This window comes from Triticum urartu, chromosome 1, assembly GCF_003073215.2.
Source record: "Triticum urartu cultivar G1812 chromosome 1, Tu2.1, whole genome shotgun sequence".
Lineage (NCBI taxonomy): Eukaryota > Viridiplantae > Streptophyta > Magnoliopsida > Poales > Poaceae > Triticum > Triticum urartu.
This window is the reverse complement of record NC_053022.1, coordinates 574586958-574659046: the sequence shown is the minus strand read 5'-3', so window position 1 is coordinate 574659046 and position 72089 is coordinate 574586958. Positions and strand designations below refer to the sequence as shown.

At 45.2% G+C, this 72089-nt stretch overlaps 1 protein-coding gene and 2 pseudogenes across 1 annotated transcript; 1 reads left to right on the top strand and 2 right to left on the bottom strand.

Moving 5' to 3' along the window:
* Nucleotides 1-6497: 6497 nt before the first annotated feature.
* Nucleotides 6498-8885, top strand: LOC125533221 (annotated as a pseudogene).
* An 8201-nt stretch (nt 8886-17086) lies between these two features.
* Nucleotides 17087-23634, bottom strand: LOC125533220 (annotated as a pseudogene).
* A 25797-nt stretch (nt 23635-49431) lies between these two features.
* LOC125540397 lies at nt 49432-50573 on the bottom strand. The gene has a single exon (XM_048704010.1). The coding sequence runs from the start codon at nt 50381-50383 to the stop codon at nt 49688-49690; it is 696 nt and encodes a 231-aa protein (XP_048559967.1). The 5' UTR covers nt 50384-50573; the 3' UTR covers nt 49432-49687.
* Between the last annotated feature and the right edge of the window lie 21516 nt (nt 50574-72089).

Here is a 72089-nt window from a genome sequence, read left to right as displayed (position 1 = left end):
TCGGGGGCAGCTGCCCCGTTTTGTTCGAGCAAAACAACCGCTGCCTCGTCCGATCCAATCGAACGGTAGAGATCAAAACCCTAGCTCCACCCGGGCCACTGGGTCGAAAGAGAAGGGGGCCCCTGGCCCTTTGACCAGGCCGCCAGCGCTGGCACTTGCTGCTGGCCGTGGGCCGCATCGCTCGCTCCCGGTGGGCTGCGTCCGCGTCGCGCCGGCGACATATACAGTACCTTTTTTTCTTCTGTTTTCTGTCCAAGTTTTGGGCAAATTTCAGATAATTTTTCTATGCAAAATTTTCAATGAAATTATTTGTTTAGAAAATAGAAAAGTAAATAGAAAAAGTTTCTGAAAATGAAAATAGAAAATTTTCAGAAAAAGAATTGTTCATGAATTTTATAAAGAAAATAATAAAGTTCATGATTTTTTCAGTGAAAGAAAAGTTTTTGTAAAAAGAAAAAGTTCATGAATTTTCTATTCATGTTTCCGCTGCAAATAAAAATAAAAGTGCTCTTTTAGAAGTGAATAGAACTAAAGTAAAATATTAAATGGTTGCTTCTCTAATACAATTTTGAACCAACCGGTTAATATTGCTTAGAGAGTAAAAGAGTACAGAATTATTTATGAATAGAATATTATAAAGTTCCTGCTGCAAAGTAAATGTTTTATCCACCAATTAAATTGGAACCAACGGGAAAATTTAATTGGCAAAATAGTTCTTTGCAATGTTTTCTCCCCGTGGGTGAAATCAAATTCAGATAGTTTTCGCTATGACAAAAGAAAGATATTTGCTTTAAAATTAAAATATGGTATTGTTATTTTCTGACCGACATTGATGATAACAGTACTATAATTCTATGAGTCTTATATTCAAATCTCAAATCTCTGATAAATTTTGTATCAAAGTGATCAATTTTCATAGAACAAATAAAGATCAAGAAATGCTCTTCAGCTAGAGAAATGTATATTTCTTGTTCCCGCTGCAATAAAGTTGATGAAGATGATGATTTCTTAGCAAAGTTGTTTAATAGAAATACTATCATCACATTGTTTATGAGTTATATGCATTATTTCCATTTCCGCCCAATGGTGATATGGAATTAATGTAGGATGATGTTTTATTCTAATACTGCCACAACGGTGATTTAGAATATAAAAAGAAAGTTTGAAAAAAGTTTAATGTGCATATTTTTTAACCAGACCAACGTAGGGTTATTTCTATGCTCATTATTTTTTATTATTGGCTAAGTTTTCTCAGACTAAAAGTTTTCCATGCTTTCATTCGTGAAAGCGACTGGCTGGGTACTCGTGACCCGAAAGATGACCAAGAAAGGTCATAACGTAAGGGAGTATCTTCTCTCTAAAGAATGGCTTCAAAAGAAAAGAATTATTGGATATTAATTCAAGAAAAGAAAAAAGATAGATCATTGAGAGTCATGGTTGACGAATGTATTTCATGTACTCTCTATGAAGTAGTTTTTTCAATCAACATGATTTGAGATGAAACAAGCAACATGCGTATTTAATTTGACCAATGTCGGATCAAGCATGTGTGTCAAAGAGCGTTCAGATTTATTTCTGAGTTTGATGATTGAATATGCGGTCAAAAGAGCCAATTCTGGCATTTATGTCCCTTACAGGGAATTACCTGCATAGCAGGAAAAGTTGATTATGATAAAACCCGCATGGCGGGAAAAGTCTGGGAAAATACTTGCGTAACTGGGTAAAGTTGACATAGTACTATGTCAAAAATCCTGTATGGTAGGAGAAATTTTGGCAAAGGACTTATCCTGTATGACATGAGAAAGATATGATGACTCATGTGCTTTTAATGTGTCCCACTCTGAGAGAAAATTATGGAGTAGTTATTATGCTTTCCTAGTATCGACCGTACACCTTATGTGTAATGGTCATTAAGCACTCAATAAATTCAAAGAGAATAAAAGTTACAGACGAACCTAAAGATAAGAATGATATGCAGGTGTGACTTGCAAAAGTACTCATGATAAAGAACTCTGTTGAGTTTTTGAAATGGAATGAGGAAAAAGTACTCCCATACTAGTTAAAAGATAACTTCATTTTGTATGAAGAGATAACTTCATTTTGTATGAAGTAATATGATGAATGAAGTAGATAATCGAAGTTTCCTCAATTCACAAGAGTTATCAATGGTTTTCGAAATTGTGGCAGAAAAGTTCTTGCCACATTTCGAGGGGGAGAAAGATATATGAGATAAATTAAGAATGATGAAACTCCCCTATACTTTAGATAATGTGATGAAGAATGTGATCGTCTAGGGGAGTATGACGGTCATATTAATACCCCTAAAGAAAAGAAATAGTTGTATTTATAGATCTTTTACAGTTCCGAAAGAAGAGTAAGGAATACTAAGACGATGCTTAAAGTGCCATAAAGAAGAAAGTTTTAACAGAATAAACCCAAATTATAAAGTTTAAAGATACGCCATTTTTAGTGAAGATGGAGTAATCTGGGGGAGCATGTTGTATGACCTATACAACACATGTTGTTAGCTCTATAAAGGATGAATGAGTAAACATGGATCTTGTGATACAGGTCCCTGCAAAACCTATTTCCTCTTGGAAATGAAAGACTATAGAATTAGTTTGCCTCTTGCAATGACAGAGCAACAACATCCCCATATGAAAGAAGTGTCAGTACCTGAGACACTGATGGTCTCAAGGAATGAGAAAATCAGATACTTCTGATTACTATAAAGTCTATGTTAGTGAAATTCAAATGGAGGTTGATCCAATCTCATTTAAAGCGCTCATTCAAGCTTTGAGAAGTGTCTGCTTATCTAAATGATAAGAGACTATGTGAGATGAAATGAAATTGGTGAATCCCGACGATGTTTGGGACTGATGAGTAATTTCCAATGGAGCCAAAACAGTAGGCTGTAAAGAGTCTACAAGGACAATGTGACTCCAAAGGAAATATGTAAAGGTGTAAAACACGACTTAAATCGAGAGGTTTTTGCGCGTTTTGCACTGAATAGATTACAATGAGTGTTGGTAGCACATCATGATCTGAGTCACATCAGATGAAAGATATTATGATCTAAGTTACATCAGATGAAAGTAAAGAACACACGGGATACTGCCTGAAGAAGTCTTTTATGGACTAAAACAATCAAATGTTGTTTTGGGTTAAAGAAAATGAGAGGACAATTGTATTCGTGCAAAGTTATAGAATGGGAAATTCATTTCCTAATCCTGTGCATGTGGATGACATCCTACTTGCTAGTGGTGATGTCAACCTACTGCAGGAGGAGAAAAGAAGTTCTTGTCCTCAAAGTTCAAAAGAATGTTCTCGGTAGAATGTCTCTCGTTATAAGTATCGAGATTCATGAAGAAAAGAATAAACGGGGGTATTAGGGATGTCGAATGGACATGCTAAGAAAGGTCTCTAAAGTATGCATGCGAGAAAACCTAGGCCTGTTCTTATAGTCAAGGGTAATGAAACTGTAAACTATGGTGTTCCGAAAGTTGACGAGAAAAGATTGAAACGGATATGGTACCATATGCTTTAGCGGTTGGAAGCTCAATATATTGCCCTAACACAGTTCACATATCCGGGTTGTTTTGCCAATGTCCAGTCCATATATAGATCACTGGAATGGAGTCAAAGATATCGGCCTCATGCTGAAAGAAATAAGTGCTCTCAAAAGATTGTGAGTACAAAGACATGACTTGTGAAATGTATAGCGAACCACAATTGTCGCTAACTTTCATACTTGGAGGTTTTTGTGTGGAAAAGCTCCAAAGAATGAAACAATTATCATCAATGTGATGCAAAGATATTTTATAGCTTGATATGAGGCTGAGGGACAGGCAAAATTGTTAAGGAGACCTGTACCTAGAGTTGATAATGGTTGACAACAACGATAACTATTTTAAGTCTTTCGCTCCTATGACAACGAGTCAAGTGTTGATGCCAAACGCATTGACACAGAGTTATGCGTTGTAAAGGAGAAAGTCCAGAATTATGTAGAAATGCTTGGAGCATAAAAGCAATAGACAAGTGTTTGCAGATCTGCTTATTAAAGGCTTACCGCCCAGTGTGCTCGGAGAACACACAGTCGACATGGGTTTTATGGTATAGTCTAACATTTCCGGACAATAAAAGGACCCAAGGTTAAAGAATTTGTTTCAAAACAGAGAGGTACGCTGTGGCTGTCTGATTCTATCGGCAATTGAGCTGTGACGATGAAACTTGTTCTATGTATTGATCTGTTATGAAACGAGTAAAGTAAAAGTATAAGGTCAAAAGTAAAAGTTGAGATCAAGGGGCAGAATGTTAGGATGATCTCCACCGTGTGGGCCCAACGGCCCACCGGGCCCTTAGATCCGCGCCCTGATTGGGGGCGCTCAACCCACTATGGGTGACGGGCCCCTGTCACCTGCACTATATAAAGAGGTGGGGGCCGGCGGCTCGCAACACGAGGTTCGTCGCAACGTCGTACGCTCCACCTACATCCCCTACCGATTTAGGGTTAGTGCAGTGCTGATGGGAAGCGCCGCCACCACTTCATCCACTCTCTGCCACCACCGCCGCCGTCTACCATGGCCACCCCATCGGGCTCATCAATACAAGGAGAAGGTAGTACTACTGCAAATCCCTAAGCCTATACGATTCACAGATCTATCAATGGTATCAGAGCCAGGTTTGGTTTAGGATTTTCAGTAGAAAAGAACACAAATGAAAATCTTCCCCCCTCCCGTAAAACCCTAGACAGGGCAAAGATCATCGAAATAGGGCCTTGGGCCCGCCGGCAAAGAGCGCCGCCGTCATGGCCACGCCGTTCCACTCGATCTCGATGCGCATCGGCAAGCCGAGGCATCGAGAAGAAGAACACCACTCCCTTTTGGGCGCAAAGAGACCACGCGGTCGCCGAAACAGGGCGCCGCCACGGAACCGCTTGACGACCAGGGAGCCCAACCCTAGCCAGCGCCCCTCTCCAGCTCTCTTTTTCATGACATGTCTAGGCGGTGGGGAGCCCTTTGACGATGGTTGTAGAGTGATTGAAGCGCAATCTAGTGACTTCTTCTCTACGTCTTCTCAGTGTCGGTTCTCCTATTGATTGATCCAACAGTGTTAGGTCATGCTCCTTCTCGGTCTGACCTAGTGGTGATCGGTGCTAAGTTCTTGGTGGTGGTTGCTTGTCGTAGTTCATTTCTGGGTTTCTCTCTATGTTGCATGTTCCTTCTTGAGCATGTCAGATGCTACACTCTGTAGCTGATATGTTGTATCATCTTCAGTGATTTTTTGAAAGGAAGTTTGATTTCAGTCTTTCTTTTTTCTGCAGTAGTGACCGTAAAAAAAAAAAGGGTTCAGGCAATTGCATCAGATCTTCGCTGTCTTCTGTCTTGTACTATGATGGATAAGTTCCAAGCATCGTGTGCTTGCTAGCCGAGACTTGATCCAGTCTTTTATCACTTGTAGTATTATATTTTGTTTGGCTTACTCTGATACTGACAAGTACTAGTAGTACTGTAGTAGTAATACTGAACACACAACGATTAATTAATTAGCCAAAGTTAGGGGCTAATTGTTATTTTATGCACACACCACGTTTTTGGGTGTCGGAACGAGCGTGGAACTCTATACCAGGTCATGTACTTCTCCTTTTTTTGACGTGAGGTCATTGTGGCTTTTCCGTTTAGTACCGAAATCGACTAGAATGTATTCTACGATATGCAATACTGAAGCAATAAATTGCTAGTCTTTAGTAGAATGTTAATATAAATTATTATATATTGTGCCATGTGCAGTCGTACTAATACTACTCCTTGTGTCCTATAACGTAAAACGTTTTTTGACATTACACTAGTGTCATAGAACATCCTACATTATGAAATGGAGGGAGTAGTTGCTAAGTTTTACTCCCTTCGTTCCATAGTGTAAGATGTCCAGTGTCAAAAAACATCTTATTTATGAGACGGAGGGAGTAGCTACTAAAAATTCAGAGGTGATGGGGAAGCTGGTTGCAATTAGAAGCATAGTTTTAAATAGCGTGTCATGCCAAATAGCGATATTCTGTTCAAATGGATGGCCCGCTATTTTGTTATTTTGCCGTATAATTGCATGTGAATATACATTTAGCGGCGCCCTGCTTAAACCGTTATAATGTGGCTCGGCTATTTAAAACTTTGATTAGAAGTGCACAAGTCATCTCTCCGCGTAGTGTTTGTTAGGCCCGTAGTTCTAGCATTATTGTAGGCGGAGTCCACCCATTCTTAAATTTTGTAACTTCAACTTACTTCAGTCCCATTTGAATTGACGATTTCTCGTAGATAACGATTGCACATGCATGGACCGACTTGCATTCTTGTGGCACGCATGCATACTACACTAGGTGAGAAACATGCAGGAAATGAATCATTGAACACCATTTGGGATTATACTTCTATAAAGGGGCGTCATTTCCAAGCAAGCGTTTGAGAAGCACCAGTAGTCTTCCTTCCCATTAGTCTTCCTCCATGTATCCAGCCGTGTCTCATATGGTCCTTTGGCTTTTGGTCATCTCCCTGCACCTGCATATTCTCCAATGTCATGCTGCCACGGACACCCTCTCGCTTAGCCAAGAACTAACCGGCCATGACAAACTTTTGTCTAGCAATGGCAGGTTTGCGCTTGGCTTCTTCCAAACTGCGAGCAAGTTCTCTGACAACACACCAAAATGGTACCTTGGGATTTGGTTCCACACGGTCCCCAAGTTTACATCCGTATGGGTCGCCAACGATGAAAATCCTATCGCCAACCTCTCATCGTGCAAGCTTGTGGTTTCCCATGATGGCAACCTTGTCGTCCTCCTAGAGGAGACCAACACGGCTTGGTCCACAAAAGCCAACACCACAACCAACAACACCGTCGCTGCTCTCCTCGACGATGGAAACCTTGTCCTACTTAGTGCATCCAATTCATCCAATGTCTTTTGGCAAAGCTTCGATTACCCCACCGATACTATTCTTCAAGGTGCGAAGATAGGCTGGAACAATTCCACCGGCTTAATCCGCCGCCTTGTCTCCAGGAAGAACACCATTGACCAAACTACCGGCATGTACTCGTGGGAGTTATCTGGCAATAATGGTGGTCATATTACCATTGTTTCTATGTTTAACTCGTCCCAACAATATTGGTCCAGTGGAGATTGGGGAGGCCGATACTTTGTCAACATCCCAGAGACCGTAGGATAGACCAGGCTCTCACTTGATTTCACCAGCAATGAAGAAGGTGCGTACATCCAGTATGCAATTGAGGATCCAACAGTGCTATCACGTGGTATAATGGACGTTTCCGGTCAAATAAAGGTGCTCGTGTGGTTCGAGGGATCACAAGATTGGCAAACCATCTACACTGCACCAAAATCTCAATGCGATGTCTATGCTTCATGTGGCCCTTTCACAGTCTGCAACGATGACCCATACCCATCCTGCAGCTGCTTGAGGGGCTACTCCATACGATCACCTCAAGACTGGGAGCTTGATGATCGAACAGGTGGATGTGCAAGAAATACTCCACTCTACTGCAGCGCCAACATTACTAGAGTCGGCAAGGCAGATAAGTTTTACCCTATGACTTCTGTCAAACTTCCTGTTGATGCCAGGAATGTTGGCACAGCCACCACCGCAGATGAATGCTCACTTGTGTGCTTGGGAAGCTACTCCTGCACCGCATATTCCTACGATCAAAGTGGCTGCTTCATTTGGCATGACAAACTGCTCAATATTCAGCAACAAGGTAACAATATTCTTCACCTTCGCCTGGCTGCAAAAGAAGTGCAAAGTAGTAATACCAATAGAAGGGGGCCAATCATTGGTGTTGCTATTGGTGCAAGTGTTGCCATTGTTGGTTTGATATTTCTATGGATGCTCTGGATGAGAAAAGGGAGGTGGCATGGTGATAATGTTCAGGGTGGCATGGGGATCATTGCATTCCGATATGCCGATTTACAGCATGCAACAAACAAATTTGAAGACAAGTTGGGGGCCGGAAGTTTTGGTTCAGTATTTAAGGGTTCTCTAACGGACTCGACAACCATAGCAGTGAAAAGGCTTGATGGGTTCCGCCAAGGAGAGAAGCAATTCAGGGCTGAGGTGAGCTCAACTGGGGTCATCCAGCATGTCAACTTGGTTAAACTGATTGGCTTTTGTTGTCAAGGTGATAAGAGGTTACTTGTCTATGAATACATGCCCAATGGCTCCCTGGATTCCCATCTCTTCCAAAGCAATGGCATGGTGTTGGATTGGACTAGAAGGTACCAAATAGCCCTTGGAATTGCTAGAGGATTATCCTTTTTGCATGCTAGTTGTCGGGACTGTATTATACATTGTGATATCAAACCGGAGAACATACTTCTAGATGGCTCTTTCACTCCTAAAGTCACGGACTTTGGGATGGGCAAACTTTTGCGAAGGGATTTCAGCCATGTTGTTACTACAATGAGGGGAACCATTGGATACCTTGCTCCTGAATGGATCAGTGGAACTCCTATCACACCAGAAGTTGATGTTTACAGCTATGGCATAGTTTTGTTAGAGATTATATCAGGCAACAGGAACTCGAGTAAGCAATCCTTCTGCCAAGATGGCGTCCATGAAGCATATTTTCCGGTGCGAGTTGCACACAGTCTTCTTGATGGAGATATTGCTACTTTGATAGATGCAAAGTTGTTGGGTGAAGTGAATCAGGAAGAGGTTGAAAGAGTTTGCAAAGTCGCATGCTGGTGTATTCAAGATGTTGAGTTTGGCCGGCCTACAATGAGTGAGGTGGTGCAGTTTCTCGAGTGTGTGTGTGAAGTTGAGACGCCTCCAATGCCAAGATTACTTCAAGCTATCGCGGGAGAGCCAAATTCAAGGATAATGTAATTGCTAGACTAGATTCTGGTTTAATCTCCTTATATGGTAGTGGCGCATGTTGCTTTATTTTCCTTTGTACAAGTCTTGTAATTTGGTTTCCCCAACTGGCTATAAAAGTTTTCTTGTTTTGTTGACAAATACGCAGATCTTGGTTAAATATGCCTTTTCATGACATCTCTTGGTTATAGTTTACATTTTGTTTCGTCTTTTAGTTTGATATATAAGCAAATCGCTACTATAGGTATTGGTGAATACTAGCTTCAGTAATCAATCAATACATTCGGGAGAGCGACTCAAATCTAAACACGCACCCACCCTTGAGCCCTGATTGACGTTGAGAGAATGGAGGGAGACGTGTCAGCAACACTATGACAAGAGTTTGCGGATCAAAGTTGGAATTTACGCTGATATTACCATCTTGGCCATCAGAGATGGCGAACCCGTTGATCGGAGGTGGCATTAACCACCCTAGATTTGTTGTAGAGACACTATTGTCTTGTTTTTTTTTAAAAAAAAACGGAGGAAAACCCCATGGCCTCTGTATCTCGACGATGCATGCAGCCACTTTATTTATTATTCACATGAGACCTTACAAAGTCATACAACAGTCAGACTAAAGCCACCGTCTAGGCAACATCTGTCGCTACTTTTATCCAGTTGATGAAGGGATGTTGATAGTCTGGGCCTAATATCAAAACAGACTTCGTAGCCAAACCTACCATCTAAGACCCGAGGTCCCAACCAGGACGCCTGCCGGGTATGGGGCACCCACCAGTCCGGCGCACTTCTCAACCAGGACGCTTGTCCGGTATGAGACCGCCGCAACCACCTGCCACCAATCCATCTTCAGTGTTGTACTGCTGCATCAACCTTGCCCGGTCCAGCTGCCGTCGACACCACCACGATGCCAGACAGCGCCACCTCCCTGCGCGAGTCCATCTTCGCGCATCAGACGTCGAGTCTTCACGGCGCCTTGCCGCCGAGATCCGTCGCCATCAATGTGTAAGCTGAAGCACCGCTCCACCAAAAGCCTTCCATTGGTCCCTCGGTCAGTGTACACCTTCACGAATGACGCCCCCAAGAGGGAAACGACACCATAGCGCCGCCGTCATCTGATATACTGATCTAGGGTTTCCCCCGGAGGTAGCATAGAGTGGCGTTGAACTTCTTCACGGCGATGCCTTCACAAAGGGAACGACGCAGATAGCGCCGCCACCGCCGACCTTGGCAGCTAGCCGAGAGCAGGTTTTCACATAGATCTATTCGAAGATCCTCCCTCAAGCATCTCGTGCACGGGCTGCCTCCATGTCTGCCGGGGACTGGACGAAAGGGATCCAGGCCGCCGCCGCCTGACCGGCAATGGCACCACCACGGTGCCTACAACCGGTGCCGTCGGGCCCACCACGCTCGCCTATACATGCACACCGGAACCGCCGGCCCGCCCAAGCCCATCTGGGCAAGACTAGATCGGCGATCTCGGCTGCCGCCACAGGGGCGACTCTGCCACGGGGAGGTTGCGCCTCCGCTGACGCCACCGTCACGCATGCCGTAGGGATCCCACCGCTCCTTGCCGCCGGATCTCCGTCGAACGATGCACCGCCGCCGCCCGAAAAAAACGTCACCACCGTGCGAGGGATAAGGCCCCGTCGCCGCCGTCATAGGCCAGGCTTCACCGATGAGACCTCAGGCAGCGACAGGACGGAGGAGGCGAGGGGAGGGGGCCTAGGGCCGGCGGCGTGGTCTCCTCGTGTCGCCTAGGGTTGGCGACGCGGGGGTGGGTGCAGGTCGTCTGGTTTAGTACTACAGAGATGTTAATTAACGATGTTGCTTGGAGACAAAGCTGCAATTTTATTATCGAGCTGACGTGTTTGTAAAATATTCAACGAGAGAGAGGGAGAGGGAGCAAGTTGAAGTTGCACATCATAGCCCTGCAAAAAAAAGAAGTTGCACATCATAGAGAAGTACTCCCTCCGATTTCTTTTTAGTCTGCATATGAAGTTTGGTCAAAGTCAAGCTTTGTAAAGTTTGACTAACTTTATATTGAAAAATATCGACATTTCAATATGAAACCAATATTATCAGATGCATGATGAAATGTATTTTCACACAATATGATTTTAGTATTGTAGATGCTCATATTTTTTTTATATAAATTTGGTCAAACTTTGTATAGTTTGACTTTAACCAAAATATATACACGGAGTAAAAAAACAGAGGGAGTACTGGCTGCGCAAACAGTGCCTACAGGGGTATATGCAGCAATCAAGCAAATGATGGGTAGGAAGTAGGAATCTATATAGATGCGTGGTTGTGCTTTTTATTTATTCTGAAGAAGGCTTTTGCCCCGCTTTATATATAAAGCAACGAACCATAGTAATTCGATACAAACAAACGCCATCACAACACACGCACACACCCAAGACAAGATGCATAGATGCTGATCGTAGCAACACCACCCTTAGCACTACAAGAGCAACCGAGGGCTCAACCAGGAACACGTCACCGCGAAGAAATGAGGTCGCATATGACGAACCGTGGGCTCTAAGACGGCGCCTTTAGGAAGGATCCGACACCGAAGCGCCGCCACTGCCCGATCCTAGGATCAGAGTTTCCCCTGGAGCAGCATGACGTCAATGAGAGCCGCGACGACGCCTTCAAGAAGGGAACGAGAGCTTTGCCGCTGCCGGTCCGTCCGAAGATAGAACAGATTTTCACCCCGACCAACACCCACTGCCACCGAACGCCACACCACGCCGCCCACACGGCCATGGTCACCAGGCAGCACCAAGCCACGGGCTCTGCCCATGAGCACCGCGCGACCACCACCAGGGCCGCCGCCCCGGTATCCAAGACCTAGACACCACCTCACCCGAGATCTGCCGCAACCCCAACCAAAGAGACGAGCAGAAAGGACATGCCTTTCGCACCCCTGGGCGCCTCCCAATGCCGAAACCCAATAGGTCGGCCAAATCTGGCCTCCACGGGCCCGTCTTGCAGCACCGGGCGTGAGACGAGCTCGGTCCTGCAGCACTATGTGCAAGATGAGGTCGCTCCTGCTGCACCATGCGCGAGACGAACTCGGTCCTGCTACACCATTTGCGAGACAAGCTCGGTCCTCCCGCACGCGCGAGACGTGTGATGGACCACACCTGGGAGAAGGACATCCCTTCCATGGAAGTAGCACCCGAACGACGAGGAAAGAGAGCGAAGGCCGTCACAAGTCACCTACACTCAAGCCGATGCCGGGACATGCCAGCCGCCGCCGCAGTCAACCTGCCAAGCTGCCATGGAGCCATCCATGGCCGGGGCAGCAGCCAGGCTCCTGCCCAACCCATGCCGCCCGGCGAGCTCGAAGATTCGGAGCCACCGGGCACGCACCCGCGCTTCCACCGCCACTGCGCCGCCACCCTGACTAGCCGAGATGGCCCCGGTCAAGGCAGCCGCCCGCAGCCCTAGCCGAACACAGCCCGCGCCGCCGCGAGGTCAGATCTGGCCGGGCCGCTTGCCGCCGTCCCCGACCCTTGGCTCGCACCACCACCGCCCACCTTGACCAGCGCCGCCCACGGCCCGCCCCGTCGGAGGTCAGATCTGGCTGACATGCGCCTCGCCAGCCGCCGTCCCCGACTCCAGCAGGCACATCTGCTGCGCCACAACCCGCCATGAGCAGGATCCGGTTGGGGTCGAGCCGGATCTCGCCGCCGCGGCCTTGACGGGGCACACGCCGCCCAGCAGCCCACCACGCGTCACCAGCAGTCGCCGCCATCGCCGGGACGGCCGCCAACGCCGCGCCGCCGTGCCCTACCCAGCGTCGCGCAAGCACCCGAGGAGGCTGCCCCGTGATACGTCTCCGTCGTATCTACTTTTCCAAACACTTTTGCCCTTGTTTTGGACTCTAACTTGTATGATTTGAATGGAACTAACCCGGACTGACGCTGTTTTCAGCAGAATTGCCATGATGTTGTTTTATGTGCAGAAAACAAAAGTTATCGGAATGACCTGAAACTCCACAGAATATCTTACAATAAATAATAATAAATCCTTGCCAAAGATGAAGACCAGGGGGCCCACACCTTTGCCACGAGGGTGGGGGGCGCCCCCCTCCCTAGGGTGCGCCCCCTACCTCATGGGCCCCCTGGAGACCTCCCGACTCCAACTCCAACTCTATATAACTGCTTTCGGGGAGAAAAAAATAGGAGAGAAGAAATCATCGCGTTTTACGATACAGAGCCACCGCCAAGCCCTAAAACCTCTCGGGAGGGCTGATCCGGAGTCCGTTCGGGGCTCCGGAGAGGGGGATTCGTCGCCATCGTCATCATCAACCATCCTCCATCACCAATTTCATGATGCTCACCGCTGTGGGTGAGTAATTCCATCGTAGGCTTGCTGGACGGTGATGGGTTGGATGAGATTTATCATGTAATCGAGTTAGTTTTGTTAGGGTTTGATCCCTAGTATCCACTATGTTCTGAGATTGATGTTACTATGACTTTGCTATGCTTAATGCTTGTCATTAGGGCCCAAGTGCCATGATTTCAGATTTGAACCTATTATGTTTTCATCAATATATGAGAGTTCTTGATCATATCTTGCAAGTCTATAGTCACATATTATGTGTTATGATCCGTTAACCCCGAAGTGACAATAATCAGGATACTTACCAGTGATGACCGTAGTTTGAGGAGTTCATGTATTCACTATGTGCTAATGCTTTGTTCCGGTTCTCTATTAAAAGGAGGCCTTAATATCCCTTAGTTTCCATTAGGACCCCGCTGTCACGGGAGGGTAGGACAAAAGATGTCATGCAAGTTCTTTTCCATAAGCACGTATGACTATATTCGGAATACATGTCTACATTACATTGACGAATTGGAGCTAGTTCTATGTCACCCTATGTTATGACTGTTACATGATGAACCACATCCGTCATAATTATCCATCATTGATCTGATGCCTACGAGCTTTCCATATACTGGTTTACGCCTATTTATTTTCCCATTGCTATTGTTACAATCACTACAAAATATCAAAAACATTACTATGCTTTCATTACTCTTTTGTTACCGTTACCATCATTATTATATTACTTTGCTACTAACACTCTGCTGCAGATACTAAGTTTCCAGGTGTGATTGAATTGACAACTCAGCTGTTAATACTTGAGAGTATTCTTTGGCTCCTCTTGTGTCGAATCAATAAATTTGGGTTTAATACTCTACCCTCGAAAGCTGTTGCGATCTCCTATACTTGTGGGTCATCACCCCGTGCTAGCCCTCCCCGCACGAAGGGTGAGAAGGCGTGCCGCCAGCCCGACGGCGGCGGGGGAGGGGGCTGGCGGCGGCCGGCCGAGGGAACACCCCCCCCCCCCCCCCCCCCGGGGGGGGGGGGGGGGGGGGGGGGGGGGGGGGGGGGGGGGGGCCCCCCCCCCCCCCCCCCCCCGCGGGAGCGGGTCGGGCGAAGGGTTGACGAGTTCGTGCCTTTTATTGAAACTATCAAAGAAAGCGAGCGGGTCGGGCGAAGGGTTGACGAGTTCGTGCTTTTTATTTAAACTGTCAAAGAAATGGCAACCAGATAATTAGCAACTTGACGATGATAGTGCATGGAACAGTAAATGTCCAACGATTCATTTAGTTTCAGTCCTATGAGACGAACGAAGATGGTCATCCGTCCAGCTAAATATCACTCTCATAATTTAGAAAGAATTCCTTATTTAACACTATCTTAAATTTCGTTTCCTTATTTAACATCGAAAAACTTTTTCTTCCCTATCTAGCAACGAGTCTAAATTTTATGCCTATTATGACACTTTTGTGCATTTTGAGCCTAAATAACACCGGAAAAGACTTTTTTACCCTTCATGTGGTATGTGTGTGCATAGGGCAATAGCACATACGTAGCATCAGCGCAAGGAGAGTAGCACACACGTAGCAACAAGCTAGTGATTTATTCCGTGCTTACTCACGCCCCGCGGTCTCCTTAACTATCTATTTTCTCCCGCGGAACTCCCAACTGCGTGCATAATTTATTTTCGGATCTGCCCGGTGATTGCATGCGTGAAAATTGGAGAAGAGATGAAATCACCACGCTGCATTGGTAGGGCCTTTTGTTAGGCAATCCATTCGTGGGCCTTTTTTATCTTTACCGTAGACCGACCAGAGCAAAAATTAAGGAGTCAGATAGGTAGAACAAATACACCTAATACCTTTTGGTAATGCATAAACACGCATGCACGCAACAGCACGCGCGCCCACACACACATGCACCTACACACCCACTAGCAAACCCACACGTACACATGAAGTAGCAGACACATAGGCACACACTGACACGCATCGACACTCAGCAGTAGCACACACATACACGTACACGCGCACGCACGTAACAGCACACACGCACACAAACATACCATTTGAGGACAAAAGAGTCTTTTCAGGTGTCATTTTGGTTTAAAATGAACAAACGTATTATAAAAGGCATAAAATTTAGACTCGTTGTTAGATAGGGAAGAAATTATTTGTGGATGTCAAATAGGGCATAAAATTTAGACACGATGTTAAATAAGGAATTCTCTCCATAATTTACTTGGTGCTTGGACACTGAAATGTTGTCGAAAAGCTATATACACCAGCCATGGATGATGGATAAATCAACTGATCACCACTCGCGTGTGGCTGCTACGCCGAGATCCTACGCCCTGCTGCCTGGGCTCCGTCGGCAGCTGGGTAATCACACCCCGGCGGCGGCCTCGCTATGGATTGTGGTGGCCACAAAAAGGTCTTCGTGAGGGTTACTTACTCCAGATCCGGTGGTTGACTTCGGCGGTGAGATGTAAACTAAGAACGACGACTTGATGCAGAGAGATGGTGGTGCAGCGGCGGTGGTCACACATTGCATGCAATTGCTGGGATCATGAGAAAGTGATGGCGACAACACATTACTACTTTGATGGTGGTGCTTCTTGAGCACTCGGTTTCGAGCTCCGCGGTGAAAGTCTAGGTAACCCGAGTTAGTTATGTCCGGCAATGGCAATGTTTTTACGTCGTGTCCTTGTGAAGGCATTGCTCGGATATGCTTGGATTGGTTCTTCAAGGTGAAAACCTAGATTCTGACCATGAGTGGTTGGATCCGGTGACGGTGGTGATTGAGCGTCGCTCCCTTTCTGAAGGTGTTGTTGTTGAAGAACCTCGTCGTTAGTGTCGTTCCATGAGATAGTTGATGCGGATATGGTCATTGATGTAGTTTGCGATTGGGATCTGATCACTCTATTTTTTTTGCTTGCCTATATATAGGTTTGGTCTTATATGACTTTGCTATTTTGTGGCGTGTTCTTGTGTGCGTGCATTGGTGTTGACTGTGTGCATTCTAACTATACAGAGACCCGGTGTGCTCAATATGTCTGTATTCTCTTGATGATTCATTTTAAATAAATAAAATTCATCCTTTATCAAAGAAAAAAATGAGACATACCCATGAATCTTCTAACCTTGTTCTGTTGTAGGAACAAATATAATGAAGGCACGATGAAAATATTGATTAATCTTGAAGGCTCACCCGAAGTCTGGATGAGGCGGACTCCGTGAACAAAGATCAGACTCATGTGCTCGCCTAGTGAGGGACTCAATACAAGGCCACGGGAACTGACCACGTCTAACTACCAAGTTCTGGTAACCTTCCGGAAGAAGCTGGTAGGACACATACTCATTGGACTTATTGGACCGATAAGTTACAACAGATATAAAAACCTACGGCGCACATTCGCCTTATTGGAACGGAAAGATAACAACATATGTGGAGAAACTAGGGCGCACACTGGCCTGTGCATGAAACACAAACAACAAGGCAACACAAGCCTGGAAATTGTAAGCGGAGGTTTTCAGTGCGCACACAGGATTATGTCGCAACGGACTGAATCCCGTGTTCGCCCTTGCTGCAGAAACTGGCGCATGATTCATTGCAGCGACCCACGGCGGCATGCTTCCCTGCTTCAGTGCCATCTGTTAAGATTTAATTATTAGAGATAATCGTTGTTGTAAATAACAGCATGCACGGGATCCTCTCGAGGCAACCGCCGCCTCGTTCGTGCGGGAGCCTCTCCAGGCAATCGTCGCATCCGCTCCTCGCATCCCCTCGAACAGGCGCATCTTCTCATAAGCGCCGGTTCCCCTTGTATAAATGTGTGACATTTCGATCAAATCATTCTTTCACACGTTATCCTAGAGCACGCATGCTCCGCCCGAACCGGCCATGCCGGCGGCGGCGGCGCTCCCGGCCTGGATTCTTGCCGGACCGGCCGCTCCAAACCTGTATGCGGACGAGGTACTGGAGCCCGCGGACGACGCAGTGGACGTCGACGTTGAGCTGGAACTTGCGGTTCAAAAGTAAGAGATTGTAGCTTTGTGAGTTGCCGCATGTTCTCTTTCAACTCCTTTAGTCCATCACTTTTACATATTTGTAAATTTTGTCTTCTACGTAGTGTCTCCAAAGAGGATAGATGATGGGTCATCTTCGGTGAGCCGGTTAGATCACCACAGCTCACAATAGACAAAGAAGGTAGTCCAGGGAAGTGTTCAAGCAAGTTCCACTGATGAGGCCCCTTGCAGTCTTTAAACGATAGCATGGTAGTTACTGGATAGGAGGAGGAAGAACTGGTGTGTGACATGGTACACTCTTCCCACAATGATAACATATTATCAGTTTTTGATATCTCCCAACATTTAGCTTTAGGCAGAGGCCCTTTCATCCTTAGCATGGAGCAACCATGTATTTTTATTGCAAAAATGTTGAATGGAGCCATGGTGCAGCCGCACCTACGCTCAGCACCACACATCCGCTGGCAGCTCTTACGGGGATTTGTGCATGGCAGGAACTGTTAAGCATGGCGCGAAGCATCAAGCAACAATTACCAAACCTACAGGTCTTAATAAAGCCTAGCACATGGTACAGCCAGGGCCGGTCCTGACTTTTCAGAGGCCCGGGGCGAACTTAAAAAGTGGGCCTAATATAGTGAAAAATATATATTACATCGATGCATAGCACAATCGGTGCAAAAAAAAGATACAAAGCACAACATTTTTATGCCTAAAAAACATCCTTTTTTCATTACTAAATAAAATATATCGGATCTAACTTATCCGCTAGCATTTTCTTTCTTCTTTCTCAAAATCATGTTTTTAGCCAACATTTTACAAGAAAGGAGTCGAAATACCTGGATTTGTCTGATGAAAAATAGAAGAAATCCAGCTATCCAATCCCAAGCATATCAGGTCTTCCTAGGGTCTTCGTATCCTCAAATGAACAACCCCGTACAGAAATAGAAGATCAGTCAGGGAATCACTGGAAAACAAAGAAAAACAGTACAAAAATCAAGCGGAAAAGGACTATGAAATTACAAGAACTTTGTAGGCCTTTGACCCAAGAAAATGTCCTGCTGCAACTTGCAAAGTAACTGAGCTTATGAAGTGTTGTCTCTGCCTGTGGCCGTCCGCTATATGAGAATAGTTATAGGCAAATCCATAGAGGAGTGAGATGGAGAAACTGAAAGGGTATCAAAGGAATCAAGTATAGAAGCAATATCCATTAATTTGCTAGGCATGCTGCATGCTTCGGGAGTAGGAGCAGAACGGGGAACGAGGATACAGGAATAAGAAACGACGGCGGCTGGTGTTATGAGATGGATCGATTGAAACGAGACTGGGATTGTGCCTTTCACAATTCAAGTAACCTACTAGTTTTTTTAACAGTACGTGCACTACATGCTTTAAGGCCCGTCTTGTTCGGTTGTGTAGTATATATATGCACAGGGTTGGGGCCCCCAATCGGGCTGGGCCCTAGGGCGTCGCCCTTCTTGCCCCTACCCAGGGCCGGCCCTGGTTACAACAGTCGAGTTTAATATAGTAGGCTTGCTTCGCACAACGCGTAGCCTATCTTCAGGGCAAACACTGTGCATATATTTTATAGCTTCCATATGCTCTTCAGATGACCACACAACCCACAATGATTAGGCTTGGATGAACATGTTATCTGTCTATAGTTTTTTGAGACATTAACTTGGATGCGTGGTAGCGTTTTCTAGTGCACTATTTTTATGGTTTGCCGGTGCAAAGTATTCATATATGATTAACCTGTGCCACGATTGAGTTTGCAGGACAACTTTTATTTGAAACAGGTAGATAAATTTTTCGTTGTTGTTAAGGCTGACGAAAAAAATTGAATCCAAAGAGGGAACAGACCCACATGTGAAACAGTAGTATATCGTACGGCACCCACTATAGGTTCGGGTGGACCATGGTTCTGAAACTCACCTCTCATTTTTACTGTTTCAATCACATGCTCCAAACCACTGGAGTATGATGTCTGCCACTCTTCCAGGTTTACCATATCTCTGAGAATCAGTGACTCTAGGCTTGGTAATTGACCCACTAGCCAGGTTGGAAAGCTGACACTATTATAACCACATATCTCCAATTTCCTCAATATGCTCGGGGGCACTAGTTTTTCCAGCAACATTTTGTCATCCACAAATCTCTCAACACCCCGAGTCCAGTCCAGTTTCAAGTTCATAAGGCTTTGCTTTTCAATTAATTTAATATCATGTGCCTCTACTGCCGACTTCACATTTTCAAGTTCAGTTATCTGCAGCTCAACAAGATCTATGGGTTGTAGACGAAAAAGATTGCTGCTAGATTCATCAGCAGCTGCACACACCACAAAGTGTGGTAATGATAATGTATTGCCACCAAGATGAGGTATTCTGGAAATAAGACCAGAGCCATTTAAATAAATGTAGTTCAGACTACCAGTTTTATATATGCTTTCTGGTAGGTGCCTAAGATTTCGGCATACGGAGAGGTCCAACTTATGCAACTTTCTCATGCTACAAATACTTTCAGGTATACTTGTAATATTCTCATTGTAAGACAAATCCAAATGCTCTATATTGGAAAGATTAATGGATATATGGTTGATGAGGCTGTCAAAGGAGTCAACGGTATGGTCTGGCAGTCCAGATAGATTTAAATACCGGAGTTTGGTCAGATCATCTGGCAGCAATCTGAGATGTGTCATTTTTAGATTCAAATACTGCAGATTGGTAAGACCAACCAATGCTTCCTGTATATTTCTTAATCATACTACTGTATGATAAATCAAGATGCACCAAATTTTATAGACTCCCGAATAACCTTGGCAATTCTGTCCTGTGCCTACAACCTGATAAGTTTAAGTATTTGAGTTGAATGAAACTAACCAATGCTTCAAGGATCTTTTGGATGCAACAATTTGACAAATCCAGATGCAACAATTCTTTTAGCCTCTCGAATGATTCTGGTAGTTCTGCACCTATTGAACAGTCTGACAGATCAAGATACATTAGACCCTCAATTTCTCCAATCAACTTTGGCAGTGCTAATATTTTATGAGATCCGTGAAGGTTCAGGTAAATTAATTTTGATTGCTTGGTGAAACTGTCTGGAATCGTTTCATCTTGAACTCTTGGTGCCATAAGATACCTCAACTGCTTCAGTTTACCAATAGAATCCAGCAACTTATGAATTGAGCAATCACTCAAGTCCAAAACATGCATGGACTTAGAAAATGAGAAGGCACCACCATGAAGTTTAGTTTTACCACACTCCATAAAAAGGAGTGCCCTTATCTTGGGTGACTCTAATGGTTTGCTGCAATCATTGAGCAATGCAAAGTGACAAGTATTGCCTTGACTTCCCCCAGAGTTGCCTTGTTTGCTAGCGACAAGTATTTCGTTGACCATGAAAAATCTTGCTAGATCGTGCACCAAATCATGCATGGTGAACAATGTATCATTTTCAGAATACACTCCTGTGGTCTATACGAAAGGTTAGTAGTGTCAGTCTTTAATCATGCATGCATCGATTTAATACGCGTCAAAATCTAAACATGGGATGGAGAGGAATAAAAGTGCGACTAACAAAACAGGAAATTTAAAAGATTGAGAAGGCCCAACAAAATAGAGAGGGGGATGTACTCAATATCAATATTATAGTATCTAGACATGCTAGGGGTGTGTTTATGTGTGTGTAAGAACAATGGGATTCTTTTGAAAGTTGTTTGGACAATAATACATTGTAATGTGTTGTGATTTGATAATATGATGCACCACACTAGATGAGTCTTCTCTTTCATGCAGTGTCTGCATTGTACATATACATCATGTGAATTTCTGTACAATAATTCAAAAAATTGTGAAGTTGTAAACTAACTCACCATTGCTGAATTTGAATGTTCTAGGAAGGACAGCCCCAGAAGCTACCTAATGCATTTCTCACCAAGCTGCCAGGTGCATGACCCATTTTTTGCCTTGATGAAACCTAGGGAAATCCACTGATGAATCAGGTCATCTTTAACAATCTTGTAACCTTTTGGGAAAATTGCACAATAGGCAAAACATATCTTCAAATACAAAGGCATAACACTATAGCTTAACTTCAAGGATGCAAGTGCATGGGTAAAATTTGTATCTTCCGGATCAGATAAATTCCAGAAATCACTGTTTCTCACCGACTCCCATTCATCAGAATTGAGCGAATGCAACATGTGTCCAAGTGATTGGGCTGCTAAAGCCACACCTCCACACTTATTCGCAATGTCTTTCCCTATGTGCTGCAACTCTTCTTGGTCATCTGTTGATTCGAATCCACTCTTTTTCTTTATGATAGTCCAACACAACTCATCCGTTAGTCGTGCTGATTTGTGAGGTTGAATAGTAGAAATCTTCTTTGCAATGCCCTCATAGCGTGTGGTTACTATAACAACCATCTCGCCATTCACTCCAACCTTTAACATACCAAGCAACTCTTCCAAATGAGGATTGTTGCGTTCCTAATAGAACTTATCAGCGCTCATTAGGACAATCCACAACTAGATGCAAATTTGCCGAGGGGGCAGGGACTTCACCATACTCTGTCATTAGCTCATTCTTTAGGCCTCAGCTCCGACGGAAGCCCATCTTTCCTTCAAGACATACATCACCACGTGATCTTGCCATCGTCCACTCCACCATCTAGATCATCTGCACCATGATCCAATTCACACCTCACTTTGATACCATTTGTTCGAAATCGTCGTGATCAAATGGCGGGAAGATGTTTGTTAATGAGGTTCACTGCAAATGGCTATATGTGCAGAGTTTGAATACGAGTGCTCCGTCAGATGTATTAAAATGATATGGTACATCAACGACAAAGCCCCTTGAGGCCATCAAACATCATCTCGACCAACCCACAATGGCCGGTACAGCCTAGATGGTCCATTCGTGATCTTGTGTCCAGCCTATTACTAGCTTCTGGTCTATTTTGGATAGCTCAGAGTGCCTTTATATATTAGGTCCAGGTTGCATCTGTTCATCTGTTCGAATCCCAACACCTAACTATGTACATAAACCAAATCTAGTTGTAGCCCTATACATAGTTTTGATGTGAATTCTAATAAAATGTTCTCTTACATACGTGAGGTGACCCAACCTTTATTTCTATTAGAATCTTTATCTTCTTAATTTTGTGTGTACTACTAGTAATATATACTACCTCTGTCACTAAATATAATCTTATATTTAGTTACTGGGGTAGTAGCATTCTGTAGAACGGTAATTAAGTGTGTGGAGTTTAAAGGTGAACACAAACCACGAAAACATGCAACGACAATTCCCTAATCTTACATACCTAAATTTAAATATAGGTACGATTTGTAGTAGTTGTTGATATGCCTTTTGAGCTCCTCATGACCTTCAATACGCCATTCATCTTGTTGGAGACTATAAATACATTTATTCCTATGCCAACCATTAGCGGCCAATTGGAAGTATCTTGTATTTCTATATCCCATCAATATGAAGCCAACTTTGTATTTTTGGTAATATTTGATACCCTCTTCTCGCAAAAGACGGGCAACCTTCTCATTGGATTGATTTTTCAAATCAACCTGTTATTGAGATAAGATGCGAGTCTTTGCAATTTTATCGAGGTCATCAATAGTGGTAGAGAGGCGTTGTTTTTCTTTTTTTATACATTCCTCTGGTGTGTTTTCCTCGTCCAGAGACTAATAATTGCTAATTGCTAGCTCAATGTACGCCCTCTGTCCCATAATGAGCATTTTTTTACACTAGCAACGATAGTGATTAATGCAAGGTATGTGGGCCCTAGTGCTAGGAGGAGCTAGCAGTTAGACGATGTATGGTGTCAATGTAAAGTCATCTATTACCATAATTTCAAGTGAATGATTGTTTTTTTAGAAAAGGAGGAGGGCCCCCGGTCTCTGCATCTAGACGATGCATGCAACCACTTTATTAATTATTCACACAAGACCTTACAAAGTCATACAACAGTAAAACTAAAGCAACCGTCTAGGCAACATCTGTCGCTACTCCTATCCAGTTGATGTAGGGATGCTGATAGTCTGGGCCTAATACTACATAGACCTCGCAGCCAAACCTAATATCTAAGACCAGAGGTCCCAATCAGGACGCCTGCCAGGTATGGGGCACCCACCAGTCCGGCGCACTCCTCAACCAGGACGCCTGCCGGGTATGAGGCCGCCGCAGCCACCTGCCACCAATCCATCTTCAGTGATGTACTGTTGCATCTACATTGCCCGGTCTAGCTGTCGTCGACGTCACCACTACGCCAGACAACGCCACCATCCTGCGCTCGTCCATCATCACACGCTCACCGGCGAGACCCCGCTGCTCCATACTGCCGAGACCCACCGTCGTCGACGCGAGAGAAGGCATGCCACACCACCTCACGCATCTTCCATCCGGCACCGCTCCATAAACGATGCCCCCAATAGGGAACACGACACCGCAGCGCTGCCATCGTCCAATCCGGTGATCTTAGGATTTCTCCTGGAGCGGCACAAGCAGGTTGATGATAGTTGCTTGACAATGCCTTCATTAAGGTAACGACGTAGACGCCGCCATCGCCCGCCATGACCGGAGTCGGCTCGGTTTTCACCGGCGACTATGTCTCCCCAACTTGCCATGAGTGCTAATAGTGGGATCCAAGATCCGTCACTACCAGCCTGGCCAACCGCCTTCGGTGGAGAAGGCAACCACCACCAACATGCCTGGGCCAAGAGACCCGGACGTCGTCGTGCCACGAAGATTACCCAGGGGGATCTCCTCTTGCCGTTGTCGAGACGAGGCGCAGCCGCAGTGGATCTCGATCTAAACCCCTTGGGCCCAGATCAGATCTCATCGCAGCCAAATCTCATCCGCCAAACGGCCACCGGAGATCTCCTGGCCACCGCCAACCCGCTGCGCACTACCGTTGGAGGAGGAGGGGATGGACGCCGCTGCCCCCACGCGTTCCCCGCCAGCCGAGGATAGCGCCGCCGCCGCGGCCTCGCCACTGGGGCTTTGCCCCGCGGCGTCCTCAGTGACGGCGGTGGTAGTGGGAGGCGCTGGAGGGGAAGGACTGACGACGGTGTGGATGGGGGCGGCGCGGCACCACCGCCTCGGGGGAGAGAGGTCGTGAGATGAGAATGTGATTCATGTTATTTGCACATGCTTAAACAGTATAGGATGATCCCAAGTTAGGTGATAAAGATGATGATACTGGTAATAGGGAGAATAATGGTGGTGATGGAGCAAGTAAGGGTTCAGATACGGCCGCAAGCCGACCCGTTGCGTAGGTGACGGAAAGGGGCTCAGTGCCGGCTACGTCCACACCAGTTCAGACTCTGAGGTTTGGGTCCTTTGGGACGCCGAACTCCGCACCGCCTCGGCTGTGGAGTGACTGTGTCGATAGTGATGATGCTGCTGAGCATGTTTTGCCACCCATTCCGACAGAGCTTCGTATCTTGTCACCACAGTGTGGACCGGCCTTGCCAGGAGTGGCGCGTGTCTCGTCTCCGACGTGCATGACAGCAGCTGGGCAGGAACACGGGGCGGCGTCACTACCGATGATGGATCAGCAGGTGGACGACTGTGCGTCGGGGCCCGTGCTTGCTTGACTCCGACGCGGGTTGCTGACGAGTCATCCCACGCGCATGGACTTGTGGCACAGGCATGTCCCGAGTCCCAGTTTGCGCCCGCATACCCTAGGGGGGTGCCTGAGGGGTCTTCGCCGTTGTCACTTCCAGGGAAGGTGGCTCTAGACTCGGTCGCGGGATCACCTCAGGTGCGATCTTCACCGGCCCCATCAGGTGGGCGCCAGCCGATCTTGGGTCTTGCAGGGGGGAGGGGGTCCGGGAAGCGCCAGGTCACCGACTCCCTACTCCCGTGGTAACGGCACGGCGGACGGCCCTGCAGAGGCGCTGCAGGGCTCGCGATCCACCGAGGAGGTCTTGCAGGGCTCGCGGTCTACCAAGGAGGTGATCGCGTTCGGCGGCCACCCGGACCCGTGTTGGAAATATGCCCTAGAGGCAATAATAAATTGGTTATTATTATATTTCCTTGTTCATGATAATCGTTTATTATCCATGCTAGAATTGTATTGATAGGAAACTCAGATACATGTGTGGATACATAGACAACACCATATCCCTAGTAAGCCTCTAGTTGACTAGCTCGTTGATCAATAGATGGTTACGGTTTCCTGACCATGGACATTGGATGTCGTTGATAACGGGATCACATCATTAGGAGAATGATGTGATGGACAAGACCCAATCCTAAGCCTAGCACAAGATCATGTAGTTCGTATGCTAAAGCTTTTCTAATGTCAAGTATCATTTCCTTAGACCATGAGATTGTGCAACACCCGGATACCGTAGGAATACTTTGGGTGTGCCAAACATCACAACATAACTGGGTGGCTATAAAGGTGCACAACGGGTATCTCCGAAAGTGTCTGTTGGGTTGGCACGAATCGAGACTGGGATTTGTCACTCCGTGTAAACGGAGAGGTATCTCTGGGCCCACTCGGTAGGACATCATCATAATGTGCACAATGTGACCAAGGAGTTGATCACGGGATGATGTGTTACAGAACGAGTAAAGAGACTTGCCGGTAACGAGATTGAACAGGGTATCGGGGTACCGACGATCGAATCTCGGGCAAGTATCATACCGATAGACAAAGGGAATTGTATACGGGATTGATTAAGTCCTTGACATCGTGGTTCATCCAATGAGATCATCGTGGAGCATGTGGGAGCCAACATGTGGTATCCAGATCCTGCTGTTGGTTATTGACCGGAGAGTCATCTCGGTCATGTCTGCATGGTTCCCGAACCCGTAGGGTCTACACACTTAAGGTTCGATGACGCTAGGGTTATAAAGGAAGTTTGTATGTGGTTACCGAATGTTGTTCGGAGTCCCGGATGAGATCCCGGACGTCACGAGGAGTTCCGGAATGGTCCGGAGGTAAAGATTTATATATGGGAAGTCCTGTTTTGGTCATCGGAAAAGTTTCGGGTTTTATCGGTAACGTACCGGGACCACCGGGAGGGTCCCGGGGGTCCACCAAGTGGGGCCACAAGCCCCGGAGGGCTGCATGGGCCAAGTGTGGGAGGGGACCAGCCCTAGGTGGGCTGGTGCGCCCCCCACCAAGGCCCAAGGCGCAAGGGAGTGGGAAGGGGGGGGCAAACCCTAGGGCAGATGGGCCCTAAGGCCCACCCTGGTGCGCCTCCCCCTCTCCCCTCCCCTTGGCCGCCCCTAGATGGGATCTAGGGGGCTGCCGCCACCCCTAGGGAGGGAACCCTAAGTGGGGGGCGCAGCCCCTCCCCTCCCCCTATATATAGTTGAGGTTTGGGCTGCCCAATACACACGAGTTCCTCTCCCTGTTGGTGCAGCCCTACCTCTCTCCCTCCTTGTCTCTTGCGGTGCTTGGCGAAGCCCTGCTGGAGTGCCACGCTCTTCCACCACCACCACGCCGTTGTGCTGCTGCTGGATGGAGTCTTCCTCAACCTCTCCCTCTCTACTTGCTGGATCAAGGCATGGGAGACGTCACCGGGCTGTACGTGTGTTGAACGCGGAGGTGCCGTCCGTTCGGCACTAGAATCTCCGGTGATTTGGATCACGACGAGTACGACTCCTTCAACCCCGTTCTCTTGAACGCTTCCGCTTAGCGATCTACAAGGGTATGTAGATGCACTCTCCTTCCCCTCGTTGCTGGTCTCTCCATAGATAGATCTTGGTGACACGTAGGAAAATTTTGAATTTCTGCTACGTTCCCCAACAGTGGCATCATGAGCTAGATCTATTGCGTAGATTCTATGCACGACTAGAACACAAAGTAGTTGTGGGCGTTAATTTTGTTCAATATGCTTACTGTTACTAGTCCAATCTTGTTTCGACGGCATTGTGGGATGAAGCGGCCCGGACCAACCTTACACGTACGCTTACGTGAGACCGGTTCCACCGACTGACATGCACTAGTTGCATAAGGTGGCTGGCGGGTGTCTGTCTCTCCCACTTTAGTCGGATCGGATTCGATGAAAAGGGTCCTTATGAAGGGTAAATAGCAATTGGCATATCACGTTGTGGTCTTTGCGTAGGTAAGAAACGTTCTTGCTAGAAACCCATAGCAGCCACGTAAAACATGCAAACAACAATTAGAGGACGTCTAACTTGTTTTTGCAGGGTATGCTATGTGATGTGATATGGCCAAGAAGAATGTGATGAATGATATGTGATGTATGAGATTGATCATGTTCTTGTAATAGGAATCACGACTTGCATGTCGATGAGTATGACAACCGGCAGGAGCCATAGGAGTTGTCTTAATTTATTTATGACCTGCGTGTCAACATAAACGTCATGTAATTACTTTACTTTATTGCTAATCGTTAGCTGTAGTAGTAGAAGTAATAGTTGGCGAGACAACTTCATGAAGACACGATGATGGAGATCATGATGATGGAGATCATGGTGTCATGCCGGTGACGATGATGATCATGGAGCCCCGAAGATGGAGATCAAAAGGAGCAATATGATATTGGCCATATCATGTCACTTTTTGATTGCATGTGATGTTTATCATGTTTATACATCTTATTTGCTTAGAACGACGGTAGTAAATAAGATGATCCCTCATTAAAATTTCAAGAAGGTGTTCCCCCTAACTGTGCACCGTTGCGAAAGTTCGTCGTTTCGAAGCACCACGTGATGATCGGGTGTGATAGATTCTTACATTCGAATACAACGGGTGTTGACGAGCCTAGCATGTACAGACATGGCCTCGGAACACATGCAAAACACTTAGGTTGACTTGACGAGCCTAGCATGTACAGACATGGCCTCGGAACACAGAAGACCGAAAGGTCGAGCATGAGTCGTATGGTAGATACGATCAACATGAAGATGTTCACCGATGTTGACTAGTCCGTCTCACGTGATGATCGGACACGGCCTAGTTGACTCGGATCATGTAATCACTTAGATGACTAGAGGGATGTCTATCTGAGTGGGAGTTCATAAGATGAACTTAATTATCCTGAACATAGTCAAAAGGTCTTTGCAAATTATGTCGTAGCTCACGCTATAGTTCTACTGTTTAGATATGTTCCTAGAGAAAATTTAGTTGAAAGTTGATAGTAGCAATTATGCAGACAGTAAAAGGCTTATGTCCTTAATGCACCACTCAGTGTACTGAACCTCGAACGTCGTCTGTGGATGTTGCGAACATCTGACACACACATTTTGATAACTACGTGATAGTTCAGTTAAATGGTTTAGAGTTGAGGCACCAAAGACGTTTTGAAACGTCGCGAAACATATGAGATGTTTCGAGGGCTGAAATTGGGATTTCAGGCTCGTGCCCACGTCAAGAGGTATAAGACCTCCGACGATTTTCTTAGCCTGCAAACTAAGGGAGAAAAGCTCAATTGTTGAGCTTGTGCTCAGATTGTCTGAGTACAACAATCGCTTGAATCAAGTGGGAGTTAATCTTCCAGATGAAATAGTGATAGTTCTCCTAAGTCATTACCACCAAGCTGCTAGAGCTTCGTGATGAACTATAATATATCAGGGACATATATGATGATCCTTGAGATATTCGCGATGTTTGACACCACAGAAGTAGAAATCAAGAAGGAGCATCAATTGTTGATGGTTGGTGAAACCACTAGTTTCAAGAAGGGCAAGGGCAAAAAAAGGGATACTTCATGAAACGGCAAATCAGCTACTGCTCTAGTGAAGAAACCCAAGGTTGAACCCAAACCCGAGACTAAGTGCTTCTGTAATAAGGGGAACAGCCACTGGAGCAGAATTACCCTAGATACTTGGTAGATGAGAAGGCTGGCAAGGTTGATAGAAGTGTACTGGATATACATTGTGTTAATGTGTACTTTACTAGTACTCCTAGTAGCACGAGGGTATTAGATACCGGTTCGGTTGCTAAGTGTTAGTAACTCGAAATAAAAGGTTGCGGAGTAAATGGAGACTAGCTAAAGGTGAGCTGGCGATATGTGTTGGAAGTTTTTCCCAAGCTTGATGTGATCAAGCATCGCACGCTCCCTCTACCATCGAGATTGGTGTTTGCGTTGAGCGTAGACATGATTGGATTATGTCTATCGCAATACGGTTATTCATTTAAGGAGAATAATGGTTACTCTGTTTATTTGAATAATACCTTCAATGGTCTTGCTCCTAAAATGAATGGTTTATTGAATCTCAATCGTAGTGATACACATGTTCGTGCCAAAAGATATAAGATAGTAATGATAGTACCACCTACTTGTGGCACTGCCACTTAAGTCATATCGGTATAAAACGCATGAAGAAGCTCCATGTTGATGGATCTTTGGACCCACTCATTTTTGAAAGGATTGAGACATGCGAACCATGTTTGTTGGTAGATATGCATGAAGAAACTCTATACAGATGGATCGTTTGGACTCACTTGATTTTGAATCACTTGAGACATGCAAATCATACCACTTGGGCAAGATGACTGAAAGCCTCGTTTTCAGTAAAATGGAACAAGAAAGCTGAAGGAAATATGCCCTAGAGGCAATAATAAAGTTATTGTTTATTTCCTTATTTCATGATAAATATTTATTATTCATGCTAGAATTGTATTAACCGGAAACATAATACATGTGTGAATAAATAGACAAACTGAGTGTCACTAGTATGCCTCTACTTGACTAGCTCGTTAATCAAAGATGGTTATGTTTCCTAACCATGAACAAAGAGTTGTTATTTGATTAACGGGATCACATCATTAGGTGAATGATCTGATTGACATGACCCATCCCATTAGCTTAGCACTCGATCGTTTAGTATGTTTCTGTTGCTTTCTTCATGACTTATACATGTTCCTATGAATATGAGATTATGCAACTCCCGTTTGCCAGAGGAACACTTTGTGTGCTACCAAACGTCACAACGTAACTGGGTGATTATAAAGGAGCTCTACAGGTGTCTCCAAAGGTACATGTTGGGTTGGCGTATTTCGAGATTAGGATTTGTCACTCCGATTGTCGGAGAGGTATCTCTGGGCCCTCTCGGTAATACACATCACTTAAGCCTTGCAAGCATTGCAACTAATGAGTTAGTTGCGGGATGATGTATTACGAAACGAGTAAAGAGACTTGCCGGTAACGAGATTGAACTAGGTATTGGATACCGACGATCGAATCTCGGGCAAGTAACATACCGATGACAAAGGGAACAACGTATGTTGTTATGCGGTCTGACCGGTAAAGATCTTCGTAGAATATGTAGGGGCCAATATGGGCATCCAGGTCCCGCTATTGGTTATTGACTGGAGGTTTGTCTCGGTCATGTCTACATTGTTCTCGAACCGTAGGGTCCGCACGCTTAACGTTATGATGACAGTTATTATGAGTTTATGCATTTTGATGTACCGAAGTTAGTTCGGAGTCTCGGATGTGATCACGGACATGACGAGGAGTCTCGAAATGGTCGAGACATAAAGATTGATATATTGGACGACTATATTCGGACACCAGAAGCGTTCCGGGAAGTTTCGGATAAAACCGGAGCACCGGGGGTTACCGGAACCCCCCGGGGGGTTAATGGGCCTCATGGGCCTAAAGTGGAGAAGAGGAAGGGGCTGCCAGGGCAGGCCGCGCGCCCCCTCTCCCCCTAGTCCGAATTGGACAAGGAGGGAGGGGCGGCGCCCCCCCTTTCCTTCTCTCCTTCCACCTCTCCTACTTGGACAAGGAAAAGGGAGGGGAGTCCTACTCCCGGTAGGAGTAGGACTCCTCCTGCGCGCCTCCTCTAGGGCCGGCCGCACCCCCCTGGATCCTTTATATACGAAGGCAAGGGGGCACCCTAGGACACACAAGTTGATCCTCGTGATCGTTCCTTAGCCATGTGCGGTGCCCCCTTCCACCATATTCCACCTCGGTCATATCATTGTAGTGCTTAGGCGAAGCCCTGCGTCGGTAGAACATCATCATCGTCACCACGCCGTTGTGCTGACGGAACTCATCCCCGAAGCTTTGCTGGATCGGAGCCCGGGGAGCATCATCGAGCTGTACGTGTGCTAAGAACTCGGAGGTACCGGAGTAACGGTGCTAGGATCGGTCGGATCGGGAAGACGTACGACTACTTCCTCTATGTTGCGTCAACGCTTCCGCTGTTGATCTACAAGGGTATGTAGATCACACTCTCCCCTCTCGTTGCTATGCATCACCATGATCTTGCGCGTGCGTAGGAATTTTTTTGAAATTACTACGTTCCCCAACAGTGGTATCAGAGCCTAGGTTTTATGGTTTTATGTTATATGCACGAGTAGAACACAAGTGAGTTGTGGGCGATATAAGTCATACTGCCTACCAGCATATCATACTTTGGTTCGGCGGTATTGTTGGATGAAGCGTCCCGGACCAACATTACGCGTACGCTTACGCGAGACCGGTTCTCCCGACGTGCTTTGCACAAAGGTGGCTTGCGGGTGACTGTTTCTCCAACTTTAGTTGAACCGCGTGTGGCTACACCCGATCCTTGCGAAGGTTAAAACGGCATCAACTTGACAAACTATCATTGTGGTTTTGATGCGTAGGTGAGATTGGTTCTTGCTTAAGCCCGTAGCAGCCACGTAAAACTTGCAACAACCAAGTAGAGGACGTTTAACTTGTTTTTGCAGGGCATGTTGTGATGTGATATGGTCAAGACATGATGCTAAATTTTATTGTATGAGATGATCATGTTTTGTAACCAAGTTATCGGCAACTGGCAGGAGCCATATGGTTGTCGCTTTATTGTATGCAATGCAATCGCGCTGTAATGCTTTACTTTATCACTAAGCGGTAGCGATAGTCGTGGAAGCATAAGATTGGCGAGACGACAACGATGCTACGATGGAGATCAAGGTGTCGCGCCGGTGACGATGGTGATCATGACGGTGCTTCGGAGATGGAGATCACAGGCACAAGATGATGATGGCCATATCATATCACTTATATTGATTGCATGTGATGTTTATCTTTTATGCATCTTGTCTTGCTTTGATTGACGGTAGCATTATAAGATGATCTCTCACTAATTATCAAGAAGTGTTCTCCCTGAGTATGCACCGTTGCGAAAGTTCTTCGTGCTGAGACACCACGTGATGATCGGGTGTGATAGGCTCTACGTTCAAATACAACGGGTGCAAAACAGTTGCACACGCGGAATACTCAGGTTATACTTGACGAGCCAAGCATATACAGATATGGCCTCGGAACACGGAGACCGAAAGGTCAAGCGTGAATCATATAGTAGATATGATCAACATAGTGATGTTCACCAATGAAACTACTCCATCTCATGTGATGATCGGACATGGTTTAGTTGATTTGGATCACGTGATCACTTAGAGGATTAGAGGGATGTCTATCTAAGTGGGAGTTCTTAAGTAATTTGATTAATTGAACTTAAATTTATCATGAACTTAGTACCTGATAGTATCTTGCTTGTTTATGTTTGATTGTAGATAGATGGCTCGTGCTGTTGTTCCGTTGAATTTTAATGCGTTCCTTGAGAAAGAAAAGTTGAAAGATGATGGTAGCAATTACACGGACTGGGTCCGTAACTTGAGTATTATCCTCATTGCTGCATAGAATAATTACGTCCTGGAAGCACCGCTGGGTGCCAGGCCTGCTGCTGGAGCAACACCAGATGTTATGAACGTCTGGCAGAGCAAAGCTGATGACTACTCGATAGTTTAGTGTGCCATGCTTTACGGCTTAGAATCGGGACTTTAATGACGTTTTGAACGTCATGGAGCATATGAGATGTTCCAGGAGTTGAAGTTAATATTTCAAGCAAATGCCCGAATTGAGAGATATGAAGTCTCCAATAAGTTCTATAGCTGCAAGATGGAGGAGAACAGTTCTGTCAGTGAGCATATACTCAAAATGTCTGGGTATAATAATCACTTGATTCAGATGGGAGTTAATCTTCCAGATGATTGCGTCATGGACAGAATTCTCCAATCACTGCCACCAAGCTACAAGAGCTTCGTGATGAACTATAATATGCAAGGGATGAACAAGACTATTCGCGAGCTCTTCGCAATGCTGAAAGCTGCGGAGGTAGAAATCAAAAAGGAGCATCAAGTGTTGATGGTCAACAAGACCACTAGTTTCAAGAAAAAGGGCAAAGGGAAGAAGAAGGGGAACTTCAAGAAGAACGGCAAGCAAGTTGCTGCTCAAGAGAAGAAACCCAAGTCTGGACCTAAGCCTGAAACTGAGTGTTTCTACTGCAAGCAGACTGGTCACTGGAAGCGGAACTGCCCCAAGTATTTGGAGGATAAGAAGGATGGCAAGGTGAACAAAGGTATATGTGATATACATGTTATTGATGTGTACCTTACTAATGCTCGCAGTAGCACCTGGGTATTTGATACTGGTTCTGTTGCTAATATTTGCAACTCGAAACAGGGACTACGGATTAAGCGAAGATTGGCTAAGGACGAGGTGACGATGCGCGTGGGAAACGGTTCCAAAGTCGATGTGATCGCGGTCGGCACGCTACCTCTACATCTACCTTCGGGATTCGTATTAGACCTAAATAATTGTTATTTGGTGCCAGCGTTGAGCATGAACATTATATCTGGATCTTGTTTAATGCGAGACGGTTATTCATTTAAATCAGAGAATAATGGTTGTTCTATTTATATGAGTAATATCTTTTATGGTCATGCACCCTTGAAGAGTGGTCTATTCTTGTTGAATCTCGATAGTAGTAATACACATATTCATAATGTTGAAGCCAAAAGATGCAGAGTTGATAATGATAGTGCAACTTATTTGTGGCACTGTCGTTTAGGTCATATCGGTGTAAAGCGCATGAAGAAACTCCATACTGATGGACTTTTGGAACCACTTGATTATGAATCACTTGGTACTTGCGAACCGTGCCTCATGGGCAAGATGACTAAAACACCGTTCTCCGGTACTATGGAGAGAGCAACAGATTTGTTGGACATTATACATACAGATGTATGTGGTCCGATGAATATTGAGGCTCGTGGCGGATATCGTTATTTTCTCACCCTCACAGATGACTTAAGCAGATATGGGTATATCTACTTAATGAAACATAAGTCTGAAACATTTGAAAAGTTCAAAGAATTTCAGAGTGAAGTTGAAAATCATCGTAACAAGAAGATAAAGTTTCTACGATCTGATCGTGGAGGAGAATATTTGAGTTACGAGTTTGGTGTACATTTGAAAAATTCTGGAATAGTTTCGCAACTCACGCCACCCGGAACACCACAGCGTAATGGTGTGTCCGAACGTCGTAATCGTACTTTACTAGATATGGTGCGATCTATGATGTCTCTTACTGATTTACCGCTATCGTTTTGGGGATATGCTCTAGAGACGGCCGCATTCACGTTAAATAGGGCACCATCAAAATCCGTTGAGACGACGCCTTATGAACTGTGGTTTGGCAAGAAACCAAAGTTGTCGTTTCTGAAAGTTTGGGGCTACGATGCTTATGTGAAAAAGCTTCAACTTGATATGCTCGAACCCAAATCGAAGAAATGTGTCTTCATAGGATATCCAAAGGAAACTATTGGATACACCTTCTATCACAGATCCGAAGGCAAGACTTTTGTTGCTAAATTCGGAAACTTTCTGGAGAAGGAGTTTCTCTCGAAAGAAGTGAGTGGGAGGAAGTAGAACTTGATGAGGTAACCGTACCTGCTCCCTTATTGGAAAGTAGTGCATCACAGAAAACTGTTTCAGTGACACCTACACCAGTTAGTGAGGAAGCTAACGATAATGATCATGAAACTTCAGAACAAGATACTACTGAACCTTGTAGATCAACCAGAGTGAGATCCGCACCAGAGTGGTACAGTAATCCTATTCTGGAAGTCATGCTACTAGATCATGATGAACCTACAAACTATCAAGAAGCGATGGTGAGCCCAGATTCCGCAAAATGGCTTGAAGCCATGAAATCTGAGATGGGATCCATGTATGAGAACAAAGTATGGACTTTGGTTGACTTGCCCGATGATCGGCAAGCAATTGAGAATAAATGGATCTTCATGAAGAAGACTGACGCAGACGGTAATATTAGTGTCTACAAAGCTCGACTTGTCGCAAAAGGTTTTCGACAAGTTCAAGGGGTTGACTATGATGAGACCTTCTCACCCGTAGCGATGCTCAAGTCTGTCCGAATCATGTTAGCAATTGCCGCATTTTATGATTATGAAATTTGGCAGATGGATGTCAAAACTGCATTCCTGAATGGATTTCTGGAAGAAGAGTTGTATATGATGCAACCGGAAGGTTTTGTCGATCCAAAGGGAGCTAACAAAGTGTGCAAGCTCCAGCGATCCGTTTATGGACTGGTGCAAGCCTCTCGGAGTTGGAATAAACGCTTTGATAGTGTGATCAAAGCATTTGGTTTTATACAGACTTTCGGAGAAGCCTATATTTATAAGAAAGTGAGTGGGAGCTCTGTAGCATTTCTGATATTATATGTGGATGACATATTGCTGATTGGAAATGATATAGAATTTCTGGATAGCATAAAGGGATACTTGAATAAGAGTTTTTCAATGAAAGACCTCGGTGAAGCTGCTTACATATTAGGCATAAAGATCTATAGAGATAGATCAAGACGCTTAATTGGACTTTCACAAAGCACATACCTTGACAAGATTTTGAAGAAGTTCAAAATGGATCAAGCAAAGAAAGGGTTCTTGCCTGTGTTACAAGGTGTGAAGTTGAGTCAAACTCAATGCCCGACCACTGCAGAAGATAGAGAGAAAATGAAAGATGTTCCCTATGCTTCAGCCATAGGCTCTATCATGTATGCAATGCTGTGTACCAGACCTGATGTGTGCCTTGCTATAAGTTTAGCAGGGAGGTACCAAAGTAATCCAGGAGTGGATCACTGGACAGCAGTCAAGAACATCCTGAAGTACCTGAAAAGGACTAAGGATATGTTTCTCGTATATGGAGGTGACAAAGAGCTCATTGTAAACGGTTACGTTGATGCAAGCTTTGACACTGATCCGGACGATTCTAAATCGAAAACCGGATACGTGTTTACATTAAAAGGTGGAGCTGTCAGTTGGTGCAGTTCTAAACAAAGCGTTGTAGCGGGATCTACATGTGAAGCGGAGTACATAGCTGCTTCGGAAGCAGCAAACGAAGGAGTCTAGATGAAGGAGTTCATATCCGATCTAGGTGTCATACCTAGTGCATCGGGTCCAATGAAAATCTTTTGTGACAATACTGGTGCAATTGCCTTGGCAAAGGAATCCAGATTTCACAGAAGAACCAAGCACATCAAGAGACGCTTCAATTCCATCCGGGATCTAGTCCGGGTGGGAGACATAGAGATTTGCAAGATACATACGGATCTGAATGTAGCAGACCCGTTGACTAAGCTTCTTCCACGAGCAAAACCTGATCAGCACCAAGACTCCATGGGTGTTAGAATCATTACTGTGTAATCTAGATTATTGACTCTAGTGCAAGTGGGAGACTGAAGGAAATATGCCCTAGAGGCAATAATAAAGTTATTATTTATTTCCTTATTTCATGATAAATGTTTATTATTCATGCTAGAATTGTATTAACCGGAAACATAATACATGTGTGAATACATAGACAAACTGAGTGTCACTAGTATGCCTCTACTTGACTAGCTCGTTAATCAAAGATGGTTATGTTTCCTAACCATGAACAAAGAGTTGTTATTTGATTAACGGGATCACATCATTAGGTGAATGATCTGATTGACATGACCCATTCCATTAGCTTAGCACTCGATCGTTTAGTATGTTTCTGTTGCTTTCTTCATGACTTATACATGTTCCTATGAATATGAGATTATGCAACTCCCGTTTGACCGGAAGAACACTTTGTGTGCTACCAAACGTCACAACATAACTGGGTGATTATAAAGGCGCTCTACAGGTGTCTCCAAAGGTACATGTTGGGTTGGCGTATTTCGAGATTAGGATTTGTCACTCCGATTGTCGGAGAGGTATCTCTGGGCCCTCTCGATAATGCGCATCACTTAAGCCTTGCAAGCATTGCAACTAATGAGTTAGTTGCGGGATGATGTATTACGAAACGAGTAAAGAGACTTGCCGGTAACGAGATTGAACTAGGTATTGGATACCCGACGATCGAATCTCGGGCAAGTAACATACCGATGACAAAGGGAACAACGTATGTTGTTATGCGGTCTGACCGATAAAGATCTTCGTAGAATATGTAGGGGCCAATATGGGCATCCTGGTCCCGCTATTGGTTATTGACTGGAGGTTTGTCTCGGTCATGTCTACATTGTTCTCGAACCGTAGGGTCCGCACGCTTAACGTTACGATGACAGTTATTATGAGTTTATGCATTTTGATGTACCGAAGTTAGTTCGGAGTCCCGGATGTGATCACGGACATGACGAGGAGTCTCAAAATGGTCGAGACATAAAGATTGATATATTGGACGACTATATTCGGACACCAGAAGCGTTCCGGGAAGTTTCGGATAAAACCGGAGCACCGGGGGGTTACCGGAACCCCCCGGGGGGTTAATGGGCCTCATGGGCCTAAAGTGGAGAAGAGGAAGGGGCTGCCAGGGCAGGCCGCGCGCCCCCTCTCCCCCTAGTCCGAATTGGACAAGGAGGGAGGGGCGGCGCCCCCCCTTTCCTTCTCTCCTTCCACCTCTCCTACTTGGACAAGGAAAAGGGAGGGGAGTCCTACTCCCGGTAGGAGTAGGACTCCTCCTGCGCGCCTCCTCTAGGGCCGGCCGCACCCCCCCTGGATCCTTTATATACGAAGGCAAGGGGGCACCCTAGGACACACAAGTTGATCCTCGTGATCGTTCCTTAGCCGTGTGCGGTGCCCCCTTCCACCATATTCCACCTCGGTCATATCATTGTAGTGCTTAGGCGAAGCCCTGCGTCGGTAGAACATCATCATCGTCACCACGCCGTTGTGCTGACGGAACTCATCCCCGAAGCTTTGCTGGATCGGAGCCCGGGGAGCGTCATCGAGCTGTACGTGTGCTAAGAACTCGGAGGTACCAGAGTAACGGTGCTAGGATCGGTCGGATCGGGAAGACGTACGACTACTTCCTCTACGTTGCGTCAACGCTTCCGCTGTTGATCTACAAGGGTACGTAGATCACACTCTCCCCTCTCGTTGCTATGCATCACCATGATCTTGCGTGTGCGTAGGAATTTTTTTGAAATTACTACGTTCCCCAACAAAAGCAACTTGTTGGAAGTAATACATCTTGATGTGCGCAGTCCAATGAGTGCTAAGGCATGTAGTGGATATCGTTATGTTCTTACTTCAAAGATGATTTGAGTAGATACTGAGTATATTTACTTGACGAAACATAAGTCTGAATTATTGAAAGGTTCAAGTAATTTCAGAGTGAAGTTGAACATCGTCGTGACAAGAGGATAAAATGTCTATGATATGATCGTAGAGATGAATATCTGAATTACGAGTTTGGCACAGAATTAAGACATTATGGAAATTGTTTCACAACCAATACAGCCAGGAACACCATGGTGTGATGGTGTGTCCGAACATCATAACTGCACCTATTGGATATGATGCATACCATGATGTCTCTTATCAAATTACCACGATAGTTTATGGGTTAGGCATTAGAGACAACCACATTCACTTTAAATAGGGCACCACGTAATTCCGATGAGATGACACCGTATGAACTATGGTTTAGAGAAACCTAAGCTGTCATTTCTTAAAAGTTTGGGGCTGCGACGCTTATGTGAAAAAGTTTCAGGCTGATAAGCTCGAACCCAAAGCGGATAAATGCATCTTCATAGGACACCCAAAACAATTGGGTATACCTCCTGTCTCAGATCCGAAAGCAATAAGGGATTGTTTCTAGAATCGGGTCCTTTCTCGAGGAAAAGTTTCTCTCGAAAGAATTGAGTGGGAGGATGGTGGAGACTTGATGAGGTTATTGAACCGTCTCTTCAACTAGTGTGTGACAGGGCACAGGGAGTTGTTCCTGTGGCACCTACACCAATTGAAGTGGAAGCTTATGATAGTGATCATGAAACTTCAGATCAAGTCACTACCAAACCTCGTAGGATGACAAGGATGCGTACTACTTCAGAGTGGTACGTAATCCTGTCTTGGAAGTCATGTTGCTAGACAACAATGAACCTACGAGCTATGGAGAAGCGATGGTGGGCCCGGATTCCGATAAATGGCTCGAGGCCATAAAATCCGAGAGAGGATCCATGTACGAAAACAAAGTGTAGACTTTGGCAGAACAGCTCGATGGTCGTAAGGCTGTTGAGAACAGATGGATTTTAAAAAGGAAGACGGACAATGATGGTAAATGTCACCATTAAGAAAGCTCGACTTGTCGTTAAGAAGTTTCCCGACAAGTTCAAGGAGTTGACTACGGTGAGACTTTCTCACTCATAGCGATGCTAAGAGTCTGTTGGAATTATATTAGCGATTACTACATTATTTATGAAATCTTGCAGATAGGATGTCAAAACATTGTTTCCTCGACGATTTTCTTGAGGAAAGGTTGTATGTGATACAACCGGAAGGTTTTGTCAATCCTGAAAGATGCTAATAAGTATGCAAAGCTCCAGCAATCCTTCTGAGGACTGGAGTAAGCATCTCGGAGTTGGAATGTATGCTTTGATGAGATGATCAAAGATTTTGGGTGTATACAAAGTTTATGAGAAACTTGTATTTCCAAAGAAGTGAGTGGGAGCACTATAGAATTTCTGATGAATATATGTTGTTGACATATTGTTGATCAGAAATGACGTATAATTTCTGGAAAGGATATAGGGTTATTTGGAAAGTGTTTTTCAATGGAAAGCTTGGATTAAGCTACTTGAATATTGAGCATGAAGATCTATAAGGATAGATCAAAATGCTTAATGGTACTTTCAAATGAGCACATACCTTGACATGATCTTGAAAGTGTTCAAGATGGATCAGTCAAAGAAGGAGTTCTTGCCTGAGTTGTAAGGTATGAAGTTAAGACTTAAAGCTCGACCACGGCAGAATAGAGAGAAAGGACGAAGGTCGTCCCCTATGCTTAAGACATAGACTCTACAATATGTTATGCTGTGTACCGCACCTGAAATGTGCCTTGCCATGAGTCAGTCAAGGGGTACAAGAGTGATCCAAGAATGGATCACAGGACAGCGGTCAAAGTTACCCTTAGTAACTAGTGGACTAAGGAATTTTCTCGATTATGGAGGTGGTAAAAGAGTTCGTCGTAAAGGGTTACGCCGATGCAAACTTTGACACTAATCCAGATTATTCTGAGTAGTAAACTGGATTCATATAGTAGAACAGTTATTTGGAATAGCTCCAAATGTAGCGTAGTAGTTGCATCTACAAGATGACATAGAAATTTGCGAAGTACATACGGATCTGAAAGATTCAGACCCATTGACTATAACATCTCTCACAAGCATAACATGATCAAACCCAGAACTCATCGAGTGTTCATCACATGGTAATGTGAACTAGATTATTGACTCTAGTAAACTCTTTGGGTGTTAGTCACATGGGGATGTGACCTTGAGTGTTAGTCACATAGCGATGTGAACTGGATTATTGACTCTAGTGCAAGTGGGAGACTGTTGGAAATATGACCTAGAGGCAATAATAAATTGGTTATTATTATATTTCCTTATTCATGATAATCGTTTATTATCCATGCTAGAATTGTATTGATAGGAAACTCAGATACATGTGTGGATACATAGACAACACCATGTCCCTAGTAAGCCTCTAGTTGACTAGCTCGTTGATCAATAGATGGTTACGGTTTCCTGACCATGGACATTGGATGTCGTTGATAACGGGATCACATCATTAGGAGAATGATGTGATGGACAAGACCCAATCCTAAGCCTAGCACAAGATCATGTAGTTCGTATGCTAAAGCTTTTCTAATGTCAAGTATCATTTCCTTAGACCATGAGATTGTGCAACTCCCGGATACCGTAGGAATACTTTGGGTGTGCCAAACGTCACAACGTAACTGGGTGGCTATAAAGGTGCACTATGGGTATCTCCGAAAGTGTCTGTTGGGTTGGCACGAATCGAGACTGGGATTTGTCACTCCGTGTAAACGAAGAGGTATCTCTGGGCCCACTCGGTAGGACATCATCATAATGTGCACAATGTGACCAAGGAGTTGATCACGGGATGATGTGTTACGGAACGAGTAAAGAGACTTGCCGGTAACGAGATTGAACAAGGTATCAGGATACCGACGATCGAATCTCGGGCAAGTATCATACCGATAGACAAAGGGAATTGTATACGGGATTGATTAAGTCCTTGGCATCGTGGTTCATCCGATGAGATCATCGTGGAGCATGTGGGAGCCAACATGGGTATCCAGATCCCACTGTTGGTTATTGACCAGAGAGTCATCTCGGTCATGTCTGCATGGTTCCCGAACCCGTAGGGTCTACACACTTAAGGTTCGATGACGCTAGGGTTATAAAGGAAGTTTGTATGTGGTTACCGAATGTTGTTCGGAGTCCCGGATGAGATCCCGGACGTCATGAGGAGTTACGGAATGGTCCGGAGGTAAAGATTTATATATGGGAAGTCATGTTTTGGTCACCGGAAAAGTTTCGGGTATTATCGGTAATGTACCAGGACCACCGGGAGGGTTCCGGGGGTCCACCAAGTGGGGCCACAAGCCACGGAGGGAAGCATGGGCCAAGTGTGGGAGGGGACCAGCCCCAGGTGGGCTGGTGCGCCCCCCACCAAGGCCCAAGGCGCAAGGGAGTGGGTGGGGGGGCAAACCCTAGGGCAGATGGGCCCTAAGGCCCACCCTGGTGCGCCTCCCCCTCTCCCCTCCCCTTGGCCGCCCCTAGATGGGATCTAGGGGGATGCTAAAGGAAATATGCCCTAGAGGCAATAATAAAGTCATTATTTATTTCCTTATATCATGATAAATGTTTATTATTCATGCTAGAATTGTATTAACCGGAAACATAATACATGTGTGAATACATAGACAAACAGAGTGTCACTAGTATGCCTCTACTTGACTAGCTCGTTAATCAAAGATGGTTATGTTTCCTAACCATGAACAAAGAGTTGTTATTTGATTAACGAGGTCACATCATTAGTTGAATGATCTGATTGACATGACCCATTCCATTAGCTTAGCACCCGATCGTTTAGTATGTTGCTATTGCTTTCTTCATGACTTATACATGTTCCTATGACTATGAGATTATGCAACTCCCGTTTTCCGGAGGAACACTTTGTGTGCTACCAAACGTCACAACGTAACTGGGTGATTATAAAGGAGCTCTACAGGTGTCTCCAATGGTAGATGTTGGGTTGGCGTATTTCGAGATTAGGATTTGTCACTCCGATTGTTGGAGAGGTATCTCTGGGCCCTCTCGGTAATGCACATCACATAAGCCTTGCAAGCATTGCAACTAATGAGTTAGTTGCGGGATGATGTATTACGGAACGAGTAAAGAGACTTGCCGGTAACGAGATTGAACTAGGTATTCGATACCGACGATCGAATCTCGGGCAAGTAACATACCGATGACAAAGGGAACAACGTATGTTGTTATGCGGTCTGACCGATAAAGATCTTCGTAGAATATGTAGGAGCCAATATGGGCATCCAGGTCCCGCTATTGGTTATTGACTGGAGATGTGTCTCAGTCATGTCTACATTGTTCTCGAACCGTAGGGTCCGCACGCTTAACGTTGCGATGACAGTTATTATGAGTTTATGCATTTTGATGTACCGAAGTTAGTTCCGAGTCCCGGATGTGATCACAGACATGACGAGGAGTCTCGAAATGGTCGAGACATAAAGATTGATATATTGGAAGCCTATGTTTGGATATCGGAAGTGTTCCGGGTGAAATCGGGATTTTACCGGAGTACCGGGAGGTTACCGGAACCCCCTGGGAACCATATGGGCCTTAGTGGGATTTAGTGGAAAGGTGAAAGGGGCAGCCCAAGGTGGCTGCGCGCCTCCCCCCTCCCCTAGTCCTATTAGGACTAGGAGAGGTGGCCGCCCCCCCCCTCTCTCTTTCTCCCCCTTGGAATCCTATTCCAACTAGGATTGGGGGGGGGGGATCCTACTCCCAGAGGGAGTAGGACTCTCCTGGCGCACCAACCATGGCCGGCCAGCCCCCCCCCTTGGATCCTTTATATACTGAGGCAGGGGACACCCCTAGACACACAAGTTGATCCTTGAGATCGTTCCTTAGCCGTGTGCGGTGCCCCCTGCCACTATATTCCACCTCGATCATATTGTAGCGGTGCTTAGGCGAAGCCCTGCGACGGTAGAACATCAAGATCGTCACCATGCCGTCGTGCTGACGGAACTCTTCCCCGACGCTTTACTGGATCGGAGCCCGGGGATCGTCATCGAGCTGTACGTGTGCTAAGAACTCGGAGGTGCCGGAGTAACGGTGCTTGGATCGGTCGGATCGGGAAGACGTACGACTACTTCCTCTACGTTGTGTGATCGCTTCCGCAGTCGGTCTGCGTGGGTACGTAGACAACACTCTCCCCTCTCGTTGTTGTGCATCACCATGATCTTGCGTGTGCATAGGAAATTTTTTGAAATTACTACGTTCCCAACAGCTGCCGCCACCCCTAGGGAGGGAACCCTAAGTGGGGGGCGTAGCCCCTCCCCTCCCCCTATATATAGTTGAGGTTTGGGTTGCCCAATACACACGAGTTCCTCTCCCTGTTGGTGCAGCCCTACCTCTCTCCCTCCTTGTCTCTTGCGGTGCTTGGCGAAGCCCTGCTGGAGTGCCACGCTCTTCCACCACCACCACGCCGTTGTGCTGCTGCTGGATGGAGTCTTCCTCAACCTCTCCCTCTCTCCTTGCTGGATCAAGGCATGGGAGACGTCACCGGGCTGTACGTGTGTTGAACGCGGAGGTGTCGTCTGTTCGGCACTAGAATCTCCGGTGATTTGGATCACGGCGAGTACGACTCCTTCAAACCCGTTCTCTTGAACGCTTCCGCTTAGCGATCTACAAGGGTATGTAGATGCACTCTCCTTCCCCTCGTTGCTGGTCTCTCCATAGATAGATCTTGGTGACACGTAGGAAAATTTTGAATTTCTGCTACGTTCCCCAACAACCCGGCACTTTCTGGTAGGCGTGTCAGTGCTAGGGTCCAGGGTCAACCGGACGCCGACGACTTTCAGCTTAGGCGCGCGATGAGAGCCGCAAAGCTTAGGGACGTCGAGGCCCAGACAGGTATGTCGGTTAATAAGCATTGCTCTATTTTGCACTTTTCTGAACATGAGATTATGAGTAGAGCACATGACATAGGAATCTCGCTAGGGGCAAATGGGGTCGAAATTGTTAATTCAGTTAATGACATGTTAGACCTAGAGGCTGAAAGAGCCTCTGAGTTGATTCATCAGTTAGCGGCGGTTAAACCTATGTCTGATGCCGAGATTCATAGCTTGAGTGTCCCCACACTGGTGAATTTTTGTGATGAGATGATGCCTGCATCGGAGGTTGATGAGGAGGCAGGAGAGGTAGATTCTACGCTGCCAAGCGAGGCATTTACGAATGTGTGTGTGTGGGGGGGGGTCACCGGAAGTAATGGCTCCTGATGCGGACATGCCGGGATTGAACAAACCTAAACGACCCTGGAAGAGGAAGGTCTACCAGTGTCGGCGGTCCATAGGAGTGCGAGAGTGAAACTCAAGAAAAAATTTCATGATGATTTATGAAAGGGATATTGTGGAAGAGCAGAGGTCTGGCAGACTTGGCTAAGCAACGGTTCCTTGCAGAAACAATTTTAGAGGATAAACTAGAGTTTATCGCTCTTCTGGAGACGGGTAGAGATAACTTCACGCCACAATTCTTAGGCTCACTTACAGCGGGAGTGGCCTTTGATTGGCACTGCCTTCCGCCAAGAGGGAGATCCGGTGGGATCCTCTTGGGAGTGAAATGTGAAACCCTTGAGGTTATAAATGTAGTAAGAGGAGAATATACGGTGAAGTTCAGGGTTAGGTCCAAATTGAATGGTTCCGTTGGGCCTTAGTGGCAGTATATGGGGCTGCTCAACCAGAGTTTAAGCCGGAGTTCTTAGCAGATCTGGTACGGATTTGTGGAGATGAAAGATTGCCAATTCTGGTAGGAGGTGATTTTAATATCATTGGGAGGAAGGAAGAAAAGAACAATGATCATTTTGATGGATGGTGGTCTTTTATGTTCAATATGATCATTAAGAGTCTTAACCTTGGGGAGATTGAACTCTCAGGAAGACAATTTACCTGGGCAAATTCTCTTCCTACTCCTACATACGAGAAGCTCGATAGGGTTCTGGCGAGTGTGGAATGGGAACAAAAGTACCCCTTAGTGTCGGTGCATGCGATGCAACGGGCGATCTCAGACCACACACCCCTGTTAGTTGATTCAGGGAGGGCCACGCATATTGGTAATAAAAATATTTTCTCGTTCAAATTAAGTTGGTTCGAAAAAGAGAATTTTATCGAGATGGTGGCAAGAGAGTGGGCTAAACCAGTGCATGGCACATATAGCGTGGCACGCTGGCAGAATAAAATCAGACACCTAAGACAATTCCTGAGGGGTTGGGCTAAAAATTAGAGTGGGATCTATAAAAAAGAGAAGGAGATGCTGCTCCAGTTAATTCAGACGCTAGATATACAGGCATAAACGAATTTGCTGGACCCAACTGAGCAAGCTTGCAAGTCGGAAGCCGAGGCCAAATTACATTCGTTACTTGGAGAAGAAGAGATGAAGTGAGCATTGCATGCCAAAGTTCTTAAGGTGGTAAAAGGGGATGACAATACACAATTTTTTCATATGATTGCGAATGGCAAGCATAGGAGAAAAAAATCATTCAACTAGAACAGGATGAGGAAACGGTTGTTGGACATGAGAATTTGAAGCTTTATACCTCCAACTATTACAAGCAGTTGTTTGGTCCTCCGAAAGATAACATCGTGACTCTGGATGAGAGTGTACGGGCTGATATCCCTCAGTTGCAGTCAGAGGAGAATGAGATCCTGTCTGCTCCTTTTACTGAGAAGGAGGTGTTCGACGCGATAGATCAAATGAAACCAAACAAGGCACCGGGACCAGATGGGTTCCCGGCAGAATTTTATAAGAAATGTTGGCATATTGTGAAAGATGATCTTATGCCTATGTTTCATGATCTTTTTAATGGACATCTTCAACTGTTCCAGTTGAATTTTGGCACGATCACTCTTCTACCTAAAAAGGAGGATGCTATATCTGCATCGAACAATTCAGACCCATATGCTTATTGAATGTCAGTTTCAAAATCTTTACAAAAGTGGCCACCAACCTGATGACAAAGGTGGCACACTCGATGGTGCAACCAAGTCAAACTGCCTTTATGCCTGGAAGACACATACTAGAAGGGGTAGTTGTCTTACATGAAACCTTACATGAAATCCACTCGAAGAAACTCGATGGAGCGATATTCAAAGTGGATTTTGAGAAGGCATACGATAAGGTCAAGTGGCCTTTTTACAGCAAGCTATGCGCATGAAAGGTTTCAATGAGTCCTGGACGAATCAGGTGGATTCTTTTGTCCAAAAAGGCAGTGTTGGAATAAAGGTTAATGATGATATTGGCCATTATTTTCAAACGCATAAGGGCCTAAGGCAGGGTGACCCAATGTCCCTAATACTGTTTAATATATTGTGGCAGACATGTTGAGAGTACTCATAGGACGGGCCAAGGAAAAGGGGATGATTGGTGGATTAGTCCCCCACCTGGTGGACGGGGGGGTATCCATCTTACAATATGCAGATGACACTATATTATTTATGGAACATGACCTTGCTCAAGGTCGTAACATGAAACTCCTCCTATGTCTTTTCGAGCAATTATCGGGGCTGAAGATCAATTTCCACAAAAGTGAGCTTTTCTGTTTTGGAAGGGCCAAAGAGGACCAAGAAGAATACAAGAAACTATTCAGTTGTGAACTGGGATAGCTACCCTTTAGTTATCTTGGCATTCCAATACATCATAGGAAATTGACTAATAAAGGGTAAGCTTATCTCATATGGAGGACGACTAGTATTAATTAATTCGGTACTCACGAGCATGCCGATGTTCCTCTTGTCTTTTTTCGAAGTACCCAAAGTATGCAAGAGATTAGACTTCTATCGATCTCGATCCTTTTGGCAATCAGACGAGGTTAAGACAAAATATCGCCTGGCAAGATGGGATATTATTTGTTGACCGAAGGACTAGGGGTGTCTTGGGATTGAAAACCTCGAGATGAAAAATGAATGCTTGTTGAGTAAGTGGTTATACCGACTATCGCTGCATTCCAAAGGAATGTGGGCCTAGATTCTACACAACAAGTATTTACACTCCAAAACTCTAGCCTAGGTTACTGTCAGACCTAATGATTCACCCTTTTGGAAGGGACTCATGCGAGCGAAGTATACTTTCTTCCATAGGGTGCAGTTTAGTGTTGGGGACGGCTCAACAATAAGGTTTTGGGAGGATACGTGGTTAGGTGATTGGCCGCTAGCTCTCCAGTATCCGTCTCTGTATCATATTGCTCAACGTAAGGAAGAGTACGTGGCAGCGGTGATGCAGACAGTACCCTTGAATATCCAGTTCAGGAGATCTCTAGTTGGAGAACGCTGGAACTCTTGGCTGCACTTAGTGAGGAGGCTAATGGAGGTACACCTCTCCGATGAGGAGGATTCTTTTAGATGGAAACTCACGAATAATGGTTTGTTCACAGTCAAGTCTATGTACTTAGATCTCATCAACTCTGGCCCAATCCCGCGCTCGCTCCATATTTGGCGAGTTAAAGTACCCTTACGAATTAAGATATATATTTATGTGGTTTGTCCATAAACAAGTGATCCTAACCAAGAATAACTTAGTCAGGCGGAGATGGGTAGGTAGCTCGAGGTGTTGCTATTGTGATCAGGATGAAATAATACAACACCTTTTTCTTGATTGCCCGCTTGCGAAGTTACTTTGGAGATCGGTGCATGTGGCCTTTGATATTTCACCTCCTGATAGCATAGAGATGTTGTTTGGGACGTGGCTTGATGGAGTGAATGTGCATCTCGCGCGTAATATTCGGATTGGAATATGTGCACTTATTTGGGCTATATTGAACTGTAGGAATGATATAATTTTTAACAGAAAATCTATGACTAATTTCTTGCAGGTTATATTCTGGGCTACTGCATGGATCCGTACTTGGTCATTACTCACTCCTACGGCCTCCAGGGAGCAGCTGGCTACTGCGTGCAACCGATGGAAGATGGCAGCTCGGGTTTTCTTCAACCGGTTTGGATGACGATCACTGCATAGGATTGGTCCTTAGTGGATCCTCGTTAAGCCGGATGCGGCTTTGAGACTTGTATTTTTATTTTTACTGCACTTTGTGAGTAGTACTTTGCACTACAAACTTTGTTCTATCGGATTTTTAATAAAGTGGCTACATGCATCTTTCCAATGCAGAGGCCAGGGGATAACCTCCTTTTCCAAAAAAGGTACATGGGCTTGGCAATATAAGATGTATATAAGCTAATCAACAACATTAATTTTGATGATCAGGAAAGTAAGATAGACGTTGGTTATTAAGTGTTGTAGACCCAAAATCATTGACCTGCAGATGAGAACGGTTTTTTGTAGCGTGAGCTATGCGGTACCCACTATCGTAGATGTCCATTGTTGGCTTTGGTGCATGTGGATCATGCTGAATTAGCAGCTGTGGCAGGAGGTAAACGCGTCATAATCTGGCACGAGAATACTCTGATAGCCGCGGTACTGTAGCTGACATGATGTGACATGGGTCTGTCAGACAAGCCCCATGCTTTTGTCCCGTCATCAACGTGTGACTAGTGTATTCAACTTTTTTATCCCGAGCAATGAAGATTCTGTTTTTTAACAGATTCACTAGATTGTCATCCTAACTTTCAATCATGTAAGTTATATGGAACAGCAGGGATCATTTATGTAATTACAACCAAGTCACTGTCACTCTTCGGAAAAAAAAAAACCATGTCAGTGTCACACAACGCCTCTCTCTCCCTTCTCTGCTCTTCTCTCACATCACCTCTCTCTTTCTTTTCTTTTTCACACAGCAACAGGCCAACACCTCACATGCATGCAGCTATAAAAAAAAGCTCCTTCGCATGCATGCAGCTCCATTGTTCTGCGGTCTCTCACATCACATCAGCACCTCACATGCACAGACATATGTTTTATTCCATATACACCAACAAGAGATGATCCCCTCTAAACCAGGCAGATAGACGGCGCATAGACAATAGAGAAAGGAAAGTAAACACTCGGGAGATATACAAGCACCACCAGGAATAAACAACACACATACCAAACGGCGAGACAAAGTACGTGGTAGCTTCAAGTGATTTTGTAGCCGAGACGTTCATGGGTGGCCGGCAACTGCGGTGACAAACCCTACCGGGTCCATAGTGGTGACCGCGTGTGCCACCCTGGCGACGGTCAAGGCAATCTTGCAGAAACGCAAGAACCTGCCAGACCTCCTGCTGGGCGCGCTCTGCAGCGTCCCCTGATCCCGGAGTTCCATTAAGCACGCCACATGCACGTACGCAGGCTCCCCGTCGGCGTAGTTGAAGCGGTAGCACCAGAACCTGCCACGGCGCCCGTTCTTCCCCTGCCCGCACAGCCCGCAGTTACCGCGGACAGGCGCCTCCTCCGAGAGGATTGGCACGCGTTCCTCCCCGGCGAGGACCGTGGGAAGGGAGGCACACTGCGGGTGGAGGTCGAGCTGGCGCTCGGCGTTGTGGTACACGAAGCCGAGCACCAAGTCTCCGCAGCCGTCGCAGAATCTGCAGCTGTAACCCGGGGCGCTGGGAGGCCTGTGGAGGAAGGTGAAAATGCGGCCCGGAAAGAGAGGATGCGTGAGGTAGGTCCTGAGGAGCGCGCAGCATACATGAAGGTCGTAGTCGCATGGCTCGCACCGGTACCAGCGCTCGTCGTCGCTGTACTGCCTGCAGCCATCGCACTGGAACGGAGAGCTGCCGGCAAAAAGCTTGAGTACGTGCCCTGGGTGGGCGGAGTGGGTCATCAGTAGCGGAGCAGCCTTGGAGGCCGGCGCCATGGCTGCCCTGTGCAGTGTAGTTACTGTTAGGTATCTAGCTTCAAAGGATCAAGCGAAGAGAATTGGAGAGCAGCAAAGAGAGAAGATGCAGCTGCTGCACATATATGTAGTTGAATCAGTGAACACACGCACACATCCACTAGTGATAGAGAAGCTCACGTACTAGTACTACTTAGAAGCTTTATTTCTTATTGACTGACTCAGTTAAACCGAAGGACTCTAGCTAAGCCCCTATATAGTGGACTGCAAGTTCGCTGTGAGCAGCACGTGTACAGCCACGTACACACACACTAGAAGCTACACTACGTACTAGATTTATTTCTTGCATGCACCGCTCATGCATGGACCATCTACTGAAGACACGTTGCTTCCTTACTAGCAGGGCCGGTCCTAGGCCTAGGCAAAGAGTGCGACTGCCTAGGGCCCAATCAGGGGAGGGGCCCATATCTTATATTTTTATATTCTGTGTATATACTACAAAGCCAACCAATGATACCTTTTCTCTAAGGCGCTTTCTTTGGTTTGGAGGAATTTTATAAGAATTCTAGAAGATATGATTTTTATAGGATTTTTTCCTTTATAACCTTTTGGTTCATAGGAATTGATTCTTATTCCTATATAGGATTGGTTCCTATCCTTCACATTTATAGGAAAATAAAAATGAGCCTAGATTCAATGAAAATTTCTTTGATGTCAACCAAATACATCTCATTTTCCATTCCTACTCATAGGATTTGAGATACATGTCATCTCATTTCCTACAAAATTCCTATTCCTACGATAATCCTATCCTATGAACCAAAAGAGGCCTAAAAAAACGCACGGACGCTTCGTTCTTTCTTCTTTCTTCCCTCTACTTTCATTCCCACCACTAGTAGAAAAAGGGTCAAACGTGAAGCACATTAGTGCCGGTTTGTATTTGAGCCGGCACTAATGTATACATTAGTGCCGGTTCCAACGGATAGCCGGGCCGCTTTCATTAGTACCGGTTCGTGGCGAACCTTTAGCACCGGTTCATGCCACGACCGGTACTAATGAGAGTGGTGGCAGGATGTTGTCAGACTGGGGCCCCTCCAACCCCTTTAGTACCGGTTCTTGGCACGAACCGGTACTAGAGGTCGTCCTACATAAACCCTTCGTCCACCAGCACTCTGTTCTTCCCCCTTTCCCCTCTCCCTCTCCTCTGTTCTTCCCTTCTTCCTCTCGAGTTCATCACAAAATTTGCCCAAAATTTGTCAAGATTTGAAGGCCCTCATCCATTCAAATGATCACAAAGGTTAGCAACTTTGTCCTTTCATCTCTCATTGCTAGATTAGCTCTTGCATTGGTTTATATAGTGATTAATTTGTGAGTTTAGTAATTTGGGAGGATATATATATATGTGTGTGTGCTAGTATTTGATTTATATGCAATTTGAGGTCAAAAATAACACTTAGTTTGCATATGTAGGTGTGGTTTACTTAGTGCCTTCTAAATCTCCATCGTAACCACCGTCGATCGCCTGCACCGTCCCGTCGCCGGCACAACCTTGTGGTGAGCCTCTTGTTCATGAAATTTTATATAAAAATTGATGTTTGTGTGATTTGGATATATAGTTACTCGTATAATTATCTTACCCGTACGTTGTTTGTTATACATATAGTGCCATGGTTTTGATATCCGTCCCCGTCGGCCCTAGTCCTTGTTATGATTCGGATGTGGTATGTATATTCTCTTTTAAAACTAGTTGCATTTCGTGTTTATGACAAATTATGCCCATCAAGTTGACATAGAAATTTTTTCTAGGAGGTATGTGAACCGGAAATTCCAACCGACCCTATTGCCGAGAGGTTAAATTTAGTTGAAAGAGAAAACGAGTACTTGAAAGAAAAATTAAAAAGAATTGAGGGGGAGAAGATGGAATTAGAGTTGCATGTTGCCGATGTCGTCGATGATCACAAGATGAAGATGGAGAAAATGCGCTTGAAGATTAGAAAGATTAGAAAGTATGCCATCGATAGTGAGGCTTGGTATCATTATGCTGTTGGATCCATTGTTACCTTAGTTGCGATCTTGATCGTATTTGTTGTTGCATTTAAATGCTTTAGCTAGAGAGTTATTTGTTTGTTACATTTAAGTGTTGTATGAACTTTATGTATGAACTTGTATTAATTTGGTCTATTCGGTGTTGTGTAATGAAGATGAGCCGGCAATGGATGTACGATGACCGATGCTCTCCCCAGTTCGTTGAGGGCGTGCATACTTTTCTGCTTGCGGCTGAGGCAAACAAGCGGGCGGATGGTTTTATGCCTTGTCCATGTTCTCGCTGTAAGAATGGTCACAATTACTCTACGTCAAGAACCATTCACTTCCACCTGTTTAAGTTCGGTTTCATGCCCCATTATAATGTTTGGACCAAGCACGGAGAAAGAGGGGTTATGATGGAAGACAATGAAGAAGAAGAGGACGACGACAGCTACCTGGCCATGGGTTCCCTGAATACGATGATACAACAATGGGGGAAGAAGCTGAGCCGGTAATGCGGGAAGAAGCTGAGCCGGCAATGCGGGAAGAAGCTGAAGAAGAGGCATCAGATGAGCCCGTTGATGATCTAGGTCGGGCCATTGCCGATGCAAAGAGAAACTGCGCAAGTGATTTGGAGAAGAAGAAGTTGCAGCGCATGTTAGAGGATCACAAAAAATTGTTGTACCCGAATTGCGTAGGTGACAAGAAAAAGCTGGGCACCACACTGGAATTGCTGCAATGGAAGGCAGAGAATGGTGTATCTGACAAGGGATTTGGAAAGTTGCTGGTAATGATAAAGGATATGCTTCCAAAGGACAACGAATTGCCCGAGAGTACGTACGAAGCAAAGAAGGTTGTCTGCCCTCTAGGGTTAGAGGTGCAGAAGATACATGCATGCCCTAATGATTGCATCCTCTACCGCGGTGAGTACGAGGATTTGAACGCTTGCCCGGTATGTGGTGCATTGCGCTATAAGATCTGCCGCGATGACCCTGGTGATGTCGAGGGCCGGCGCCCCAGGAAGAAGATTCCTGCCAAGGTGATGTGGTATGCTCCTATAATACCACGGTTGAAACGTTTGTTCCAAAACAAAGAGCATGCCAAGGCGATGCGATGGCACAGAGAAGACCGTAAGAAAGACGGAAAGTTGAGAGTACCCGCTGACGGGTCGCAGTGGAGAAAAATCGAAAGAAAGTACGGGAAGGAGTTTGCAGATGACGCAAGGAGCGTATGGTTTGGTCTAAGCGCAGATGGCATTAATCCTTTTGGGGAGCAGAGCAGCAACCATAGCACCTGGCCTGTGACTCTATGTTTGTATAACCTTCCTCCTTGGTTGTGCATGAAGCGGAAGTTCATTATGATGCCAGTGCTCATCCAAGGCCCTAAGCAACCCGGCAACGACATTGATGTGTACCTAAGGCCATTAGTTGAAGAACTCTTACAACTGTTGAATGGAACAGGTGTACGTGTGTGGGATGAGCACATGGGGGAAGAATTTGACCTAAAGGCGTTGCTGTTCGTGACCATCAATGATTGGCCTGCTCTCAGTAACCTTTCAGGACAGACAAACAAGGGATACCGCGCATGCACGCACTGTTTGGACGATACCGACAGTATATATTTGGCTAATTGTAAGAAGAATGTGTACCTGGGACATCGTCGATTTCTTCCGAGCAGGCATCCCGTAAGAAAGAAAGAAAAGCATTTCAAAGGTGAGGCGGATCGCCGGACGAAGCCTCGCCACCGTACTGGTGCTGATGTACATGATATGGTCAAGGATTTGAAGGTGGTCTTTGGAAAGGATCCTGGTGGACAACCTGTTCCGAATGACGCTGACGGACGCGCACCCATGTGGAAGAAGAAATCTATATTTTGGGACCTGCCCTATTGGAAAGTCCTAGAGGTATGCTCCGCAATCGACGTGATGCACGTGACGAAGAATCTTTGTGTGACCCTGCTTGGCTTCTTGGGCGTGTATGGGAAGACAAAAGATACACCTGAGGCATGAGAGGACCAGCAACGTATGCATGGAAAAGACGGCATACATCAGGGTCATGCAAGCTACGCTCTTACCAAAGAAGAGAAGGAAATCTTCTTTGAATGCCTGCTTAGTATTAAGGTACCGTCTGGCTTCTCGTCGAATATAAAGGGAATAATAAACATGGCAGAGAAAAAGTTCCAGAACCTAAAGTCTCCATGACTGCCACGTGATTATGACGCAACTGCTTCCGGTTGCATTGAGGGGGCTTCTACCGGAAAACGTTCGATTAGCCATTGTGAAGCTATGTGCATTTCTCAATGCAATCTCTCAGAAGGTAATCGATCCAGAAATCATACCAAGGTTACAGAATGATTTGGTGCAATGTCTTGTCAGTTTCGAGTTGGTGTTCCCACCATCCTTCTTCAACATCATGACGCACGTCCTAGTTCACCTATGCGAAGAGATTAACGTTTTGGGTCCTGTATTTCTACACAATATGTTCCCCTTTGAGAGGTTCATGGGAGTCTTAAAGAAATATGTTCATAACCGTTCTAGGCCAGAAGGAAGCATCTCCAAGGGCCGTAAAAATGAGGAGGTCATTGAGTTTTGTATTGACTTTATTCCTGACCTTAAGCCGATTGGTGTTCCTGAATCGCGGCATAAGGGCAGACTGGATGGAAAAGGCACGCTAGGAGGGGAACAAATAATATGTATGGACGAACATTCTCTCACTGAAGCACACTACACAGTTCTACAGAATTCCGCCTTGGTGGCTCCGTATATGGATGAACACAAGAATTTGCTACGCTCCAAACACCCGGAGCGGTCTGATGACTGGATTACACGTGAACAAACCAGGAGTTTCGCCAGCTGGTTGCAAGCACGTACCATGCATGACACCTCTATTGAAGATGACCTGTACTTGCTGTCACAGTTACCATCTTCGAATATAATGACTTTCAAAGGGTACGAGATAAATGGTAATACATTTTACACAATTGCCCAAGATAAGAAGAGCACCAACCAAAACAGTGGTGTCCGCTTTGATACAGAAACCAAGACGGGAAATGAAACATATTATGGTTATATACAGGACATATGGGAACTTGACTATCGACGTGGTTTGAAGGTCCCTTTGTTTCGATGCAAATGGGTCAATATGACACGAGGCGGGGTAACGGAAGACCCGCAGTACGGAATGACAACAGTGGATCTCAACAATCTTGCGTATGCAGACGAACCATTCGTCCTAGCCAATGATGTGGCACATGTTTTCTATGTGAAGGACATGTCTACCAAGCCAAGAAAAAGAAAAGATAAGGAAGCGAATGCATCGTACGATGAGCCAAAGCGGCACATAGTTCTTTCTGGGAAGAGAAACATCGTGGGAGTGGATGACAAGACAGACAAGTCAGAAGATTATGAAAAGTTTGATGAAATTGCTCCATTCACAGTGAATATTGACCCGAGCATCCCGTTAAATGATGAAGATTTTCCATGGCTACGACGCAAAGGGACACACACGAAGAAAAAGTTTCACACCCAAAGATCTGGGATGTGATCGGCTTAACTATCATCACTTTCTTTCATGCATTCTTTCATGCATTTACTGATTTTTTTCAGCTAAATGACCCTGAAATTGAAAAGCATTTCAAATGAACTCAGAAAAGGATGAAAGTTGGCATGGTATCATAATTTCACCCACATAGCATGTGCAAAAAAGTAGAGAGGGTTACCGCAAAAACTGGATGCACTTCGTGTACAAAATGGACAATCTGTTTCGAAGTATCAGGGTTTCGGACGAAAACTCATCCGTTACAAAGGCATTTCATTTTTTAAATAACTTAAGCATTACCAAATTGAATATAATGATAAAACACACTAATATTAAACATAAGAAAAAAGAATCACTGGAAAATGTATTTTTAAAGTTAAGTTATTCACAAACTAGTGATTCACACAAATTTCAAATAATTCAAAATTTAAACTATTCAAATTTAAAAACTACCGGCACTAACTGAAAGTTTCTAAAAACTATCAAAAATATTCACAAAGAAACTCTAAATACAGCTAAAAACAACTAAAAATAAATAAAACAAAATAAATAAAGCAGAAAAGAAAAAACTAAATGAAAAAAGCCCACCTACCGGGCCACAGCGGCCTGCATACGACTAGAAACCCAACCTGTTGTTGGGCCAGGATGCAGGCCCGCAAGCCCAATAGGCCCCACAGGGCAGAGTAGCAGAGGTAGGCCCAGAAGGCCTGCTTTAGAGAGGAGCTAGAGACAGCAGCGGCGGCGGGGCTTATAAGCAGGTGTGAACACCCTTCGGCTAGCGAGGTGGGACTAAACTTCTGCGCCCCTCGCCTGGCAGCACACACCCTTTAGTACCGGGTCGTGGCACCAACCGGTACTAAAGGGGGGGGCCTTTAGTACCGGTTGGAGCCACCACCCGGTACTAATTGGGGTCGCTTCCCGCCGCTTGGGCTAGCCAAAACAGACCTTTAGTACCGGTTGGTGGCTCCAACCGGTACTAAAGGTGCCTTCTATATATACAACACTTTGAAAAATTTCATTCTCCCCCTCTGTTTCTTCCCGATCGATCGACGCCGCCCCCGTCCTACGCCGCCCCCGTCACGCGACGTTGCCGTCGCCGCCCCCATCCTCGTCGCCGCCCTCATCCCCGTCGCCGCCCCTGTCCCCGTCGCCGTCGCCGCCCTCGTCTCCGTCGCTGCCCCGGGCCCGTCCCCGTCCCTGTCGCGCCGTCCCCGCCTCGCCGCCCCGTCACGCCCCGGGCCGTCGCCTCGCCGTCGCCATCGCCCCGCTGTGAGATCTCCCCCTCTAACCCCTCTTCGATCCCTCGCCCCCGGTTAATGGATGTATAGAAGTTGTTTTTTCTGTTTTTAGTGTTAGATGCTTAATTAGTATGAAATAGCATATAGAATTTTGACATATGCAATGATAGCATAATTAGTGTTACATTTGCATATAGTATTTGTTGTCGACAATGCCCGGCCCGCATCCTCGCCGTCGACCCGTTCGCGACGACGTCCTGCTTCAGAGGACCCATGTCCGGGATTGGGCTCCGCCGGGCTGGCACTGGGAGGTGCTACCTTCAGGGGCGCGACGCTTGGTGAGGAACCCGGCCCCGGGTCCCGTCGTCGACCCTCATCTCCTTTGGTGGCATTCGCGTGGGCCACTTTCGGTGCGGAGGGAGCCGGCCCCGCCGGAGGTGGTACGTCGCCGTGTCAGGGAGGAGGACGAGCACGTCCATCGCTACATGGCTGCTATGGACGTCAGGTTCTCCAATACCTGGCAGGTTCTTTGGGGAGATCACCCGAGCTATGATCCAGTGATGGTTCCTTCACTTTGGTTGTCCACCGCCTAGATTACTCTCTAGTATTCGATCTTTATTAGCTAGCTAGCTATCTAGTGATGTATTCGATATATAATATTCGAGATGATTTATTCGAGATTATATATATTATTTGAGACGATGTATTCGAGATTATATCTATTATTCGAGACGACGTGTTCGAGATTAAATCTATTATTCGAGACGATGTATTCGAGATTATATCTATTATTCGAGACGATGTATTCGAGATTATATCTATTATTCGAGATTATACTGAATTGTTTTATATTTCTTTTGGCATAGTTAAATAAAAGCTATGGCGGACAATACCGACAGAGAGAGAGAACAGACCATGTTCGATATCATACGCGGGCCAGATGATGATCAGAATGAAGAAGATTTTGACGGCTCCGAATTTCTAAACAACACCGGAGAGGGTGATATGATATTCGATCGCGACGATCGAGAAGATGAAGTCATGAACTACGACGAAGAACATGTTGATCCTGAAACAACAAACACCGGCGAGGTATATATATTTATATAAGCAGGAATCTGGTGATCATCGCATGTTTTAAATGAGATGAAGATATATTAACGAATCGATCTTTCTTCTTTCAGCCATCCGGATCGAGCAAATCTTCAGGCAAAAGAACGAAACGAGGCCCGAACAAAAAGTTGAAGGAGGGCGTAAAGTACAATATCGAGGCATTCAAACCTAATGGCGAACCATTAGCGCCTAAGAAGATTGCGGACAAGTTCGTTCGTCAGTGCGGAGTTCTTGTGAAGGACCAACTCCCGATCTCCCTTCAAGAATGGAGAAATCCAGCAAATCCACGTCCAGATGTTACTTTTGTCGACGAGAATCAAAAAAATCTGCTTTGGGATACTCTCATGGAACATTTCACCCTACCAGATAATTTCACAGAAGCAGATGTGCGGAAAGTCAAGGATGCTGCTTTAAGGAAGATGGCGGTTGCATTCAAGAACCACAAGAGAATGACGTGGGAGAAGTACGTCAAGGAAGGAAGGAAGACTCCAGTATTCGAGGGGATACTAGAGAATCAAAGTGCTCATTGGGACGATTTCGTGAAATTCAAGGATTCGGAATTAGCTAAGGAATGGTCGAGAATAAACAAGAAGAATGCCGAAAAAAAGGATAAGTTCCATAAGCTGGGGCCAGGTGGCTACACGGTGGCAATGCCTAAGTGGGATAAGTCTGAGAAAGAGATGGAGGGTGCAGGTGTCATTCCGGTTACTAAGAGCTGGCCCCCCAGGTGCAGGACTTGGTTCTATGCGCATGGGGGGGGAGTTGGACCCGAAGACAGGCAATGTTTCGACGAAGGCATGTCTGAACGGAGCCGATGATGCGCTACTTGTTGCAATAGAAGAGGCTCGATCGGGGGTGTTCCAGCCCAACAGAGAGAACGACGAGCTTACGCGTGCCTTGGGAAATCCTGAACACCCGGGAAGAACACGAGGCAAGGGCGCTCTTCCGTGGTATGAGGGGTTTTCGGACTAGAACGCCGACTACAGAACCCGTGCGAGAAAGAAGATTGCGGAGGAGAAGAAGAGGAAGATTGAGGAGGAGCAGAGGAAGCGGGACTATGAACACCTTCAAGGCCTAGAAGCAAGTCAAGCGGAATTGGCAGCTAAATTCCAGCGGCAGCAGGAGCAGATCGACTCACTTAGCCAGCAAAGGGGGTCTCAGCATCTGCAGCAGCTAGCGGATGATCCAGCATTGGATACCACCGCCCCATCCATGCTGAGAAGCAGCGTGGGTTCCACCCCGGGCAACGCAGTAGTGCTGGATAGATACCCCGTGGATGACATCACGGAGAACACTAACTGCGAGCTACACTTCAAAATGAAGAACATATCCATGAAGGTGGCGGACGCCGTTGCTTTTTCAAATTCCCCCGAGGCAACCTTCCATTGCAACCCGATTCCTGCGGGCTATGCTCGTGTCTTGGTTGATGAGGTGGTGGACCCATATTCGGAGCTACAGCTTGACATTCCTGGAGGTGACGACGAGCACACATTGGGAGAGGCCATACATCATGTCATCCTATGGAGAAAGGATTGCATCATCTTTCGAAGGCCACCGACACCGCGTCACCCGACTCCTCGTCGAAGTCCGCCACCGAGTCAGCAGACTCCCGCTCCTCCAAGTCCACCAACGCGTGAGGCCACTCCTCCTCCTCCAAGTCCGGCAAAGTGTCAGGCCACTCCTCCTCCAAGTCCGACACAGCGTCAGACGTCCACTCCTCCTCCAAGTCCGGCACAACCTCAGGCCACTGCAAGTCCGGCACAGCTTCAGGCCACTCCTCCTCGTCCAACTCAGCCCCGTCAGCCGTCTCCGCCACCTCAGCAACCGCAGAAGAGACACCCCACAGCTATGGTGCGTAGCGGTACGAGTCGAGGTCATAGTACAGGAAGTACAGGCGGAGGCAAGCGATATAAATATGGTCCAAACCTCACTACTCCTCTTCCTGTGAGGGCTTACGACAGGACCGAGGAGCAAACCAATGCCATAGTGCAGGCAGAAGTCGACGCCCATTTTGGACCGAAACCGCCACCGCCGCCAAGGGAGAGAGTGCCTGTGGAAGTAGTTGACCACTTCATTCGTATGGCTCAACCACCAGCTCCTAAGCCTGTTGACTCAGACTATGAGCGCCACATCAGGAAGTTACATCGACGACGTCTACAGAAGGAGGCGAGCTCGAGCTCGAGCAAACAACAAGCAGCTGTCAAAAAATGCGGGAAAATCGTTGCCCAGCTGGGAAAACAGGCGGTGCAATCGACCCCCCCGCTTGTTGTGCCGCCAACAACACGTGACAGTACGCGCGCCCAATATTATTGTGGCCAAACAGTTTACGTTCCCGAGGTGGGCGATGTGGTAATAACCCAGGAGCATATAATGCAGGCTAAAGAACTCAAGATCACTGTTGGAAAACTCCTCGAGATCGAGGACATGCCTGGGATTACAGAGGAGGAAATAAAATGGAAATATGTCCGGGGCCAACCTTTGGTCGAGCCAGAAGATGTCAACAAGCTCCCAACGAGAATGTATGAATTGCATCAATGGTACATGGACATTACCAAGAGATCCAATCGAGAGTCCCTCATGGTGAATGTCAAGAAGGATGATTACTACCATGAGAAAGCTGTGGCCGTTGAGTATCCTGAACTGTTTCAGTTATACTATCAAGACGCATTCGACATATCTATCGTCAGTTGCTATTGTCTGTAAGTGATTTCTTTCTGTAATTTAAGTCTCAAGCTAGCTGTAGTGATCCTTTTGATCAATCATTACCTGTAATTATCCTCACTATATTCTTTTCTGTGGTATTATGCAGGATGAAGATGTATGAAATGAGAAAAGGTGGACGCTATGGCATTGGGTTCATTGACCCAAACACCGTTAATGAATACACATGGAAAATGAACAAGCATCAAGAAAAATAGGTAGAGGACAGCATGCTAGAGTTCTTAAAGCGCCTCAAATACAATGAAGATATACTACTTCCTTACAACTTCCAGTGAGTCACACTTTCTTGTACTACAAATTCTCTGTTTTTGCCTACTAGCTAGCTACATGTTTTTGCTTACATATGCCCGCTTAATTAAGACATGCAAACGTGTGTGCATGCAGATTTCACTGGATCTTGTGTATCATTAAAGTTGACGCCGGAACAGTTGAAATACTGGACTCGCTACTCAAAGCAAATAGTGACTATAACATCTTGTTTGGGATAGTCAACAGGTAATTTCAATCATTATTAACTATATATCTCGGCCTATTTAGTTCTTCATTAATTTCATGATATGAACTATTTAATAACCCCTTTATTCATTTTCTTTGTCGGCGGGCAGGGCTTAGGCAAGGTTCATCAGCGTCACGGAAGGCGAATGGAAACCAAAGCTGAAATGGTTTCGATCCAAGGTAAGTAATTAAGTAGTACTAGCTAGCTAGCTAGCTGCCATCTCTTTAATTATCATGCTTGATTAATTATTATCTGATCAAATTAAATTCCATTCTCGTAATAAAGGCCCTGAAGCAGGCGCAGGGGACTGATCTGTGTGCATTCTGCGTTTGCGAGAACATTCGCATGATGGCGTCCGAAAGGAGCAGATCTCAAAGACAGGAATGGGTACGCTTGTCAGAACACTATTCACAATTTTTACACCATTATCGATATCTAGTCACACAACTAATACACATGCATATTGATCTCCTTCTTAACAGTTCAAAGAGGTGCGGGACAAGCTCCTACCAACGGAGCGCGTAGAAGCACTTCAAAAGGAAATAGCGGGATTTTTGCTCGACCAGGTCATAAATCCGAAGGGAAAATACTATTACCCGCTACCACCCCCATGAACCACTTCCAATTGTCATCGTGCTCCGAAGGCACCAATTAGGCTAATGCCACTAGCTCCGAAGGCAACATGGATATGTAGGAGAAATTGTATATAGCTATACATGTGTGTATGTGTAAATTAATATGGTGGTTTGTGAGACATTGATAATATATATGATTGGTTTTACTAGAAATTCTATTTATATATATATATATATATATATATATATGCATAACGTGTACAATGTGTAGTACCGTAAAATACTAGCAAACGAAAAAGAATTAAAATGGAAAACACAAAATTAAATGAAAAAGAAATCATAAAACCAAAAACCCCACAACCATTTAGTACCGGTTGGTGTTACCAACCGGTACTAAAGGGCTCCCGTACCCCGGAGCTGGCTCATGCCACGTGGATCCCCTTTAGCACCGGTTCGTGCCGAACCGGTCCTAAAGGGGGGGGGCCTTTAGTGCCGAAACTTTAGTGCCGGTTCCTAAACCGACACTAAAGGGCCTTACGAACCGGTGCTATTGCCCGGTTCTGCACTAGTTGAATTACCACAAGCTTCTTCTTTCTTCCCTCTACTTTCATTCCCACATGAATTACCACAAGTCTCAAAGAAGGCAGGGGCCCAACGATGCTAATTTTAATGATTTTTCTAGGTGCATCACCACCTTAATCTCTCTTTTTGTTATCAAATGGATTTGTTCGATTGCACACTTGCACTAGGGTCTTATAATTGCTAGGGCCGGCACGTCTCGTAGTTGTACGGCTGCCGCCGGCTAAAGTTCTCTCCGTGCATGTAATGCCTGTCGATCGTGGACTTTTTCTACTGTTTTGACCCATTATCAAAACTTTAGCATGATTTGACCCTAGTTTGGAACTTTTTTTGGATTTGACCCACTTCAAGACGCCAGCAACCATGGCGTTTTGGTTAGATGGAGGACGCCATAGTCTATGGCGTTTAGCCCTGGCCCGCGGTCCTATACATGTATCCACACACAGCTCGGTTCCGAGCGGCTGCTAGTCTTCATACATACATGCATGCGTAATATATACGTGCGCCCGTCGGAAACAAAGCAATCGATCCCCTACCTAGCTCTTTTCTGGTCCTAGCTTAGCCTAGCACATTACTTGTGTGTGAGGCCGGCCGGAATAGATCCATCAACCTAAGCCTCGTTTAATCTCATCCGGCTGGTGCGCTTCACCATAAGTTGTGAGAGAGTGCATATGGTCCCGCCAGGCTCCCCTAAGGTTTGGTCACAAAATTCTGATCAACCACATCCTTTATATATATCGGCCATCCGGACTGACCAACACATTCATATCTAGTCTAAATCTGGATGGACATAAGAAGATCCGGAAGGGTCGGATCCAACACACTGTGACCCATCCAATCTAATTGTACGCATGTTAGGGCATCTCTAACGTTGACATGTAAGCTCCTCGCAATCTAATTGACTCGGGAGTGCTGCGAAGACTACCACCAACTGTTGATCCACCGGTTCCTTGGATGTTGAAAAGACATGTTAACGAGATATATGAATGTGTTGAAAGGCATGATATGCTTTGGGTGAATAGATTGGGGATGAACTAACCGGCGAGGGGATAGCGTTCTGTGCCACAAACTCCTCAAAGGTAAGCAGCCTTGGTTTGTACTGGTTGCAATTGAGGAAACCTGTCGGCCGCCATTTCCTGAAAAGCGTGCTGCATCTGGCGATCCCTCTGCTCATGGTATGCATAAAGGCTCTCGTGCCACGCCATGGTCTCCTGGCGTGTGTACTCCATGTAGGCCTACGTATGACATAATGGAACTCATAAAACTACTAAATGTGAAAAATAAAGTTAGCAATGAAGATAAGAGGGAAAATACTTACAGATTGCCGCTCCTGAAAGAGGGACTGTGATTGTGCACTGGTCATGGGCGTGCTCGTGCGCTGGCTCAGACTCGGGTCGATCCGATGGAGCTATGTGTAGGAGATAGTAGGAGTGATCACAACATCGAGAACTGCCTCCCGACCGTGCTCCTTGGGCCCCATGCCCACCACCACCCTGTCGTCTAGATCCGCCGCAATGGGGTCAGGTGTGTCTGGATGTAACCTCAGATACCCATGAGTAGGCCTTCTTCCTCTACGCGGTCTTCTTGCCGTAGTACTTGGGCTCGCCAGGCTTGGAGTCCTTCCGCGTATGGGTGATCTCCCACGCCTCCATGTGTTAGAGCGGCCGCTTCAGTTTCTCCTCCTGCACCACCAAACAGAGGTCACCAAATAGAGGTTAGTCATACATAAGAAAGTGACGGTAAATAGAAAAAGAAGAATGTTTAATGAGGTTAGTCATACATTAAGTGCCCTGTGGAGAAAGTTGTTTCGGTTCCGTGAGCATGTACTCCCTCGTTCCCTTTGTTAGCCTTGTTTTTTATGCTCGTAGCCGCCCAGGCTCCATCCCTATCACACCAAAGATCCACCAATGCCGCCCAAGACTCGTCTTTTCCATAACACCAATTTCGACACACGTACATAATGAAAGCATAATGGCATGTCAAGACGGAACAGTGAAATGTACCACAAACATCAGAATGAAAAATCTTTTATACTTACCGCCAAGTACTCGTGCCTCTCCGAGGTAATGCCCATCCTCCGCGCTTCTTCCTTGGTCATCTTCACACCAAGAGCGTCGTGATAGTATGTCGATATGGCCACATAGTGCACCCCGTATTGCATCTGGTGGGCCTTCTTCCTGCATTGGCGTAGCACGATCTGGTCGGCTCTAGCCTTGTGCTCCGGAAGAACTTGATAGAATTTCTATAATCATGCATGAAACAAGAATGAAAGAAGCCATGAGTTAAATCATTCATGAAACTAGAATGGACTTGTGCTTTTGAAGATAACTCACCCAGAAAGTAGTGATCACGGCCTTGGCATGGGTCTCATGGTCCGCGAGGAGGGCCGCTGCTACCTCTTGAGCACTGTGTTGGTCTTCCCTTGAAGAGGAAAGGGTGATGCAGTAAAGCAGCGTAAGTATTTCCCTTAGTTTTTGAGAACCAAGGTATCAATCTAGTAGGAGACCACGCGTGAGTCACCTCGTACCTACACAAACAAATAAGAACCTCGCAACCAACCCGATAAAGGGGTTGTCAATCCCTTCACGGCCACTTGCAAGAGTGAGATCTGATAGAGATGATAATAATAAGATAAATATTTTTTGTATTTTTGTGATATAGATTGAAAGTAAAGATTGCAAAATAAAATAGATTAGAAACTTGTATGATGGAAAATAGACCCGGGGGCCATATGTTTCACTAGTGGCTTCTCTCAAGATAGCATAAGTATTACGATGGGTGAACAAATTACTGTCGAGCAATTGATAGAAAAGCGAATAATTATGAGAATATCTAGGCATGATCATGTATATCGGCATCACGTCCGCGACAAGTAGACCGACTCCTGCCTGCATCTACTACTATTACTCCACACATCGACCGCTATCCAGCATGCATCTAGAGTTCATAAGAACAGAGTAACGCCTTAAGCAAGATGACATGATGTAGAAGGATAAACTCATGCAATATGATGTAAACCTCATCTTTTTATCCTCGATGGCAACAATACAATACGTGTTGGTTCCCTTTCTGTCACTGGGATCGAGCACCGCAAGATTCAACCCAAAGCTAAGCACTTCTCCCATTGCAAGAAAGATCAATCTAGTAGGCCAACCCAAACTGATAATTCGAAGAGACTTGCAAAGATAAACTAATCATACATAAAAGAATTCAGAGAAGATTCAAATATTGTTCATAGATAGACTTGATCATAAATCCACAATTCATCGAATCTCGACAAACACACCGCAAAAGAAGATTACATCAAATAGATCTCCAAGAGAATCGAGGAGAACTTCGTATTGAGACCCAAAGAGAGAGAAGAAGCCATCTAGCTACTAGCTATAGACCTGTATGTCTGAGGTAAACTACTCATGCGTCATCGGAGGGGCCATGGAGTTGATGTAGAGGCCCCCCGTGATCAATGCCCCCTCCGGCGGAGCTCCGGAAAAGGCCCCAAGATGTTTCGTGGTGCTCCTGGATGTTTTTGGGGTACGTGGATATATATAGGAGGAAGAAGTAGGTCGGTGGAGCAACGAGGGGCCCATGAGGGTGGCGGGCGCGCCCCCCTGCCTCGAGGCCGCCTCGTTGATTGCTTGACGTCCACTCCAAGTCCTCTGGATCACGTTTGTTGAGAAAATCATGTTGCCGAAGGTTTCACTCTCTTTGGACTCCGTTTGATATTCCTTTTCTACGAAACACTGAAATAGGCAAAAAAACATCAATTTGGGTTGGGCCTCCGGTTAATAGGTTAGTACCAAAAATAATGTAAAAGTGTAAAATAAAGCCCATTAACATCCAAAATAGATAATATAATAGCATGGAACAATAAAAAATTATAGATACGTTGGAGACGTATCGAGCATCCCCAAGCTTAATTCATGCTCGTCCTCGAGTAGGTAAATGATAAAGAAAAGAATTTTTGATGTGGAATGCTTCCTAACATATTTCTCAATGTATTTTTTATTTATTGTGGCATGAATGTTCAGATCCGAAAGATTCAAGATAAAAGTTTAATATTGACATAAAAATAATAATACTTCAAGCATACTAACTAAGCAATCATGTCTTCTCAAAATAACATGGCCAAAGAAAGTTATCCCTACAAAATCATATAGTTTGGCTATGCTCTATCTTCACCACACAAAATATTAAATCATGCACAACCCCGATGACAAGCCAAGCAATTGTTTCATACTTTTGATGTTCTCAAACTTTTTCAATCTTCACGCAATATATGAGCGTAAGCCATGGACATAGCACTATATGTGGAATAGAATGGTGGTTGTGGAGAAGACAAAAAGGAGAATATAGTCTCACATCAACTAGGCATATCAACGGGCTATGAACATGCCCATTAATAGATATCAATGTGAGTGAGTAGGGATTGCCATGCAACGGATGCACTAGAGCTATAAGTGTAGGAAAGCTCAACAAAAGAAATTAAGTGGGTGTGCATCCGACTTGCTTGCTCACGAAGACCTAGGGCAATTTGAGGAAGCCCATCATTGGAATATACAAGCCAAGTTCTATAATGTAAAATTCCCACTAGTATATGAAAGTGACAACATAGGAGACTCTCTATCATGAAGATCTAGGTGCTACTTTGAAGCACAAGTGTGGTAAAAGATAGTAACATTGTCCCTTCTCTCTTTTTCTCTCATTTTTTATTTTTTTATTTGGGCCTTCCTTCTTCTTTTCTTTTCTTTTGGCCTCTTTTCTCTTTTTTATTTATTTTTCATCTGCAGTCTCATCCCGACTTGTGGGGGAATCATAGTCTCCATCATCCTTTTCCTCACTGGGACAATGCTCTAATAATGATGATCATCACACTTTTATTTACTTACAACTCAAGAATTACAACTCAAGAATTACAACTCAATACTTAGAACAAAATATGACTCTATGTGAATGCCTCCGGCAGTGTACCGGGATCTGCAATGATTCATGAGTGACATGTATGAAAGAATTATGAACGGTGGCTTTGCCACAAATACGATGTCAGCTACATGATCATGCAAGCAATATGACAATGATGAAGCGTGTCATAATAACAGAACGGTGGAAAGTTGCATGGCAATATATCTCGGAATGGCTATGGAAATGCCATAATAGGTAGGTATGGTGGCTGTTTGGAGGAAGGTATATGGTGGGTTTATGGTATCGGTGAAAGTTGCACGGTAGTAGAGAGGCTAGCAATGGTGGAAGGGTGAGAGTGCGTATAATCCATGGACTCAACATTAGTCATAAAGAACTCACATACTTATTGCAAAAATCTATTAGTTATCGAAACAAAGTACTACGCACATGCTCCTAGGGGGATAGATTGGTAGGAAAAGACCATCGCTTGTCCCCGACCGCCACACATAACGAAGGCAATCAATAAATAAATCATGCTCCGACTTCATCACATAACGGTTCACCATACGTGCATGCTACGAGAATCACAAACTTCAACACAAGTATTTCTCAAATTCACAACTACTCAACTAGCATGACTCTAATATCATCATCTCCATATCTCAAAACAATTATCAAGTATCAAACTTATCATAGTATTCAATGCACTTATATGAAAGTTTTTATTATTCCTAAAAGAAAATTGCCATGTTGTTCTAAAGGAATCTCAAAATAATATAAGTCAATCATGAGAGATCAATTATCTATATAAAATGAAACCACCACCATGCTCTAAAAGATATAAGTGAAGCACTAGAGCAAAAACTATATAGCCCAAAAGATATAAGTGAAGCACATAGAGTATTCTAATAAATTCCCATTCATGTGTGTCTCTCTCCAAAGGTGTGTACAACAAGGATGATTGTGGTAAACTAAAAAGAAAAGAGTCAAATCATACAAGACGCTCCAAGCAAAACACATATCATGTGGCGAATAAAAATATAGCTCCAAGTAAACTTACCGATAGACGAACACGAAAGAGGGGGATGCCTTCCGGGGCATCCCCAAGCTTAGGATTTTTGGTGTCCTTGGATTTTACCTTGGGGTGCCTTGGGAATCCCCAAGCTTATGCTCTTTCCACTCCTTGTTCCATAATCCATCAAATCTTTACCCAAAATTGAAAACTTCACAACACAAAACTTAAAAGAAAATCTTCATGAGCTCCGTTAGTGAAAGAAAACAAACCACCACTTCTAGGTAATGTAATGAACTCATTCTTGATTTATATTGGTGTTAAACCTACATTATTACAACTTCTCTATGGTTTATAAACTCTATTACTAGCCATAGATTCATCAAAATAAGCAAACAACACACGAAAAACAGAATCTGTCAAAAACAGAACAGTCTGTAGTAATCTGTAGCTAACGCAAACTTCTGGAACCCCAAAAATTCTAAAATAAATTTATGGACATGAGGAATTTATCTATTAATCATCTGAAAAAATAATTACCTAAATATAACTCTCAAATAAAGATTGGCAGCAATTCTCGTGAGCGCTAAAGTTTCTGTTTTTTACAGCAAGATCAAAAAGACTTTCCCCAAGTCTTCCCAACGGTTCTACTTGTCACAAACACTAATTAAACACAAAAAATACAACCAAAACATAGGCTAGATAAATTATTTATTAAATAACAGAAATGAAAAATATTGGGTTGCCTCCCAGCAAGCGATTTTCTTTAAAGCCTTTTAGCTAGGCATTGATTTCAATGATGGTCACATGAAGGACAAGAATTGAAGCACAAAGAGAGCATCATAAAAAACGTGACCAACACATCTAAGTCTAACATAATTCCTATGCATAGGCATATTATAGGCATACAAATTATCATAGCAAGCAAAAACTAGCATATGCAAGGAAGCGGAAAGAAACGATAACAATCTCAACATAACGAGAGGTAATTTAGTAACATGAAAATTTCTACAACCATATTTTCCTCTCTCATAATAATTACATGTAGGATCATAAGAAAATTCAACAATATAGCTATCAAAAAACATATTCTTGACACGATCCACATGTATGCAAAATTGACACTCTTCCAAAATAGTGGGATTAACATTAACTAAAGTCATGACCTCTCCGAACCCACTTTTATAAAAAAAATCATGAGATTGAACATTCTCCAAATATGTGGGATCTAAAGTTGACACCCTTCCAAACCCACTTTCAATATTATTGCAAACATTATTATAACTCTCATATTCATCATGGGGCTTAAATAAAGTTTCAAGATCATAAGAAGCATCACCCCAATCATGATCATTGCAACAAGTAGTCATAGCAAAACAAGCATCTCCAAGCTTGAGGTTTTGCATATCATTAACACAATTGACATTAAGAGAATTTATAAAAACATCATTGCAATCATGCTTTTCATCATAGGAACTATCAAGTATGGTGCAATAGCAACGATCATGTTTAACATAAGGAACTATAGCAAATTCATCTTCATAAATATTGGCATCATGGCCACAAGAATAGCAAGCATCATGTTCATCAAGGGATATTTCAATCAAATCATCGGAATCATAATTTTCTATAGATTCATGCATATCATTATTTTCTTCCAAAGCAACGGTCATTCTTTCAATAAATTCTTTGACATAGACATTATGAGCATAGTTTTCATAGCAATATTTAAGTATGTCAAAATTTTCAGATTCATAGAGAGTAATATCATACTTTTCAATCAAAGAAGCAACTTCATAAGCACCCTTCAAAGCAAAAAATTCTTCAATTTGTTCAATATCGTAGTAACTATAAACACACTTTGCATAAGAAGATAAGATTTCATTATCATTAAACTCACATAGGTAGGGGAGGTGTTTTTAGGGTTATTAGAGCAACAAGTAAAATCACAAATTTCACAAAGATTCCAAGCATAACATAGCAATCTGTTTATTTGATCCCATAAGAGTGTCCCTTTTTCAGACAAACGGTGACGCACAAAATGAGCATGCTCATCTAAAGATTTCCCATCAACTAGGCTAGTTGGGGTTTCAGCACGAGCGCATAAGGATCGAAGATGATCCAAGTAGAACACTTTAAGTGGATCCATATCAATAGATGTTTAGCAAGCAAAGATGCAAGAAAACAGAAGGCACATGGAAACACAAACAAGGATACATACGGGAAGAAGGCAAACAAAAGAAGAGGCGAATAAAACGGCAAGGGTGAAGTGGGGGAGAGGAAAATGAGAGGCAAATGGCAAATAATGTAATGCGAGGGATAAGAGTTTGTGATGTGTACCTGATATGTCTTGACTTGGCGTAGATCTCCCCGGCAACGGCGCCAGAAACCCTTCTTGCTACCTCTTGAGCACTGTGTTGGTTTTCCCTTGAAGAGGAAAGGGAGATGCAGTAAAGCAGCGTAAGTATTTCCCTCAGTTTTTGAGAACCAAGGTATCAATCCAGTAGGAGACCACGCGCGAGTCACCTTGTACCTACACAAACAAATCAGAACCTCGCAATGAACGCGATAAAGGGGTTGTCAATCCACTACTAGGGAAAAGCCTATACACAGAATTTTCCCAGTAGCGCTGTACAAAATCAAGCGCTGCTGCTACTTAGTAGCAGCGCGCGTAAATAAACCGCGCTACTGCTATGATTTTATCAGTAGCGTGTACTAGCGAAAAGCGCTGCTGCTACGTTTGAACTGGGCGCACATGGCTAGCCCAACCTAGCAGTAGCGCGTATAATGGCCCAGCGCTACTGCTAATCTCCGTAGCTGCAGCGCGCTTACGTGTAAAGCGCTGCTGCTAACAGAAATAAAATAAAGTGAAAAACAAGTAGAAAAGTAAATGAAAATGAAAGAAATAGAAAAAGGAGAAAAGGAAAAAATAAAATGTAAGGAAAAATAAAAGAAAAAAGGGAAAAAGGAGAAAGGAATAGCAGTAGCGGGTTTCAGTAAACGCGCTATAGCTAACTTAGCTATAGCGCGTTTCCGGAAACGCGCTACCGTTACGTTTCACTTAGACAGCGGTTTCCCCCACCCCGCCCCCCGGCCACCAATTCTTCCCCAAATCGTCCCTCGCCCTCGCCGCTGTCTCCTCACCGCCGCCGCCCAAGGCCGCCCTCAGCCTCACCGCCGTCGCCCGTCGGCCGCCGCGCGCTCTCCCCACGCCGCACCGACCCCAGATTCAACGCCGGCCTCGCCCCCGACCTCAACGCCGCCCGGGACGCCGCCCCTGACCCCGACCTCAACGCCGCCCCGGACGCCGCCCCCGCCCCCCCGACCTCAACGCCGCCCCGGAGCCCCGACCACGACCTCGACGCCGCCTGCCCCTCCCTCGTCGCAGGCACCCGAGGTGAGCACGCCTGCTCCTCCCTCTCCCCTACCTCTGCCTAGGGTTTCTACCTCCATAAAATTAGTTAGGGTGGAAACGAATCGGATGCGGATGCGGCTCAAATGAGTTAGGGTTCATGTAAGGGTGGAAACGAATC

Coding starts and splice junctions, on each gene's coding strand:
- LOC125540397 (XM_048704010.1), bottom strand. CDS start 50,383: ATGGCGCCGGCCTCCAAGGCTGCTCCGCTACTGATGACCCACTCCGCC.